At 43.9% G+C, this 72089-nt stretch overlaps 4 protein-coding genes across 4 annotated transcripts in view; 2 read left to right on the top strand and 2 right to left on the bottom strand.

Moving 5' to 3' along the window:
- Window positions 1-1939, top strand: part of LOC311100301 (tubulin alpha chain, testis-specific) — a 6094-nt gene extending 4155 nt beyond the window's left edge. The window contains exons 4-6 of the mRNA XM_084141164.1: window positions 364-516; window positions 684-1211; window positions 1323-1939. Of these exons, the coding sequence (XP_083997290.1) occupies window positions 364-516; window positions 684-1211; window positions 1323-1619 (978 nt within the window). The 3' untranslated portion in view covers window positions 1620-1939. The remainder of the gene's footprint in view (window positions 1-363; window positions 517-683; window positions 1212-1322) is intronic.
- Window positions 1940-22340: 20401 nt separating this feature from the next.
- On the top strand, window positions 22341-28570 carry LOC311100300 (tubulin alpha chain, testis-specific-like). The gene is made up of 6 exons (XM_084141163.1): window positions 22341-22468; window positions 22616-22838; window positions 22960-23108; window positions 27245-27397; window positions 27565-28092; window positions 28205-28570. The coding sequence occupies exons 1-6, from the start codon at window positions 22466-22468 to the stop codon at window positions 28499-28501; spliced, it is 1353 nt and encodes a 450-aa protein (XP_083997289.1). The 5' UTR covers window positions 22341-22465; the 3' UTR covers window positions 28502-28570.
- Window positions 28571-28659: 89 nt separating this feature from the next.
- On the bottom strand, window positions 28660-34400 carry LOC311100307 (vacuolar protein sorting-associated protein 37B-like). The gene is made up of 4 exons (XM_084141169.1): window positions 34238-34400; window positions 32352-32523; window positions 31389-31471; window positions 28660-30642 (listed from the first exon to the last, which is right to left on the bottom strand). Exons 1-4 carry the CDS (start codon window positions 34349-34351, stop codon window positions 30205-30207), a joined length of 807 nt encoding a protein of 268 aa, XP_083997295.1. The 5' UTR covers window positions 34352-34400; the 3' UTR covers window positions 28660-30204.
- A 4282-nt stretch (window positions 34401-38682) lies between these two features.
- LOC311099399 (electrogenic sodium bicarbonate cotransporter 4-like) lies at window positions 38683-57203 on the bottom strand (the record flags this gene model as incomplete). Its single annotated transcript, XM_084140097.1, has 25 exons — window positions 38683-38799; window positions 39389-39559; window positions 42970-43143; window positions 43240-43308; window positions 43397-43469; window positions 43638-43816; window positions 44101-44262; window positions 44965-45078; window positions 45336-45527; window positions 45782-45840; window positions 46531-46621; window positions 46706-46886; window positions 47015-47148; window positions 47878-48052; window positions 48221-48346; window positions 48513-48667; window positions 48927-49014; window positions 49093-49250; window positions 51255-51310; window positions 52161-52286; window positions 52527-52682; window positions 52920-53080; window positions 53320-53449; window positions 56729-56965; window positions 57140-57203. 25 exons carry the CDS (start codon window positions 57201-57203, stop codon window positions 38683-38685), a joined length of 3348 nt encoding a protein of 1115 aa, XP_083996223.1.
- Between the last annotated feature and the right edge of the window lie 14886 nt (window positions 57204-72089).

Below are 72089 nucleotides of genomic sequence, written 5' to 3'. Positions count from 1 at the left end.
TTGGACAAATTAGGAATGTTTCAGCACCACACAAATAGGCCTGCTAATGGACAGTTCCCTGCTCCACTCTCTCACTGCATGGCTGGTATTCTAGGCCTGGCTATGTCTGCCTCACTGCTCACATAGCCTAATGGAATTTGCAACACAATAAAAAAATAAGATCCTGGGTTTGTAAAAAAAACATTTGATTTACAATGTTTCAGACCAGCAATATAATTGTTCTGAACCGCGAGCCGACCCAAGGGTTGAAATAATGTTTTCATTCCCGCCAGCTGAGTTTTCAGTTCAACCGCAGGGAACCGTGAGTATCCAACACGATGCAGGACTCTACCCTTACCCCTTGTGTTCTTTGTACCCCCCCAGTCGGACCAGTGCACTGGGCTTCAGGGCTTCCTGATCTTCCACAGCTTTGGTGGTGGAACTGGCTCCGGCTTTGCCTCTCTGCTCATGGAGAGACTGTCTGTGGACTATGGCAAGAAGTCCAAACTGGAGTTTGCCATTTACCCCGCCCCTCAGGTATTTCTAAGGTTTAGTTGCTCACATGAATATTTGGTAGATTTCCACATCAGCAAAGCTAGTTCTGTACTTTATCCCTGTACTCAATACTTGTGTTTGTTTAATATGTACATTTTCATTATGTGTAACCTAATGATGACTGTTCTACCTCTTGTGTGTGTGTTCAGGTGTCCACAGCTGTGGTGGAGCCCTACAACTCTATCCTGACCACCCACACCACCCTGGAACACTCGGACTGTGCCTTCATGGTCGACAACGAGGCCATCTATGACATCTGCCGTCGTAACCTGGACATTGAGCGCCCCACCTATACTAACCTCAACAGGCTCATTGGCCAGATTGTCTCCTCCATCACCGCCTCGCTGCGTTTTGATGGAGCCCTCAACGTGGACCTGACTGAGTTCCAGACCAACCTTGTGCCATACCCCCGTATCCACTTCCCCCTGGTCACCTACGCACCTGTCATCTCTGCTGAGAAGGCCTACCACGAGATGCTCTCTGTGGCAGAGATCACCAACGCCTGCTTCGAGCCCGCCAACCAGATGGTGAAGTGTGACCCTCGCCATGGCAAGTACATGGCCTGCTGCATGCTGTACCGTGGGGATGTGGTGCCCAAGGACGTCAACGCTGCCATCGCCACCATCAAGACCAAACGCACCATCCAGTTTGTCGACTGGTGCCCCACCGGCTTCAAGGTAAACAAGCAATGGGTTTATTCATTCACAATGATCTATGTTCCTTAACCTTTTCAAGTATAATTGGTTAGTCAGGTTTTTAGACCATTTTTTTCTTCTTGTGCCCTACAGGTAGGCATCAACTACCAGCCACCCACAGTGGTGCCAGGTGGAGATCTTGCCAAGGTCCAAAGAGCCGTGTGCATGTTGAGCAACACCACAGCCATCGCTGAGGCCTGGGCTCGGCTTGACCACAAGTTTGACCTGATGTATGCCAAGCGTGCCTTTGTGCACTGGTATGTGGGAGAGGGTATGGAGGAGGGTGAGTTCTCCGAGGCCAGAGAAGATCTGGCTGCCCTGGAGAAGGACTACGAGGAAGTGGGAGTGGATTCAGTGGAGGGAGAGGCTGAGGAAGGAGAGGAGTACTGAACCCTGACCTGATAGCAAATTCTTTACTGTTGATTGGCAATTTTAATACAAGTTCTGTGTTTTTGGTACATTCTCCTGTGGATTTTTCCCCACATGATTTGCAAAAAAAGTTGTTTTAAGTTTTCAAAACCTTTTTTTGTAAGCAGGAAAATATACCTTCTTTTTTTGCAAAGTTATTCATTTAAACAATATCTGCACAGAATATATAACTCACTATGTCCAGTTGATAGAAACAAATGGAGACTACTGGGACATTAGGCAGAGCACACATAAGTATCAGTTATAAAACATGTATTGATTAAATGGAAAATGGTCAAGTCAACCAGTCTGCTAGTCTATCATTACAAGATGAATGTTAGTTCCTATGAAGTATAAAACAGGTGTACAGTACCAGGGGGGCTTTAGAAAATGTATTGTTTGAAGATCTGTAGATCATGTTTAATATGAATAAATAAGGTCTAAGGTTAACAGGCTTAGGATATCTGTTGAATGAGATAATATCAGTCAGTTAACATCACCTTTAGGAATTATGAAGCCTTTATGTGCTTTTGTTTTTAAATAACAAATTCTTCAACATTCACCAAAAGTGACGTTAGCTGATGAAGATTAACTCATAAAAAAACGTATAAGATCTTCTAAGCCTGTGTTTACCAAATACATTATATTTGGTGTTTATCCAAAAACCCTACAAAAACGCCATTAATTTTCTTAATAGTCTTTGTCCATCGAACCATGCCGGAGTTGGTGCCTGCAAAAAGACGCCACCATTACTATTTCTCACTATTGCGAATGTACCCATTGGAGCAAAGCAGGAAGTGCACCCATCAGTCTGCTGGGATTTGTTGAATCAATGCAACTAACATTACAAATACATTCAATTGCATGAGCCACATGAATTAGAATCATTTGAATGAACATTCTACATTACCATGTAAATGATTGTGTCACAATACCAGGCAGCCATTGCGAGTGTACCCATGAATTTACCAGTCAACTTGCCAGGGTTAGAGGTGCCAAGCCTGTTCTATTCATTCTATTTCTATGGTGTAGCAATCCTTCCACTCCTTGTCACGCCATGTCATATGCTAAACATTAGTACAAGGAGTGGGATGTTAGCTGAACAGGTTGGTACCCAGCCTACTTCTGTAAGTGCAAATGTAGGGAACACACTGTAAATCTTCTCACTCAACCTGGTCAGAGCATTTTGTATTATTCTGTACATAAATCCGAGACATTCCATTTATACTGAACAAAAATAAAACGGAACATGCAACAATTTCAAAGATTTCACTGAGTTACAGTTCATATAAGGAAATCATTCGATTGAAATAAATAAATTAGACCCTAATCTGGATTTAACATGACTGGGAATACAGATATGCATCTGTTGGTCACAGATACCTTCACATTTCAATCACTATAATGCTGAACTTTGGCGATAGGGATTGAATCAAGCCCTGAGTCTGTCTGTGTGAGAGTAGGGAGCCTCTCAGAGAAGCCTGCCAGTCAGGATTTTGCGTTACCGACAGAGGGGCATTGCTTAATTTGATCCGGCACCGCTCCGTTTTGGACTGTTTCGTTCCGGGACCTATTTGACCGGATCCGTTACCTCTTTGGCATGAAAAATAATAGCTGCTTTTTGCAATGTAAAAATTTAAATAAAAGCGATCAGTTCATTCAAGTTGGCTCATCCCTAATTGTCCTGCCCCAACCCCCCAGCTTCTACCCCCAATATGTGAAAAAGTAGATTTTCATGGTTTATGGTTTGCGTAACATTGTAACCTACGTTTGAGACCAATGCGTGGCCATGGCTGTGTGAGTAGCCGCCTGTATCTCTCACAGAACTAGAATGAGATTAACTTTCTATGATCTCTCTCCCTCCCTCCCTCTGCTCTGATAGACATGAGCCTGCAACTCTCATCTCTCCAGCGTTGCACTTCATTATTTATTTATTTTTATAAACTGGGTGGTTAGAGCCCTGAATTCTGATAGGCTGAAAGCCATGGTATATCAGACCTTATACCACGGGTATGACAAAACATTTAATTTGACTGTTCTAATTACATTGGTAACCAGTGTATAAAAGCAATAAGGCTCCTCGGGGGTTTGTGATATATGGCCAATATACCACGGCTAAGGGCTGAGTCCAGGCACTCCCCGTGTTGTGTTGTGCATAAGAACAGCCCTTAGCCATGGTATATTGGCCATATACCACACCTCCTCGGGCCTTATTGCTTAAATAGAATCATAGCTGCATGAAGGGTTCTGGAGGAGCTGCAGCAGCCCTGATGAATTGAAATACATTTGCCAAAGTTATAGAATAACTGCTGTCTGTTCAGAAAGAAATGAAATAATTCAGAATAGCCTACTACACCATGAAAATGCCCATAATGTATCCACAGAGGATCAATAGCTTATTTTTTTTCAAATTGCCTAGCTGTGGATTGTGTGTAGCCCAATAACAAGGAATTGCCTACAGTCGGGAACAGCATGCAGACAAAAACAGGCCTTTCGCAATATTTCAAATACAGTCACAGGAAAACAGGTTGGAACCCAAATGGCTCCTGCTGAAACGAGAAGACTAATCTATCTGCTGTAGGCTAGCAAAATATTTGATCACTTCCAAATATTGCTTTACAAAGTAAAACAAGAGCGAGATATAGGCTTTTGGCAAGAACGCATCGGCCATCACCGGCGAGTGAGCTGGAAAGCATGTTTAGGACTATCATTTCCTCCTCATATTGTAGCCTACACACACCTAGGCCTATGGTATTGATGGATTCAAGGTCGTTTTTATTGATCTCAGATTCTCAGTTTTTCAGTGTCAAAGTAGCCTGTCTTTTCGATCATTTGTGCAGTATTAAAAAATATTCTGCCAAAGTCTCCGCTCTTGTAAAAATATGTAGAATTGTATGAAATGCGTTTATAAAAGGCACAATCTTTCCCAGACCCTAGGCTACTAAAATGTTCCCCATTTGTAAGTGCCTCTACTCTACTGCTATATGCCACTACACAAATGCGATGATATGCATGCAATCAGTGCTTTATTATAAAGGTTATTTTTTTTCTCATGCGTTCCGGTACCTCAAAGCTCCCCAAGGCACCCCCCTCTCGCGCTCACATTTTGTTCCTGCACCTCCCGATTTACAAATTAAGCACTGCAGAGGAGCTGTCATTGGTTAGGTCACTAACCCTTGTTTGGGCAATGCTCCCCTTCCAGTGTTCCTCAGTCACGGGTCAAGGGTCAAGGTAGGGAAAGGCATGGGGGGATAGGGGGCCACTGGGCAGGCAGCTGTGCTGGGGCGCTTACGTGTCTTTTTGTCGAGCAAAACTTTTGTGGAAGGTACTATGCAGCGCACAGATCCCCTTGCGACTCAACGTGGTCGAGATATGTTAATTTTCCTTGTAGGCCTATTTGGCGCGGAAACTGTGAAGCCAGCTATATAGCCTGTTGCCTGTTTCTGTTTATGAGTCTTTTATTAAAGAATGTGAAACAATGTTGTGTCTGTTTGCTCCTTTTCATTAAATCATGCATAGTTGTTCTTAATATGGCCTAAAATAAATGTGATCATATGGGGCAGAATATTATCTATATTTATTTATTTATTTATTTTATTTCACCTTTATTTAACCAGGTAAGCCAGTTGAGAACAAGTTCTCATTTACAACTGCGACCTGGCCAAGATAAAGCAAAGCAGTGCGATAAAAACAACAACAACACAGAGTTACATATGGAATAAACAAAAACGTACAGTCAATAACAAAATAGAAAATCTATATACAGTGTGTGCAAATGTAGTAAGTTATGGAGGTAAAGCAATAAATAGGCCATAGTGCAAAATAATTACAATTTAGTATTAACACTGGAGAGATAGATGTGCAGAAGATGATGTGCAAATAGAGATACTGGGGTGCAAATGAGCAAAATAAATAACAATGTAAATAACAATATGGGGATGAGGTAGTTGGGTGGGCTAATTACAGATGGGCTGTGTACAGGTACAGTGATCGGTAAGCTGCTCTGACAACTGATGCTTAAAGTTAATGAGGGAGATAAGTGTCTCCAGCTTCAGAGATTTTTGTAGTTTGTCCCAGTCATTTGCAGCAGAGAGCTGGAAGGAATGGCGGCCAAAGGAGGTGTTGGCTTAGGCTATAGCGTACCACATTTTGATCAGTTATGAAAATAAAACATTTATTGTGGAAAAATTGATCTGGTAAAAGGCTGTCATTTCAGCGTTTCTCAATACGGAAGTGGTCAGATGACGCGGATGCTACGCTACAAGACTGTTTTGCTAGCACAGACTGGAATATGTCCCGGGATTCATCCAATGGCATTGAGGAGTATACCACCTCAGTCATCGGCTTCATCAATAAGTGCATCGACAAGTCATCCCCACAGTGACCGTACGTACATATCCCAACCAGAAGCCATAGATTACAGGCAACATCCGCACCGAGCTAAAGGCTAGAGCTGCGCTTTGAAGGAGCGGGACACTAATCCGGACGCTTATAAGAAATCCCGCTATGCCCTCAGATGAAACATCAAACAGGCAAAGGGTCAATACAGGACTAAGATTGAATCCTACTACACCAGCTCTGACGCTCGTCAGATGTGGCTGGGCTTGCAAACTATTACGGACTGCAAATGGAAACCCAGCCTCTGCCTGACCGAGTCTGTAATACCTACATGTTTCAAGCAGACCACCATAGTCCCTGTGCCCAAGAAAGCGAAAGGTAACCTGCCTAAATGACTACCGCACCATAGCACTCACGTCAGTAGTCATGAAGTGCTTTGAAAGGCTGGTCATGGCTCACATCAACACCATCATCCCGGAAACCCTAGGCCCACTCCAATTCGCATGCCGCCCCCAACAGATCCACAGATGACGCAATCTCAATCGCACTCTACACTGCCCTTTTCCACCTGGACAAAAGGAACACATTTTACATTTACATTTTAGTCATTTATGTGAGAATGCATTGACTACAGCTCAGCGTTCAACACCATAGTGCCCACAAAGCTCATCACTAAGCTAAGGACCCTGGGACTAAACACCTCCCTCTGCAACTGGATCCTGGACTTCCTGACAGGCCGCCCCCAGGTGGTAAGGGTAGGCAACAACACATCTGCCACGCTGATCCTTAACATGAGGGCCCCTCAGGGGTGCGTGCTTATTCCCCTCCTGTACTCCATGTTCACCCACGACTGCATGGCCAAGCACGACTCCAACACTATCATTAAGTTTGCTGACGACACAACAGTGGTAGGCCTGATCACCGACAATGATGAGACAGCCTATAGGGAGGAGGTCAGAGACCTTTTAGTGTGGTGCCAGGACAACAACCTCTCCCTCAACGTGAGCAAGACAAAGGAGCTGATCGTGGACTACAGGAAAAGGAGGGCCGAACATGACCCCATTCACATCGACGGGGCTGTAGTGGAGCGGGTCGAGAACTTCAAGTTCCTTGGTGTCCACATCACCAACAATCTGTCATGGTCCAAACACACAAAGACAGTCGTGAAGAGGGCACGACAACACATTTTCCCCCTCAGGAGACTGAAAAGATTTGGCATGGGTCCCCAGATCCTCAAAAAGTCCTACAGCTGCACCATCGAGAGCATCCTGACCGGTTGCATCACCGCCTGGTATGGCAACTGCTCGTCATCCGACCGTAAGGCGCTACAGAGGGTAGTGCATACGGCCCAGTACATCACTGGGGCCAAGCTTCCTGCCATCCAGGACCTATATACCTACCGTCAACCAATCATGTCAATGCGGAGCTATACAGAGTCCTCCATATTGTTACGAAATTCCAAATTTGGGAGGCGCAAGGGGATGCATTTACAGAGCTCGATTTGGCCACTGTAAGCCGCCAGAGGCTCCGAAATTGCATCACATCCTCCGTACAGCAGAACCTCTGGGTGATGACCAGTCATATTGAGTGGTTCCCATGACGAATTTGACGCTATGCGACCCAAGGCGTCTTTCTTTTTCCCAACGCAGTTAAGCCCAAACCACGCCCCGTTATTCAGAGGGGCGTTCTACAACGCTTTGAGCGCTCTCCAAGTCCGGAAGTGAATATCAAGTAGGGCGAAATTTCTGTCACTGATTAATAACATTTGCCCTTGTACTTCAAGATTGAAAAATATTTCAGTCACTGATTAATAACATTTGCCCTTGTATTTCAAGATTGAAAAATATTTCAGTCACTGATTAATAACATTTGCCTAAATCCTTAATACATACATATGTTTTCTATGCCAGTGGCTAACAACTCCCCTTGAGCATTTTGTCTTTGATTGAGACAGTAGGAACTTCAAGGTGAACATCATTTTCCTTCACATGTGCTTTATTCACTTTGGGTGAGAACTATTTGCATATACTGAGTCAGACAACTTGTGATGTCTAATTTCTGATGGCCTTTTCCTTTTAGCATGTAAACAGTATGGGTACTCAGAGCCGCTGTTCTGGCCTTTTGGTCGTCCAGTCGTGAGACGCCATTTTGTACCAGCTTTGGTGGAACGACGGGCAACAGCTGTAGGCTGACAGGGAATCATAGGGCCTGGTCGTCTGGCAGCTCTTCGGAGTGCTGCTGCGCTGTTGGCCGCTGGGCTGATGTGAGACTTACCAAAGCAATGGATAGCTGACACAATCCTTGATGGATTGCCTTTAATTGCATTAAATTGCTTTGCCATTGCCACCAGTGCCTCACTGAAGTTGTCATCGATACTCAGCCTGTTGAGGTCATCCAGCATTCCAGCAACCAGGTCAGTTGGTGAAAAGTGTATGCACTCACTGACTGTAAGACGCTCTGGATAAGAGTCACTGTTAAATAATGTCAGTGCTAAATGTGAACTTACCCTCATCATTGTCACTGGGCACAGCCTGTTGGCAGAAGCGCACTCTGTTTGTTCCTCCAAGCAGGTGGCCATGTCTGCAAGTGAACATAGAAACTACTAAGATACGTCTACTAAGGTACAATGCACAATGAAGGTTGTATATTTGGATGGTTCAACTGCACTCAATATGGATGACAACACCATATACCATTATTTGAAAACAACAGTGGAAAACGATAACCCAAACAGGTTACAAGTGCCAGTCTAAATACTTTTCCTGTATTCATTCATGAAGTGCAGATGTACTGAACATTGATGTTTTAAGCTTGATACCTTTTACTGGTGAGTTTTGATCCCCTAGTTGTTGATTGGAATGAGCTGTAGGTAATAGTTAGAATCATGCTGGTAAATGATATGACAATCTATTTTAGTGGTTGTGGTATGTCTGTGAAACAGTGTAAGTATACTTGTTGAGTACAGGCATGTTACCTGTGTCTGACTTACCTCTTGGCTGATTATGCTGCCTTTTGTCCCTCAGGGGTTGCAGGAACTCCAGGGAAATGTTCTATAACTGGTATTCAAACTACATACAATGAACACTGATGCATGTATTTATGTACATTAACAGTACATTCATTTCATGTTGGGTTTTATCATGTTTTGTTGGCACTGCATTACCTCCTGATGTTATTTTAAAGAGCTCAGCCCGCGTCTCCAGTGTTGTGGGAAGGAAGTTGCTGGAGAAGCATCCAAAGTTCTGCACCACTGCAGCCTGGTGCTTACATGGTGCTCCTGTATGGCCTACTGGGTAGGTACACAGCTCCACCTCCATATCAACTGTGTAGACAGTGCCTGGAGTGGTGCCCTTCACACTAAACTTCTTCTCTTCAATCTAGGATATTATATCAAAATGTATATAAGAAGATCTCAATCAAATTTGGTAAGATATGTATGAGGCCTGTGATAGTAATATGCTTTTATTTACCTGGCAGATGTCTGACCGTTGAAAATTGCTCTCCAAAGCAATGAATCTATACTTATGACCAGCCTACCAACGTCCAAGTGCCACGTCTGTCACCTTGGCTTCATAGTAGGTCTCCAAGCGAGATGTAAGGAGATCAAACAGCTGCGGCAGGTTGAAGGCTTTGGTCCTCTGGAGGATTTTCTCTTTCAGGACTCTCATGGCAGCTTCCACGTAGTTGTTGGTATCATTCCCACGGGTAAGCATGTCCTCTCTGAAACTCAGGGCCCAACACTGCCTACGACCATAGAGTTCCTACAATTATGTTCTGTGAATACCAGTATTGAAGAGTTCAGTTTTGTTACATCATGTGAGGAGGACAATGAAGGTCTTGTTATTCTACACTGAACACTGACATAAATTTACTCTACACTGACCTGACTGCAACTGGGTTGACAAGGGCCAGATGATGGAGTTGTTTCACCTTGTCCATATCCCATATAGCATAAAGCATGTCCTTGACAATGCTAAAGAGGGCCTGCATGTCCTTCATCTCAATGCCATGTTCTTCGCTCCATAGACACCTCCAGACTGCTTGGAGCAGGTGAAAAACACAGAGGAGGAGGGTTGCCTCCGGGAAGGCCTAATGCTCCTCTCTCTGCCTTGCAGTCGTCGGATAGAAGAAGACCAGGCCCTGCCTGACCTCTGACCTCTCCCAGCAAATGCATCCTCCCCCAATATCTCCTTCAGGAGCTGAAGGCCCTCAAAAATTGTGACCTCATCTTCTGACTGGGCAAAGATGATCCCAAGAGGAAGACCACCTGCACATGTGTGCGTCAATAGTAAAAACACTGCAGTTTTCTCTGTCCATGTTTCCGGCTGAATCAATGAAACATGGCTCCCCACTGAGCTGATGGACCCGCTTCATAAGGGAGAAGCATATGGCCACGAGAGGAGTTCCACCTGAAGATGTTGCTATCTTAGCACAGGTGTTGCTGCGTTTTAGATTGTACTCCTCTATCTGCCTCTCTAGTGCTGACATCATGAAAGCCCACTCTGCTCTCTTTCCTAAAGACTTTCTGATACAATCTGTGCCAAATACATGGTGAAAATGTCAAATAAACCTTTTCTCTAAAAATATATTCTACAGAAGCGTATTTTTTTTAATTTTGGCTCTGTAGTCTCCCAAGATTTGCAATCTTACACTGTATATGATATGAAAATACACTGTTATAGCCACTTTCCTAAACACAGATAATATATGAGATGTATGTGGGTGAGAACAATGTATCTGAAATGTGTGTATCTTGTATGGCTTTAATAATTTCTCTAGGGAGCAGCATTTGTTACACACTGGATCATCCCCTGTGAGTCCACAGCAAAAACACTTCACTCACATATGCCTCATATCAAATCAAATCAAATTTTATTGATCTCATACATGTGTTTAGCAGATGTTATTGCAGGTGTAGCGAAATGCTTGTGCTTCTAGCTCCGACAGTGCAGTAATATCTAACAAGTAATATCTAACAATTTCACAACATATACCCAATACACACAAATCTAAGTAAGGCATGAATTAAGAATATATACATATATGGACGAGCGATGTCAGAGCGGCATGGACTAAGATACAGTAGAATAGTATAGAATACAGTATATACATATGAGATGAGTAATGCAAGACATGTAATGTCTCATGGGCGGCGCACAATTGGCCCAGCGTCGTCCAGGGTAGGGGAGGGAATGGCCGGCAGGGATGTAGCTCAGTTGATAGAGCATGGTGTTTGCAACGCCAGGGTTGTGGGTTCGATTCCCACGGGGGGCCAGTATAAAAATAATAAAAAAAATATGTAAAAAAATGTATTCACTAACTGTAAGTCGCTCTGGATAAGAGCGTCTGCTAAATGACTAAAATGTAAATGTAAATGTAAACATTAAAGTGACTAAGATACCGTAGAATAGTATAGAATACAGTATATACATATGAGATGAGTAATGTAATAATATAAATAATATGCCATTTAGCAGACGCTTTTATCCAAAGCGACTTACAGTCATGCGTGCATACATTTTTGTGTATGGGTGGTCCCGGGGATCGAACCCACTACCTTGGCGTTACAAGCGCCATGCTCTACCAGCTGAGCTACAGAGGACCACATGTAAGACTTGTAAACATTATTAAAGTGACTAAGATACCGTAGAATAGTATAGAATACAGTATATACATATGAGATGAGTAATGCAAGATATGTAAACATTATTAAAGTGACTAAGATACCGTAGAATAGTATAGAATACAGTATATACATATGGTACAAAACAGTTACCACTGTCATAGTGTACACACAGGTCAATCTGAATTACCTTAAATATGTTTAAGAAAGAGAGAAGATGATGTTGGTGCTGGGAATAAGGCATACGTACCGGTAACAGAACTTCAGGTCTGGACAGAGAGCTCTATTTGCAGAGGCAAATATGTAATTCTTCCCAATGCTCCATCTACAGATCACTTTTTAGCACATCCAAAGCTGATGAAGGGGACTGCCCAATCTCAAATAGCCTTGACAATGTCTCTGTGGCTTTGGCCCCAACATCCCAGTGTTTAAGTGCATCAGCCACAAAGAGATTGTGGTTGTGGACATTGGCGTCTGGACACACGCACCATGGCTGGATACATAGGAAGATGTGGGTCCTTGCTCCTAGAACAAACATTTGATTGTCTTCAGCTAAATCAAAGTTAGAGAACGATTAACCACAAATGGCAGGCTTGTATATGTAAATAAACCATTCACACACCTGCTTAGCCTCCCCTTTCTGGTGACACAGCGAATCAGAGTGATTCTCATTTTGGATGGACAGCAAGTGTTTTTTGATGTTCCCTTGTTGTCCGCAGTGGGGGATCTACTGTAAATATTGTGTTGGCACCTGTAATCAGCCTAAACAGAAGGTGTGTTGTATTTATTATCTGAATGTCTGCCTGCCTTACATTTGCTCAATCCCACTGACAAAATATCATTTTACCCACTTCAATCATTACCTTGAAAATAATTGTATGTCCTTTCCTGGGTCTTGTTACGCTGACCCTCCATTTCTCTCCAGTGTCTCTAGTCTTTAGAAGCCACTCTTGTAACTCCTCAACAGAATTCACTCCCAGGCGTAGGCTCAATTCAGAAGTTGAGTGGTCTCTCTGGGTAGGTCTCTCCACAAGTGAACAAATATGTAATTTGTACCCAGGGGGTTGCCAACTCTAAATAGGAAAACAATGTAACTTGATGTGTTGTGTGCTATAGACAGAGCAATTTAAAACATTTTATAGATATGATTAGCTAATAAATATTTGAGAAATTATGACTAGTAAGCATATACGTTTACCTGATAATAGACTACTAATGATAATATAACACATTTAAATACCGAGCTAGTAACGTTAAGTAGCCTAGGTTAACTTAGCTGATCATTGAAACTCTGAAAATAAATACATGGGCAAATGTTACCATACATGTTAATAATAGGCCTGCATTACGGTAGGCAGCTAATTGTTAAATTACACTTTCCATCCTTATCTTGGAAGGTCACTGTCTCTCAGGGGTGTGGGTTCATCCATGTCTCTCAACAGGCTCAACAGCTGTCGCGAGCCAACAGACGCTAGCCAATGGGAGCGTAGTAGAACGCCCCTCTGAATAACGGGGTGTGGTTTTGGCTTAACTGCGTTGGGGGGAAAAAAGATGCAGGCTGGAGACTTTCTTGGATTAAACAGATGGGTATTCAGATAAGATTTACTTGGGTCCTAGCCCATGTGGGGGTGGAGGGGAACGAGGCAGTAGATGAACAGGCTAAACAAGCACTTAGTAGTGGGGATGTTGATGTTGACGTTTCAATGAGTAAGGCATAGGCAAAAAGACTGATATATACATTGATGGTGCAGAGATGGCAGGAGCAGTGGAATAGAGATAATAAGGGAAGGCATTTATTTCAAGTACAGAGGAAAGTCGGGGAGGGGAGGACGGCAAGAAGGGACAGAAGAGAGGAGGCTATTTTTACAAGATTAAGGGTGGGACACAGCCAGTTGAATAAGATATTAAATGTGATAGGAAAGCATCCATCAGGAAAGAGTGATTATTGTCAGGAAATAGAGACGGAGGAGCATGTTTTGCTACAGTGTGGGCAGTGTCAGAGGGAAAGAGAAAGGATGAGATCTAGTATGAAGGGGATACAGGGAGAAGGGGATACAGGAAATTAGTTTAAAGAGTATATTGAGTAGAACGTCATTAGATATAGTGTCAACTATTTTGTTATCTTTTTTAGCTAGCTAACTATTTTCGTGCTTATTGTGCAGTGGACGATAAAAATACTTGTATGCCTATAGAAGTGTAGCTAGCTACAGTTGAAGTCGGAAGTTTACATACACTTAGGTTGGAGTCATTAAAACTTGTTTTTCAACCACTCCACACATTTCTTGTTAACAAACTATAGTTTTGGCAAGTCGGTTAGGACATCTACTTTGTGCATGACACAAGTAATTTTTCCAACAATTGTTTACAGACAGATCATTTCACTTATAATTCACTGTATCCCAATTCCAGTGGGTCAGAAGTTTACATACACTAAGTTGACTGTGCCTTTAAACAGCTTGGAAAATTCCAGAAAATGATGTCATGGCTTTAGAAGCTTCTGATAGGCTAATTGACATAATTTGAGTCAATTGGAGGTGTACCTGTGGATGTATTTCAAGGCCTACCTTCAAACTCAGTGCCTCTTTGCTTGACATCATGGGAAAATCAAAAGAAATCAGCCAAGACCTCAGAAGAAAATGTGTAGACCTCCACAAGTCTGGTTCATCCTTGGGAGCAATTTCCAAATGCCTGAAGGTACCACGTTCATCTGTACAAACAATAGTACGCAAGTATAAAAACCATGGGACCACGCAGCCGTCATACCGCTCAGGAAGGAGACGCGTTTTGTCTCCTAGAGATGTATGTACTGTGCAAATAAATCCCAGAACAACAGCAAAGGACCTTGTGAAGATGCTGGAGGAAACAGGTACAAAAGTATCTATATCCACAGTAAAACAAGTCCCATATCAACATAACCTGAAAGGCCGCTCAGCAAGGAAGAAGCCACTGCTCCAAAACCGCCATATAAAAAGCCAGACTACGGTTTGCAACTGCACATGGGGACAAAGATCGTACTTTTTGGAGAAATCTCCTCTGGTCTGATGAAACAAAAATAGAACTGTTTGGCCATAATGACCATCGTTATGTTTGGAGGAAAAAGGGGGTTGCTTGCAAGCCGAAGAACACCATCCAAACCGTGAAGCACGGGGGTGGCAGCATCATGCTGTGGGGGTGCTTTGCTGCAGGAGGGACTGGTGCACTTCACAAAATAGATGGCATCATGAGGAAGGAACATTATGTGGATATATTGAAGCAACATCTCAAGACATCAGTCAGGAAGTTAAAGCTTGGTCGCAAATGGGTCTTCCAAATGGACATTGACCCCAAGCATACTTCCAAAGTTGTGGCAAAATGGCTTAAGGACAACAAAGTCAAGGTATTGGGGTGGCCATCACAAAGTCCTATAGAATCCTATAGAAAATGTTTGGGCAGAACTGAAAAAGCGTGTGCGAGCAAGGAGGCCTACAAACCTGACTCAGTTACACCAACTCTGTCAGGAGGAATGGGCCAAAATTCACCCAACTTATTGTGGGAAGCTTGTGGAAGGCTACCCGAAACGTTTGACCCAAGTTAAACAATTTAAAGGCAATGCTACCAAATACTAATTGAGTGTATGTAAACTTCTGACCCACTGGGAATGTGATGAATTAAATAAAAGCTCAAATAAATAATTCTCTCTACTATTATTCTGACATTTCACATTCTTAAAATAAAGTATAGATCCTAATTTACCAAAGAAAGGGAATTTTTACTAGGATTAAATGTCAAGAATAGTGAAAAACTGAGTTTAAATGTATTTGGTTAAGGTGTATGTAAACTTCCGACTTAAAATGTATGTAGCCGATCTGTGTATGGACTGTAAAACGTTTGGTATAAATATTAGTTCAGAACCTAGCTATGAACCTCAGCTATCAAATCAAATCAAATCAAATTGTATTTGCCACATGCGCCGAATACAACAGGTGTAGACATTACAGTGAAATGCTTACTTACAAGCCCTTAACCAACAATGCATTTTTTTTAAAGAAAACGTTAAATAAAAAAATAAAAGTGTTAAGTAAAAAAATAAAAGCATGTAACTAAAGAGCAGCAGTAAAATAAAAGAACAGTAATGAGGCCATATACAGGGGGGTACCGGTACAGAGTCAATGTGCGGGGGCACTGGCTAGTCGAGGTAATTGAGGTAATATATACATGTGGGTAGCGTTACAGTGACTATGCATAAATAATAAACAGAGTAGCAGCAGCGTAAAAGAGGGGGATGGGGTGGGGTGGGTGGGGCAGTGCAAATAGTCTGGGTAGCCATGATTAGCTGTTCAGGAGTCTTATGGCTTGGGGGTAGAAGCTGTTGAGAAGCCTTTTGGACCTAGACTTGGTGCTCCGGTACCGCTTGCCGTGCGGTAGCAGAGAGAACAGTCTATGACTAGGGTGGCTGGAGTCTTTGACAATTTTGAGGGCCTTCCTCTGACACCGCCTGGTATAGAGGTCCTGGATGGCAGGAAGCTTGGCCCCAGTGATGTACCCTCTGTAGTGCCTTGCGGTCGGAGGCCGAGCAGTTGCCATACCAGGCGGTGATGCAACCAGTCAGGATGCTCTCGATGTTGCAGCTGTATAACTTTTTGAGGATCTGAGGACCCATGCCAAATCTTTTCAGTCTCCTGAGGGGGAATAGGTTTTGTCGTGCCCTCTTCACGACTGTCTTGGTGTGTTTGGACCATGATAGTTTGTTGGTGATGTGGACACCAAGGAACTTGAAGCTCTCAACCTGTTCCACTACAGCCCTGTCGATGAGAATGGGGGTGTGCTCAGTCCTCTTTTTTTCCCCCTGTAGTCCACAATCATCTCCTTTGTCTTGATCACGTTGAGGGAGAGGTTGTTATCCTGGCACCACACGGCCAGGTCTCTTACCTATCATAGCCGGTTGTATCAACTTCAAAACAGTCTGAATGACATTGACGCCTATGGATTGAGTATAATATAATATAACTTTGTGCCAAGGATGCAAGTCGTATTTACATGTAGTTATGACCATGCATGAGATCCCCACATAGTTGCCTGTACATTGAAAATATTCACTGATCATGTACTCTACCTTGGCAAATAAAGGTGCAGTACAGGTATGAATGTCTGTGAGACATTCTTTTTCAGTCATATCCAATACCAGAAGTATCAAACTCTTTTAATTAACACTTTGTCTGCATGTATGTATTACAATTATAAACTTCAACAGTGTTTACCAATCCTGGTCCTGGGACATCAATGGTTACAAATTGTAACTATGCAATAGACTACAAACATGATTTAACTAGTTAAAGGCTGATTTGTAATTCATCTATACAGAAACAGAATTTAAAAAACAGTACACTACACTTCCTATGCATCATGTAAATACTCTAAAGCCGGTTCAGCTCACTATCTAATTTCCTTCATTTGCATTGATCTGAAGACACAGTATAGGTGTAGTGTATTTCATCAAATGAGAGACTTAATTTCAACCAGTAGAGAATGTGAAACGCTTTATTGAAAGAAGTTAATTATCCAAGTGTTTTAAATACGTAATACATGCATGATAAATATTATAATTGTAATATTATATTCTAAATACAAGTTAAATATGTACTTCAATGCACATCTGGGGTGCATTATAAAAACAGAGGAAGAAAGAGGAGGTGGGTAGAGGTGTAAGAAAGGGTGTAAAAGACAGAAAGGGAAAGAGATAAGAACAGAGGAGCAGGGAAGGCAGCATATGATTAATGAATCACAGTGCTACTAAACTTCATATTCTCTCAGTTCATCATAATTACATAATAGTGTCTCTAGCGGTGTCTCCTAACAGCCTTGGGCCCCAGTTGGCCCGAAGGTTATCTTAAGAGCGGGTGAGATGGTGATGACGGGACTGGGGGTTGGCACCCTCTCTAGCATCAAAACATACCTGCAGACAAGAGACAGATGGAGAGAGATAGAATAAAAGAAACACCAGGCTTAATCATGTGAACACTGTCAGTCATCAATGCAAAACTGACCTTGGATCATTTACTCTAGGACTACTACATCTCGATCTGTATTTCAATGTAAAGCGTCTCTTTAATAATACTTCCTGTTGACCCGACCAAGTGATCTCCCACCTCTGATCATGCTGTGTGTCAGCTAGTTCAGATGCGGGAGGGGTTCATCGACACAGCTGATATAACCTAGAGGATTTAGGGAGAAGGGGGGAGAGGGATGAAGTGAAGGAGAGAGACTGTTATTGAGAGAACAAGGTAGTTAAAGAGACACTGTTCAACAGAAATCGGTGTGTGTGGCCTCACCTGGTGTCCACACTAAGTTGCTGCAGAGTACTTTATACTGAAAAACATGTACAGACACATGAGGCCAAACAATATAGCGTAGTTGTATAAATATAAATAATGAAGGTCTTACTATTCTCCATGGTTGGTCCTCTTGCCTATTCTTTGAAGGTGGAAGGAGCCACAGTTATATACCTGAGCCTGCTTACTGCACAACACAATCCATCAATCAGATTGATGCACGAGTGTGTGGGTTATAGGGTGTCTAAATGTTCAAAAAAATTTCAATATGGGTGACTCTTAAAAGAGCCTGTTTTGTTTTTGTACAGACATCACCCTTACCTGAACACCACCCTCACCTGAGAAGTAGAAATCAAAAGGAGAGAAACTGGGAATTTAATAACTACAGTTGACATAGTTAAGTAAATGGAAGAATACTCTTATTGCAATGTGGATGGCTCTTAAAAGAGCATTTGGTTTTGCATAGTGTAGTCTATGGTGTTGCCAGGGAACAGCACCCTCTTCGAAGAAGTAGGAGGTGAAGATCTCCCGCGCATGGATTGCCTCCTGTCCTGCGTTGTTGGCCCCCATCCTTGAAACATCCTGCAGAGCAGCAGACCTCTCCTCTGGCACACGGCGGTGAGCTGCAGATCCCCTCCTGGTCCTCTTGTCCATCCTCATGAAGTTATGCAGGACACAGGTAGCCTTCACACGCCTGAATTCCCCCAGGAGGCAGTCCCAGATGGCCCTGGCCACCCAACCTTGCAGTGCCCTACACGGTAACTGTAGGCAATCGTTTTGAAGGAATCTCCAGTTACAAGGTATCTGTAGGAATATGGAAGATCATGTAATTATTAGACTTTTACATCACCAGGTCATTGTGGATTACTAAAGTATAATATCCCGTATAACAAATCATGATAACATTGGATAGATAGATGCACACACGTGTCGCATGTGACAATAGCAGGATCATATCAAGGATAGCATCATAAATGAACACATAAATACCACTTGAAGCTTGATGATGACTTGATCATTTGAATCAGCTGTGTAGTGCTAAGGCAAAAACAAAAATGTGCACCCCTTTGAGTCCCCAGGACCAGGACTGAGAAGCACTGCTCTTCATTGGGACCTCTTCATCTGCAGACAGGCTTTCACAGCTCACTGTATCTGAGGACAGAAAACCTCACAAGAAACAGACTTCATTATACTCAAATTAGACCGCACTGAATAGTACGTTACTATTATCTCCGTCCTCACTTCTAGGGACTGGAACTACACAAAAGTACCTGCCCTATCCAGAACAGCCTACTCTCTCACTTTGACAGATGGGGCTGCTATCCTTTCACCCTCCTCCATGGCTGTTAGCTAGCTACCTACAAATGCATGCATTTTTTTGTTACAGTGATAAATACATAAAGATAGCTAGCTAATATGAAGTTTGGTAGCTGGTCAATTTTAATTGACTTAGATAGCCATCTATATAGTATGTAAAGTTGCCTAGATAGCTAACTAGCTATGTTAGCAGCTCATTTGAGTTTAGTGTACACAAACCGTTAGAGCTCCTTTAGGTGGGGGGGGGGGGGGGGGGGGGATTGTGATACAGTGAATTATAAGTCAAATAATCTGTCTGTAAACAATTGTTGGAAAAATTACTTGTGTCATGCACAAAGTAGATGTCCTAACCGACTTGCCAAAACTATAGTTTGTTAACAAGAAATTTGTGGAGTGGTTGAAAAACGAGTTTTAATCTCCAACCTACAGTGAGGGAAAAAAGTATTTGATCCCCTGCTGATTTTGTACGTTTGCCCACTGACAAAGAAATGATCAGTCTATAATTTTAATGGTAGGTTTATTTGAACAGTGAGAGACAGAATAACAACAAAAAAATCCAGAAAAACACGTCAAAAATGTTATAAATTGATTTGCATTTTAATGAGGGAAATAAGTATTTGACCCCCTCTCAATCAGAAAGATTTCTGGCTCCCAGGTGTCTTTTATACAGGTAACGAGCTGCGATTAGGAGCACACTCTTAAAGGGAGTGCTCCTAATCTCAGTATGTTACCTGTATAAAAGACACCTGTCCACAGAAGCAATCAATCAATCAGATTCCAAACTCTCCACCATGGCCAAGACCAAAGAGCTCTCCAAGGATGTCAGGGACAAGATTGTAGACCTACACAAGGCTGGAATGGGCTACAAGACCATCGCCAAGCAGCTTGGTGAGAAGGTGACAACAGTTGGTGCGATTATTCGCAAATGGAAGAAACACAAAAGAACTGTCAATCTACCTCGGCCTGGGGCTCCATGCAAGATCTCACCTCGTGGAGTTGCAATGATCATGAGAATGGTGAGGAATCAGCCCAGAACTACACATGAGGATCTTGTTAATGATCTCAAGGCAGCTGGGACCATAGTCACCAAGAAAACAATTGGTAACACACTACGCCGTGAAGGACTGAAATCCTGCAGCGCCCGCAAGGTCCCCCTGCTCAAGAAAGCACATATACATGCCTGTCTGAAGTTTGCCAATGAACATCTGAATGATTCAGAGGAGAACTGGGTGAAAGTGTTGTGGTCAGATGAGACCAAAATGGAGCTCTTTGGCATCAACTCAACTCGCCATGTTTGGAGGAGGAGGAATGCTGCCTATGACCCCAAGAACACCATCCCCACCGTCAAACATGGAGGTGGAAACATTATGCTTTGGGGGTGTTTTTCTGCTAAGGGGACAGGACAACTTCACCGCATCAAAGGGACGATGGACGGGGCCATGTACCGTCAAATCTTGGGTGAGAACCTCCTTCCCTCAGCCAGGGCATTGAAAATGGGTCATGGATGGGTATTCCAGCATGACAATGACCCAAAACACACGGCCAAGGCAACAAAGGAGTGGCTCAAGAATAAGCACATTAAGGTCCTGGAGTGGCCTAGCCAGTCTCCAGACCTTAATCCCATAGAAAATCTGTGGAGGGAGCTGAAGGGGGGGGGGGGGGGTGAAGGGTCATCCAACTCGGATTTCTAACTCGGGCCTCTTTCTAGAGCTCCGACTTTCCGACCTGATGATCACTGACGTCGTATTTGTCTGAGTTCCTAGCTCGTTTCCAGTGTTGCCAACTCCTCAGTAAGGAAAGTAGCTATTGGCTGTCCTAAAAAGTCGCTAAATGACGTCATCACCTAATCATCACCATTATTTTCATAATTGGCCATGTGCATGTGGGAGAGACAAAAAGTGAGTAAAAAACACCCTACATTTACATCCTGCCCTGAATGTAAGCCATGCCGGGATCAGCCAGCGGCGGCTTCCCGCATGCGCCATTCATTTGCAGTCTGGATGCAGAGAGGTGAACATCTCCTGCTCTGACTGCAGCTGGGAGGGACTGCTGCGTGAGGACTGGGCCGCCTGTGAGTGCTTTGGGACTGGGGTGGGCACGGCAGAACCCGCTGCTCGTTTAGAAGAGTAAGAACGATACGTGCTTTCACGTCAGTCTCCAAAAGTCTGCAATAACACCAGAAAAAGTCGCTAGATTTGTCGCTAGTCGCTTTTAAAAAAAATGTGTCGCTGGAGGGGTCTGAAAACTCGCTAAATATACCAAAAGCTTTACAATGATAAATGCTCTGACTTTGTAGTTTATATACCCCCAACTGCACTTGAGTAGGGAGAGACTCCATAAAATAACAGAAACTCTATACTTTTTCATAATTCACCACTCGATTCATCCGACGTGCATCAATCACTCCAGGAATATTTTTCATCTCTTTAACATCTACTTCCCAGGAGACGCCCGACATTACACCCTTGAGGGGTGCCCTGTTCCGAAGAGAAACACACGACACGTCGAACTTTTCAAATCGGGAGAGCCGTAACACACGTTCCTTATGATCCGCAGAAGTACCAAAAAATCCAAACAAACCCGCCTCTCGTGATCCTCACATACTTCACTTTAACCATCACTCTCTCCACCAGTTTAGATAGCTCAAATGGATTCTTCAATATTGGTATTTCGATAAGCTGCTCCTCATTAACAAACCTTACTCCTACAAGATATAAAGGGACATTCTCCGCACTGTACCCTACTTTGCTCCTTTTTCCATTCTTTTGAACAATACTCCAATACTCCTTGATTCTACCGCCATTAGATTCACAATCCACTTCATTGTCCGCCTCCGCCATATTTTCGAATCTGTCGCACCCTCAACTGTTCACACCCCTGAATCGTCCGCCATCTTCGTTCGCTCGCTCTCAGCTAGTTCCCAGTTGTTTTGAACGCGGAAATATCTTTTGTCGGTTCAGTTGCCGGGCTCTGTGAAGATGATTTACTGCGTAATGAAACGCGTCACGATGCGTACGGGGGCATGTCACACACAGACAGACAGACGCAACCAATCGGGTTGAAACAAAGGCGGGGCTCATTCTGGGGTGTATATAAGCGTGAATCGACGTAATTTTCAAAAAGATTGGGCAGTTGACCGTTGCTAGTTACAGAGCCAAGACAGACGTTTGTTAGCAAGCTAGCCAACTGCGCATTTGTTTTTTTTTCGACCATAACTGAAGTTCATACTTTATAGAATCAAAATGGTAAGTTTCATGACGAAAGTAACGTGGCTAGCTCGACGGACGAACAAACTAATTTAGGTCTAGCTAACATTAGCCAGTCAAGATAATTATTTAATTGGTTACAACATGAACATAAATTGGGCAGTTTTTGGTTTTATTCCCCCACAGCGTGAGTGCATCTCTATCCACGTTGGTCAGGCCGGTGTTCAGATCGGGAATGCGTGCTGGGAACTGTACTGCTTGGAACATGGGATCCAGCCCGATGGGCAGATGCCCAGCGACAAAACCATCGGCGGAGGGGATGACTCATGCAACACCTTCTTCAGCGAGACTGGAGCGGGAAAACACGTCCCTCGTGCAGTGTTTGTTGACCTCGAACCAACTGTTGTTGGTAAAGGACGAAAATAAAGTTGGTATTCAGATGAGAATCCACGTAACGTTAGCTAGGAAATGTTACCCGTCTAAAAGGCCGGTTTAAGAAATCCCGCCTGAACTGTTGTGATTTTCCGTAGATGAGGTTCGCACTGGGACATACCGTCAGTTGTTCCACCCCGAGCAGCTCATCACTGGTAAGGAGGATGCCGCCAACAACTTCGCCCGAGGCCACTACACCATTGGCAAAGAGATCGTCGACCTGGTACTGGACCGAGTTCGCAAGCTGGTTAGTAACGTTTGGAGTCATTTTGTTAGCCTGAACTGAAGCCATGTGCTTCCAATTCCTAGTTGTACAGCAGCGTTTTTTTTGTGTGGGAACAAAACAGTTAAGAGTAACGTTAGATTATTGTATGGCAGGGCTCTATGTAGGCTGGACACATGAAATTGTTAACGTTTTTCTGTGATTAAAAACTAGGTCTTTATTTCCGCCATGGAGGCCAGTTTAATAATATTACCTTATGGCCCAGCTGGTTGCCGTAGTTTTGAAGTAATCGTGAAAAAAACAGGCCTTATTTTAGGGCAATTTTCACCCTGCACCAACTCGCCTTCCGAACGTTCTAGTCCCAGCCCATTGTTCTGCGTCACAATGCCAGCTTCGCTATTGTCGGCAATGAGACCAGGCCGCGTTTAACCTTGCTGGTTTACCTAAGGTAACTTGTTTATTACCAAGTTCACTGTTCTGTTGTGGTGACACGATGGCTGGCGAAAAGCCATTAAAGGTAAAACATTTTCTGGTCATGGTTAACCATATATATTTTCTTCAGAAAAGATGTAAACCCTAAACAAAACGCATGTCCCTGTCCTCTTTTTCAAGATGTGGCCGATTTAAACAGCCAGAATACATTTTTAAATTATGAAATAACCATAAAAAAAAAAAATTGTTGTTTCTAAATGGCTGCTGGGTAATTTGATATGCGTCAATCTTCGTTCGTAGGCATCGAATTGACCGAATGCTGCGCAGGTTCACCCGAAATGGGTAGGTCTAGCTCATTGATATGTAGATCTGACGCAGTTGCTACCTCAGATTGAGCCTAGCAAGTGTTTTGAATGGGGTATGTATGTAGTACCCACAGAAGGCCACAGGGAGTATAAAGAGAGCTATAAACAAACTGCTTTTTGCCTTAAAAACCCTAAACCTAACAATCAAATTTTTTCAAATCAGCAGATGTCACAAAGTGCTTGCTATACAGCCTTAACCGTAATCTCGAATTCTATGGTAGGATAGCCTAGAAAACATTGAAACCTATTTTAGTAATAATATTATGACAGTAAATACCATTATAGTACTAAAGCATTTATAATAATATAATAATATGCCATTTAGCAGACGCTTTTATCCAAAGCGACTTAGTCATGCGTGCATAATTTTTTTTGTGTATGGGGTGGTCCCGGGGATCGAACCCACTACCTTGGCGTTACAAGCGCCGTGCTCTACCAGCTGAACCTGTCTAGGCAAATATTTTTGAATTAGTTATATTTATTATTGCAAGGCAGTACACTTGATAAACAAGGCACGTTTGTTTTAATTTTCAAATGTGGTTTGAACCGGGTGACCTAGTAACCTATATGTGAAAGTCCAGCAATTGGCTTGGATAGGAGGGGCAGGTTTGAGACTGATCTAAGGAATTAATAAGAAAAAAACACTTCATTTCTCAGCTGCCTCACCAATGTCTTTACGTGAATTAATAACTTTTAGTTGCTAAATATTTCCAATAGATGGCAGCATAAGACCACGAAGCATCAGTTGGGTTACAAGCAGCAATATGTTAACATAAAATAGCATGCAACCAAAGACTGTCCCATGATTTTCTAAAATGGTCACTCATTACTTTACAGTTAGCTATATATCTCGTATTAGGCCTGTTGCTTTTGGGAAAGCAAATAAATAGTGACTATAGCAGGTATTGAACCCCGATCAAATAATCACTAGTCAGATGCGCTAACCTCAACCCTAGCACACATGCATTTGGCTACTTGTGCGAGAAGGCAGAAGGTGTCGACGCTGGTTGATGAATTTGACAATTAATGTACTAAGGAAATAAAACATGAGCATAAAAACTGTTAATAATAAACATGAATCATCATTATTACTTCACAATAATCTGTTAAATGCTTTTTCCTGTGAGGGGAGGGGTGTATCAAGGGAGGAAACTAAACTAATCTTCTGCAATTTCATTTGTGGTCTTGTGCTGCCATCTATTGGAATTATTTAGCAACTGCAGTAGTACTGAATAAAGTGTATATCCTTACTAAAGTAGTAATTACTCAGTAATTACTAAATACATTTATTTAGATGGGTGACATTATCTGCCAAAGTAACATCCCCTTTACATATAAACTCAGCCACTGGACACACACTGAAAACAAGCCTTTTTTTTAAACAAATCTGGTAGCTCAAACAAGCCTTTGCTGAGCAGTTTGTTTTCAGGGGTGTGCCATCAGTCGTCGGTCTGCCTGCCATGTCATCAGAGGAGTAGATCTGAGAATAATGAAACGTTTAAGTTATTGCCACGCTTTCACATAAAGGCCTAGTTTACATTTTATTCATTTAGCAGACTCTTATCCAGAGCGACTCAGGTTAAGTCTTGCTGCCCCATTGTTTCCCTATGGGAAAATAAATTTCATTAATTTGTTATGGCCTCGCACTAGCTAGTGTTCCAGCTCAACCAACGTTATTTGGCAGTTTTTTCAGCCTTGGGTGAATTTTGGCTTGTTCTGTTGTCCAGCCAACTCAAGTTGAGAAATGTAGGCACACATAGAAATATAGGAACACAATAAAAAAGATTTGCTTTAATTAATTTTACTAAGTCGCACTGTAGAGCTCTGTATGGGGCAATATACAAACTTTTTGAGAAAAATATAGAAAAATAAAGTTGTATCGAGTCAATGTATTTATTGATGAATAATAGTAATGAATTGAAGGTTATTTGTTGATGTAAAAATCTAAATATACAGATTATTTGTTTTAAATTTATATATATATATATATATATATATATATATATATATATATATATATATATATATATATATAAAAAAAGTTTAAGGTTGTCATTAGATTTGGTGTGGGGTAGCCAGAAACTCTGGTTAGGAAAATGGCAGCTGAAAAAGTTTGAATGCCAATGCTGGCGGCATTACATTTGTTGGTCCACTGGCCACTGTGGAGGGTAGATACATTTTCTTATACACACACACACACGTGGCAACGTAAGCCCCTCAGCCCTCGTTTGTGATAGTTTGCGAGTGTACAGTTCTTCTCACTCTGGGGCCTGAAACGCCCCATAATTCAATTTGCGATGATTGTACATCCGTTAAAAGTCAGCCAAAACTTAAAACCAACATCAATATAGAGAAGTCAACATACAAGTGTAAGTAAAGACAAATGTAAATAAGTTAGAAATTGTGCTACGAATGCACATGACGGCACAAACCCGTATCGTAAAAGTTATGTTTATGTTTGGTTAGCTTTTGGAAACGTTAGCTGGCGCATACAACTTTCCCTGACATCACACTTATACGTTGTAATTTTCGATTTACCTGATATTGTTGGATGGCTAGCATTCGATGTCTGCGGATGAGTGTTCTTCTAGCCAAGATATGAAATGCAATCATAATTGACTGTAGCGCATATAAAGCACACACAACAGCTACCGGTGGTTCCATGATAACTGAAAACACAACTGTGGTACGAACAAGTGACACATTTCCGGGCAAGGGCTGTTCATTTGATAATGTGTTAATTCCTTGCCCTGCAAGTGTCAACGCATCATACGTCATCAGAAGTGTCCACTTAATTTGAGGGCTGAGGGGAGAGTCTGACTAGACGTCTTCTCTTCCCAAGCAGTTGTAACTCAAACATAGAAAAACGACCTAGCTTTTGAACAGACCAACGTAAATAGCCAAGAAACACAAGGTCAAAGTCTCACTTCAGTAGACTTTATTTTCAAGTAAATTAGACCAACTTGTATGCCTGTGCCCAGCGCTTCTAAAAATGAATCTTTCACTCAGCTATTCACGTGCGCACAGCCCCCAGCCAGGCAGTGATGCAGCACGAGGTGGAATAGGATTCATAGTTCTTTTGACTTTGTGCGATTTAATTTACCAGCTATGAAGCAGAATGGCGGGATTTGAAAACAGCACTGCAGCATTTATTTTACTATAAATGTGATTATACTTTTTAATTCACAAATAAGAGTGAAATGCTTGCACTGTGGAGCCCTGACCACCCGCCAACGTGGCTGGTGAAATGGACATCTTAGCCGCCAATGCCAAAATCTACCTGCATGTGGCGGGTGTTAATTGTAGGCCCTGACTGCTGTACAGGGTTGTAAACCTGTGAGGCCTGTCTCTTTCTCACCCCAGTCGGACCAGTGCACCGGGCTTCAGGGCTTCCTGATCTTCCACAGCTTTGGTGGTGGAACTGGCTCCGGCTTTGCCTCTCTGCTCATGGAGAGACTGTCTGTGGACTATGGCAAGAAGTCCAAACTGGAGTTTGCCATTTACCCTTCACCTCAGGTATGGAAGTGGTTTAGTGTACTTGCTCACATTAATATTTGGTAGATTTCTACATTAGCAAAATAGTATTGTACTTAATTGTCCTATACTCAACACTTCTATATGGAGGTTTTCATTATCAAAATGTGACACCTAATGACTGTTCTACCTCTTGTGTGTGTGTTCAGGTGTCCACAGCTGTGGTGGAGCCCTACAACTCTATCCTGACCACCCACACCACCCTGGAACACTCAGACTGTGCCTTCATGGTCGACAACGAGGCAATCTATGACATTTGCAGTCGTAACTTGGACATTGAGCGCCCCACCTATACTAACCTCAACAGGCTCATTGGCCAGATTGTCTCCTCCATCACCGCCTCGCTGCGTTTTGATGGAGCCCTCAACGTGGACCTGACTGAGTTCCAGACCAACCTTGTGCCATACCCCCGTATCCACTTCCCCCTGGTCACCTACGCACCTGTCATCTCTGCTGAGAAGGCCTACCACGAGATGCTCTCTGTGGCAGAGATCACCAACGCCTGCTTCGAGCCCGCCAACCAGATGGTGAAGTGTGACCCTCGCCATGGCAAGTACATGGCCTGCTGCATGCTGTACCGTGGGGATGTGGTGCCCAAGGACGTCAACGCTGCCATCGCCACCATCAAGACCAAACGCACCATCCAGTTTGTCGACTGGTGCCCCACCGGCTTCAAGGTAAACAAGCAATGGGTTTATTCATTCACAATGATCTATGTTCCTTAACCTTTTCAAGTATAATTGGTTAGTCAGGTTTTTAGACAATTTTTTTTCTTCTTGTGCCCTACAGGTAGGCATCAACTACCAGCCACCCACAGTGGTGCCAGGTGGAGATCTTGCCAAGGTCCAAAGAGCCGTGTGCATGTTGAGCAACACCACAGCCATCGCTGAGGCCTGGGCTCGGCTTGACCACAAGTTTGACCTGATGTATGCCAAGCGTGCCTTTGTGCACTGGTATGTGGGAGAGGGTATGGAGGAGGGTGAGTTCTCCGAGGCCAGAGAAGATCTGGCTGCCCTGGAGAAGGACTACGAGGAAGTGGGAGTGGATTCAGTGGAGGGAGAGGCTGAGGAAGGAGAGGAGTACTGAACCCTGACCTACTGATAGACCAATGTTTTACTGTTGATTGTCAATTTTAATAAAGTTGTTTGGTCCATTCTCCTGTGAATGATCATTTAAAAACCTTTCAAGTAAGCAGGAAAATATGGCAGTATCTTTCATACCTAATATTTGTTATTCAACTAAACATCTGCACAGTATACACAATACAAAACATTGAGAACACCTGCTTTATCCATGAGACTGACCAGGTGACTGCTATGATCCCTTATTGGCGTCATTAGGAAATGTTCCTAATGTTGTGTACAGTGTATAACTGTCCAGTTGATAGCAAACACAGACCAGACAGTATCAGTTATAAAACATTTATTGATTATGCTGGAAAGTGGGCGAGTCTGCTAGTCTAGCATTACATGAATGTTAGTTCCTATGGAGTATAAAACAGGTGTATTGGGGGGGATTTTGAAAATGCCTTAACATTTCTACACCATTTTCATATTTGATCCCCCAAATGCTTTTTCCTTTGAGGTGAGCTGTTCTGTAAGTGCAACTGGGGAGAATCCACTGTAGATATACAGCCAGCTTGAATCTCTTCCCCACTAGAAGGTGTAGTGCATAGAATAAAAAATGTAAATGTAATTGGATCTCTAGTGTAGTGTTACAATGCTAACCATGGTTCTATCACTGATACTAGTCCAACAGTCCTGTAGCCTGGCAGGAGAGCAGACAGTCATGTCAGGGAAACAATTCATTTAGGCATACATACTGTCAGGGGCAACTGCATACATGACAACGTTGACATATGAACTTAGGATGCATGGTAATCTTTCTAAAACGTTTCATAATATTTTATACATTCTATGTATCCGTTTTCTAGTTGGGAGAACTCCCTCTTATACCAGTATACAAAATAGCCAAGTGTGTAGTAAGAAAGATAAGAACATTTTAGGCAGCAGGTTATTCAAATCCACCCAAAATGTTTTAGGTGTCTCCTTACTTATAAAAGAACACAGTACATTCCTAGTCTTCTGTTTCTATAAGAACTTTTCACATCCTCCCTACCTGCTGGAAAGATAACCCACCAACAATGAATATGAAAGCAAGACTCACCAATTAGTTGATTTTAAAAGATGTACGATGCCATGCAATACATTTTGAATTTAAATAAAAATGTACTATTTGTTGAATAGTTCTGTTCATTGTTGATGGACTAGCTATATTTATGACAATACAGGACTCCTTCTTCTAGAAGCATAGGAACTTTTGAGTTAACTATGTTATGATACCAACACAGCACATTCTCCAACCTCAGGGTATACACACCACCTTCAGTCAAGGAGAGGGACATTTGAAAACCTTTAGCTTACAAAAACTACTTATTATAAAAACTCATCCATACTGCAAGTTACCATAGCTGATATACACAGCATATCTACCAGTCAGACAGAGATGGTTAGGTTTTCCTATGTGTTCAGAAGATTAATCAGAAAGTTAGTCTTGGAATTAAAAAAAACCTAAAAGAGAACCAACCCCTAACATATCGTCCAGGCTGTAGCTACAGGACTATCTGTAAGAGCCTCTCAGAGAGGCCGGTCAGAGGAGGTTTCCCTGTGTTACTGACAGAGGGGCTGTAATTGGTTAGGTCACCAACGCTCCCCCTCCAGTGTGCCACAGTTACAGGTCAAAGGTAGGTAAGGTCATCCATGGCGTTTCTATGGAGACAGACACTTCCCTCACTGCATGATGAAGCCAGTCCGGGGGGGCAGGTGTGGAGAGGGGGAGATGGGGTGTTGCTGAGCGGCTTGAAGGTAGGGCTGGTGCATGTAGGGGCCGCTGGGGTAGCCTGTAGCATCCAGACTGGGGAAAGGCATTGGTGGATAGGGGGCGACCGGGTAGGGCAGGCCACTGTGCTGGGGTTGAGGGGAGGGAGAAGGGGCAGCTCGCGTGGATTGGGGAGAGGGGGCTCCATTGGTGTAGGGGGTAGAGGGGAGGTCCTGGGGTCGGCTGGGCCGGGAGGGGATCGGGGGGGGCCGAGGGAGACCCTTCAGCACCAGCTCTCGGAGTTTGTCGATCTTGACGCGGCGCAGGTGAGCGAGATGGCGCCTCCGTTGGTAGTCGTCGATAAAGCAGTCCAGAGGCAGCTCTCCATCCAGGAACGAGTCTGCCATGTTCTACACAGGGATAGCACAGCAGCATACACACTTAAACTAATACACAACAACACAAAATACCTTAGAGCGTGAGTGAGTATTATTGTACGTGTAGCAGGGGTGAAAGTACCGGTAAAACATGTGCCTATCACAATAATTAAAACAAAATGTCAAGAAAACTGTAGGCTATTACACCCCTTTTTATCATTACTGAATGTCTGAAAAATGCTAATGGCCTTGAAAACAGGTGGTAGATGAGTGGCCGACAGACATGCGTGGACATAGAAGACGCATACATTCTGGCCTAATAACAATCGCCAAATGTCATTACACTTTTTGGTGTTTTGTGTAACAGATGTCTCGTTCTATTCACCACTGTTTGGAGGCTGGAAATATGTTGCAAGTGGGTGAACGTGCGCAGATATCCTAGTGAAGCCCTTTGAAGTGATCGTTTGACAAATCAGATGAAAACATGACTGGTTGTGTTTATGCCACAATAAAAGGTAATACATTTTAAAAGTTAAATGAAAATCTTTATGACTAGGCCCACAGAGATCCTATTGAATTAATAGGGATTCTATATGTATTTCTATGATTAGGCCCATAAAATGTATTGGTGCACGTGCAAATATAGGAGGTCCTGTACCGGGAAGAAATGAACTCTACTTTCACCCCTGAGTGCGTACATGTCTGTATTGATCTGTGTGTGTAGTTGTGAGAGTGTATTGTAGCGTAAGTGTAGTTGTGAGTGTATTATTGTGTCTCACCTCAGTCTCCTCCTCTATCTTGGCTCCCTCAGCTTGCAGCAGAGCCAGCAGAATGTCCAGAGAACTGTTCCCTGAACCATGGTCTGAGAGAGAGAGAGAGAAACGGTTAGAATACACTAAAACAAACACTAATCATCACAGTGAATCACTGTCCTAAGTCGTGACCTGATCTCTGGGGCAGGGCTGTAATGTGATAGTACTACAGTAGCCGGCTGGCTGGGGCATTCAAAAGACACAAAGCAGCATTGAGTACAGGAAAGCCAGGGGTATCAGGTAATAGCTGATTGACACGGTAGTCACTAGATGGCCATGCTAGAAAGGACAAAGAGAAAAAAAAGCACATTAGATATTTGTTCTTGATTTAGGGGTCAATGTTAGGGCTTAGGTTGGTGGTGGAAAGTAGGGCCGGGACGATCGCGATACTTGTTAGTATTGTGGAAAGGAAACAAAACATGAAGCGGATTTAACTTCTTTAGGAAAACAGCCCTAATGTTGGAAACAAACATAATTATGTTGTCATCCAGAGTCACATTGATTTATTTCCCAAGGTATAGCACACAATATTTTACATACAGCAGGTTTTTAAAGGACCAAAGAGTGTTTTGTGTTTTCATTTCCATGGAAAAAATATTGCGATACTGGTATCGTCACAGCCATATTAGAAAGGCTGTGTGCTTCCCTTCTTTCTATTGTGGTCATGTAGTGACAACCTGGATGATCAGTATCTTGGAACAACAACTGACTGAACTGGTTAGACCAGGCAGACATGTAGGTGGTAGAAAGCAGTCAGCTACCAACACAGACACAGAGAGAGAAAGACTGGTCTTTCAGATAGAGTGCACGCATTGAGATGTAGAGACAGAGACTGGTATACAGGCACACTGTGGACTTAGTAGTGTGGACTTGGTAGTGTGGACTAGCTAGAGCTCTTACCAAGTGTGGACTAGTTACTAAGGCTCTTACCGAGTGTGGACTTCCGTAGCTGGTAGTTGTCATAGAGCTCCTGTAGGTGGCGGTAGCGTGAGGTGAGCTGGTTCTTCTGCAGGTCCAGTCTGGGCTGCAGCTGGAGGTTCTGTTCAGCCAGGCTGATGTTACTGCCTAGGATCAGCTCCTTCAACTGCTGCACCTCACGCATCTATAACACACACACAGAGACATACCGTACACACAGGGAGAGAGGCAAGAGGGAGAGAAGGAGTCAGAGGGAAGGTGGGGTTAGAAGCACTAGACCCAATACCTGCAGACAGAGAGAGATTGACCCACCCCCGACCCACCCTGACCTCCAGACTGTGGTATGTAGGCCTATAGGTCAGGGACAAGCCAGCTCAGAACCTAACCTCTGGAGGTTAAATATGAGTCTAGTCTTATGGAGGACACTGATTATTCCATACCTTTATTGAGTGCTGTGTTTTAGCTCTGCACGGCCACAGCCCTGCACTGGCTCACCATAGAGTTCAGCAGGCTATCAGTGACGGTTTTTAAACTGTGTTTGTCCTGTATTGATTTCACTGCCCTCAGAGCGATAAGAGCTCTGTTTTCTACAGTGGAGTACTAGATACACTGCAGATATAATAGCCTACGAGTTGTGTGTCTATTACAGCCATTTATAATCTGTGTGTAGGTTTGGTGAAGGGGGTTATAAAAGATATCAGTACTAATGAACTAAGCTATTATTAATCCTAAATAACATGGTTGGGATGGTATGCTGCCATCAACCCAGAGAAGCAGGCACTAGACAGCCATAGAAGCAGCCACAACCACAGATTTGCATCTCTGCTCACAGGTTGTTCCTGTAAAACTACTTCCACATTGGTGGGTAAGGACTAGCATCTTCCACCAGCGTCGTGGTGGGGAGTCTCGCATCAGCCACATACATGTCTAGTGAATATACAAATGCAGAAGGTGAAGAAGCCAGAAGACACAGATTTCCCAATACCTACACTACACTACACAAGGCTAGCTAGGGATGGAGAGATGAGGAACAACAGTGGCAGAATGCTGTACACATGTTTGAAAACAACACTGACATCAGTCATCTTCTCCAGCTTCTCCAACCTAATGTGTGTATATCGGTGGGGTTGGATACAAGAAGACAAAATGTCCATCTTGCGTGGACTAATAAAGTGTATCTTAGCTTATTTAACCAGATATCAACAGGCTGTGAGAGGTGTTTATTAGTCATAATATATCTGCTTATGAACCTGCTGTGCTGTGTGTGCTAACTGTATCAGAATGATGACTAAAGAGGTGTGCTCTGGAGTCTGGACGACTCCACCTAGGTTACTCAATAGGAAAACCTCTCCCACCTTCCACAGTGCTGATGACTGGCTGGCTTGTGTGTGTCCTGAGCATTTAAACAGGAAACAAATACCACCACTACTAGCTACCATAAAACAGATCAGGGATCAGTTCCTTTCAAATCTGTTCAGTTCCTAAACGCGGGTGGGTCGATTACTTCTGCAATAATGGGCATCAGATGGCATTTGTGCCGTAATGCCAAACAATGACAATGCCGCAATACCATTTGTGACCTGCTATATGTACATAAACAGGGTTATTGTGGAAAATGATTCGACAATATAAATATGGAAATAGCATCCACAAAACAGGTGCCAAATGTTGAGTACAGTACAAGGAGCACGCTTCTCAGCTGTGCGGCAAAGAGGTGGATGTTGATGAGCTTGCTCAATGCCATTTTAGCATTCAGAAGGGATTTGTGAATGAAGCCAGGTCTGCCTGACGACAGACATAAGTGCACGGCTAGCTAGATGTCTTAATGCTAGATAGTTAGCGTTACTAGGGATAGCCAATTAACGTTAGCTAGCTAACAAAACACAATGGGAACTTACCTCGTCCATTTCTTTGACAATATCATTTAGTTTTTCATCGTCTTCAAGCAACTCGTTTAATTGCGTCATGGTGAAAGAGTTGAATTTATCTGTGAGTTCTGCCATTTCACCCATGACGGTTGTTGTCTAGCTACAGTTGTTTCGGCTCAGACCGGAGAAGTGTTTGGATCACAAACCGGAAATAGGGATGATTTCTGGCAAATCAGAAGTGAGTGTAGAAATCATGCTATAGAAATCATGAAAATGGTTGTGGAATTTCTGATGTAGACTAGTTAGCTGGCAACTTTTTCAAAAAATGTTATGATCTTTGCTTGTATGCTAGTTCTTTGTTCCTGAAAAACGTATCTGAGAAGACCATGACGTTATTAGGTTGTTTACATGCTAAAGGATCAAAGCTTTCACACAAAATTCAAACTTGACCTGTAGCCTATTTGCATACCATTTTATTAACATGTTGTAAATCTTTACAATCCAAAGTAAATATACTCTGAAATGAATATCAGTCACTCCAACAGTAATTTATACACATACACTCATAAAGGTGAATGCACTGAACACACACAAAAAAAAAACGGAATAAATGCAATAAACCAGGACTCCCAAATTACATTCAGCCGCGAGTCGATTTTTTCTTGAACGTAAGTTCGGGGGGCCGGAACATAGTTAAACATAATTTCTACACTGCAAATTGACCGCAAGAAGCTCAAACAGATACAGTATTTGACAAAAACAGAATAATTTCAAACCTTGATTACATTGGGATACAATCACATACGCCTCTAATTATGCGTGGGAATACTTGTTAACAGATTTCCTAAATTAACATCACTTTCAGTTGATTTCCTGGTCATTTTAGTATTTTATGTCCAACACCGAAAAAAATTAAATTATATACATACATACATACATACATTCATATACATACATATTTTACCTTTATTGAAATGCATTCCAGGTGACTACCTCATGAATCTGGTTGAGAGAATGCCAAGAGTGTGCAAAGCTGTCATCAAGGCAAAGGGTGGCTACTTTGAAGAATTTAAAATATATTTTGATTTGTTTAACACTTTTTTGGTTACTACATGATTCCGTATGTGTTATTTAATAGTTTTGATGTCTTCACTATTATTCTACAATGTAGAATAGTCAAAATAAAGAACCTTTGAATGAGTAGGCGTGTCCAAACTTTTGACTGGTACTGTAATGTAATTATATATATAACAATTCGCTCAAACTTGGGGGGTCAAATAAAACCACCTGTGGGCCGCCTATTGGGGATCCCTGCAATAAACAGTACTTTATCACATTGCAGACGTTTCTACATGTCTATATTAGTGGTGTAAAGTACTTAAGTAAAAATACTTTAATGTACTACTTAAGTCGTTTCTTGGGGTATCTGTACTTTACTACTTATATTTTTGATTACTTTTACTTTTCAAAATTTCTAAAGAATATAATGTACTTTTTACTCCATCCATTTTCCGTGACACCCAAAAGTACTCGTTACATTTTGAATGCTTAGTAGGACAGGAAAATGGTCCAATTCCCTACTGCCTCTCAAATGCTTTGTTTGTAAATTGTGTCTGAGTGTTGGAATGTGCCCTTGGCAATCCGTAAAAAAAAAAAAAAAAAAATTCGTGCCTTCTGGTTTGCTTAATATAAGGAATTTTAAATGATTTATACATTTACTTTTGTATATTTTAGCAGTTACATTTACAAAAAGAGAGAAACTATAATCTTGTATAGTTTTGGGGACTGCCAAACTGGTTATATGTGTTTGTGTGTCTATGCGCTGTCAACCTTGTGGTCCTCTGTAGCTCAATTGGTAGAGCATGGCGCTTGTAACGCCAGGGTAGTGGGTTCGATCCCCGGGACCACCCATACGTAAAAATGTATGCACACATGACTGTAAGTCGCTTTGGATAAAAGCGTCTGCTAAATGGCATATTATATTATATTATTATTATAACCTACAGTACTGTTTCGTTGCCTACGTAATAGGGACAAGAGTGTGAGTGTTTGGATTGGTGCAGGTCTCGTTGAGTCTTAGAGGTCAGATAACATCCATTCGGAGGGCAGAGGTTAATGCGGGGGTAAAGGTCGTGACCCCGTGGGTAGAGGACAGTCTCCTCGGACTCCACCTGGATGGCAAATGGGGGAACAGGAGGGCGTGTTGATGATCCGTGGGTAAGGCTCACATGGGATTCAGCAGGTGAGGGGGAAAGCAGATCTTCAGGTGCAAAGTGATTCTGAGGGACGAACAGTCAGGTGGAACAGCCCAGGTTACACACACATACACTCTCGTGAGCTCACACAATCACAGTCTCATGAGCACACACAAACATAGTTTTACACTTCTCAACCATACTACCTGAACAGTAATGTAGACAATAATTCCTTGACTGCCAAGAGCAGGATCACATAAGGGGAAAACACACATGCACAAACATACGCAAGTGCATTCATACAGCCAGACAGACACACACACACACAGAGAGAACGGCAGAGGGAAAAGGCTATGGGGTATTTAGAAAGGCGTAGAGGAGGGTGTGTGTGTGTTTGAACGGTCACAAAACGTTTATGGATTGTGGTGGGGTTGAGGTGAGTTGAGACAGATATTCCCGACAGACAAAAGCTCCCAACGGAGAGTGTTAGAAGATACATCACAGTGTTAGCTGGAGGACGAAGAACACTGTGTGTAGGACGTTTTGTACTGTTTAAAAAGAAACAACCAAAAGTCCCATAATTGTACTGCAGCAGGTTCATAACCTACAGTAAAATAATGTAACCAAAATGTGTATTTCCCTATTTCTCAGGAGTTGATTGTCCCAGACACACACACACACACACACACACACGAGTCCAGCATTCACTTGTCTTGAGAGAGCAGTGGCTGACAGAACTAGCTGGGACTGGCAATGGAAATGACAACTGATCCATTATAGGTCAGAGAAGTCTTATAATTACCAAAATATGACAATAGTAAATGACCAGACCTGGAGAGTGTAGACGTCTCCAACGAACCCATAACAACCACCTTCCCTCAGGACATTTTACACTTGAGTCATTTAGCAGACGCTCTTATCCAGAGCGACATATCATTAGTTAATTCATCTTAAGATAGCTACTGTAGGTGAGACAACATCACAATTGTATCAAGTACATTTTCCCTCAACAAAGTATTATTCAGCAAAGTCATTGCTAGTGGGAAAATACAGCGGTGGGGGGGGGGGGGGGGGGGACATGCAAATTAATAGCAATTTGATAGCTTCTTGCGGTCAATTTACAGATGGCAGAATAACATTGTATTATAATATTGGATTACTAATCACATTATAACCCTTCCTTTTCCAACTGTGCCTTCAGAGTAGTCTTTACATTAGTACAAGAGGTTCCTGCTACAAACCACATGGCACACAGTGAATAAATTACACATGGAAGACATCAAAACAAACACAAAAACAACTTCTGCATTGCTTTCAGGTGCATGGGCTCTGGTATCTTAACGACTATCAGTCTGCCCTCACAAAAACATCTCCAGTAGGGCCAGAGGATAGCACAAGAAAACATACACAACATCCAGTGGGCTTAAGCAGGTGCTGGAGATCAGAGAATATGTTGAGCGAAAATAAACCTCAGTCCACACACTGCGATCTATGCTCCAACAGCCTCGGACTATAGACTTATGGTTCCGAGCGGCGTGTGATCCATGTGTCTGGGTATGCCTCCCAGACACTACTGTGATTTGTACAATGTTTAAAAGTATAATAACTAACTACTATCCAGTTGAATTTAATAGACATATGTTGACATGTTAAATATCACATCATATCTACAGTTTATAGAATATTTGTATATATTTATATGAAATTCAATGTGTATTACGTTTTTTAAAGTAAAAACAGTGGTAAATAATGCTAATAGTAAATGGATGTTTGCTAATAGTTATTAGCTGTGCATGTGTCAGTAATTGTACAGTAGTTGTCAGTAGTCTAGCTGGCAGTAGTAAGTGGGTGTATGTATGTATGTATGTGTGTGTGTTTTTGCATGTGTGTGTGAGTAGTCGTAGATGTGGTCACGCTGGCAGTGTACTCCCCAGTCGGTGTGTGTCAGGGCCGGGGGGGATGTATCCGGTCACTGTCATCTGGATTGACACTAGTGTAAACGTTCGTCTCCTGTACGCGCACACACACACACACACACACACACACACACACACACACACACACACACACACACACACAGAGTTGAATGGCAGAGTGAAGAATTGGTGAAGGAGGACCAAAAAAAGAATAACACCTTCAGTGTCTCATAACATACATCAGTTTCTCTAAAGTTGCACATCAGTAACATCACAGTATTATATGCTCCTTCTGTCGCACAATAATGACATCACAAGAATACACACAACAGTCCACATTCCTTGGGTCCCTCAAAAGAGAGGTTTACTCACAGTCAGAGACGAGGGGCTGGGTGGGTGGGCTTACAGAGGGGTCAGGTGCTGAAGGCGGGTCTATGTTGTCCATGGGTATCTTCACTGGAGGAGGGAGGGGACTCTTGGGCTGTGACAGAGGGGGGAACCGGAGGGAACTATCAGCATGCAGGAGGAACCGACAGAGAAGTGGCTTAACAGAGACGTGAGGGATGATGCCCCAAATACACACACACATCCAAGCACACGCTCACACACACTGCATGAATAAAGGCAAAATGGCCCAATTCTACTCCACAGACAGGATTGAACCATGCAGGTGGAATTGGGAGGGAGAAAGACATCAAGACACACACAGACAGACAGACAGACAGACAGACAGACAGACAGACAGACAGACAGACAGACAGACAGACAGACAGACAGACAGACAGACAGACAGACAGACACACACACAGACAGACAGACAGACACACAGACCAACATCGAGACAGACAGGCAATAGTAAGTGTTATACAGTGCCTTTTCAGCAACACTGTGGGACAGAGAAAAGAGAAACATATTAGTCAGAGATAACAATCCGAGGAACAACACGCATAGATATAAACACTCAACAAAACAGATGGAGCCACTCCTACACGCCACACAGACATTACATCCTCCTCCCACTGTCATTCTGGCACTGTGTGTGTGTGTGTCTGCTAGTCCTCGTCTCTCACCTCCTCGTCGCTCTCCGGCTCGGCTGCTTTGGTCCTTTTGTTGTCTTTCTTTTTCATCCCACCTTTCTCCTTCTTCTTGTCTTTCTCCGGCAGGATGTCGTCCAGCCAGGCCAGGTCGTGTTGAGAGAACATCAGGTCCATCATCTTACGTACCACCATCAGACCCAGGATCTACACATAGAAAAAAAGTATCCCCTTCAATCTATGCACCACACACACACACACACACACACATTTACAATGGAAAGAAGGTCTACCAAAACGCGCTTAAACTTAATAGGGGAAATCAGGTGCTCGACTGAGGGACTTTAAAATCCCAAAAACATTCCTTACCCCAGGATACTTCCACTGGTGACTAGTGGGAGAATAAAGAAAAAGGAGCACTCTGTTGCTGCATAAATCTGGCGTGAGGAGGTGCGAAGGGGGCGGGTGCTGTGGGATTATTTAAAATACTCTTTGTAGAAGTAGGGTTTCAGATGTTTTCAGAAGATGGGCAGGGACTCTGCTGTCCTAGTTTCAGGGGGAAGCTGGTTCTACTATTAGGGTGCCAGGACAGAGAAGAGCTTGGACTGGGCTGAGTGGGAGCTGCCCTCCGATAGGGGTGGGAGGGCCAAAAGACCAGAGGTGGCAGAACAGAGTGCTCAGGTTTGGGTGTCGGGTATGAGCATAGTCTGAAGGAAGGGAGGGGCAGTTCCTCTTGCTATTCCATAGGCAAGTATCATGGTCTTGTAGTGGATGCGAGCTTCGACTGGAAGCCAGTGGAGTGTGCAGAGGAGCGGGGTGACATGGGTGAATTTGGGAAGGTTGAACATCAGGCGGGCTGCAGCATTCTGAATAAGTTGCAGGGGTTTGATGGAACAAGTGGGGAGCCCAGCCAACATTGAGTTGTAGTCCAGATGGGAGATGACAAGTGCCTGGATTAGGACCTGCGCCGCTTCTTGTGTGAGGCAGGGCTGTATGCTACGAATGTTGTAGAGCATGAACCTGCAGGAGTGAGTCACCGCTTTGATGTTTGCAAAGAACGACATGGTGTTTTCCAGGGTCACGCCAAGGTTCTTTGCACTTTGGGAGGGGGACACCGTGGAGTTGTCAACCATGATGGAGAGGTCTTGGAGTGGGCAGGCCTTCCCCGGGAGGAAGAGCAGCTCTGTCTTGTTGAGGTTGAGTTTGAGGTGGTGGGCCGACATCCAATCTGAGATATCTGCCAGGCACGCAGAGATGCGTGTCGCCACCTGGTAGGAGCGGCCTGCCAGGTAGGATGCAATCCAAGAGTGTGAAGAGCCTGAGACGACCAGCCCTGAGATGGTGGAGAGGAGAATCTGGTGGTTCACGGTTTCGAAGGCAGCGGATAGATCTAGGAGGATGAGAACAGAGGAGAGAGAGTCAGCTTTGGCAGTGCGGAGAGCCTCTGTGACACAGAGAAGAGCAGTCTCAGTTGAGTGAACCGTCTTGAAGCCTGACTGGTTAGGGTCAAGAAGATCGTTCTGAGAGAGATAGCGAGAGAGTTGGTCAGAGACAGCATGCTCAAGTGTTTAGAAAATAAAAGAAAGAAGGGATACCGGTAGTATTTTACGTCAGAGGGGTCAAGTGTTGGTTTCTTGAGGAGGGGAGTGACTGACCAGTTTGAAGGAAGTGAGGAATGGGAAAAGGTCTCCAGAGATGGTCTGGAGAAGGGAGGAGGGGATGGGGTCGAGTGGGCAGGTTGTTGTGCGGCCGGACCTCACTAGTTGCATGATTTCATCTGAAGAGGGGGGAGAAAGGCGTAGGGTAGTTCTGTGTGAGTGGGACCAGTGGACTCTATAGGCTGAGTGAATGGGGAACGGATGTCGTTAACCTTATTTTCAAAGTGGTTGACAAAGTTGGGGGGGGGGGGGGGGGGGGGGGGGGGGGGGGGGGGGGGATTAAGGAGGGAGGAGAAGGTGGAAAAGAGTTTCCTAGGGTTAGGGGCAGGAGCTTGACATTTAGAGGGATAGAAAGTGGCTTTAGCAGCAGATACAGAGGAAGAGAAGGTAGAGAGGAGGAAATGAAAGGATGATAGGTCTGGCTAGGGGCTGATAGGCTAGGGTTGGAGGAGAGGGAGACAGAAGAGGAAACAAAGTAGGGATCAGAGACTTGGAGGGGGGTTGCAGTGAGATTAGTAGGCAAACAGCCTCTAGTAAAGATGAGGTCAAGCATATTGCCTGCCTTGTGAGTGGGAGGAGACTGGGAAAGGGTGAGGTCAAAAGAGGCAAGGAGAGGAAAGAAAGAGTTAGAAATCAATTAATTGAAGGCAGACGTAGGGAGGTTGAAGTCGCCAAGTACAAAGAGCGGTGAGCCATCGTCAGGAAATTAACTTATCAAGCTCATTGAGGAACTCTAAGGGGACCTGGTGGGTGATAGATGACAACAATGTTAAGCTTGAGTGGACAAGTGACCGTGACAGCATGGAATTCAAATGAGGAGATGGACAGGTGTGAGGGAGAAAAGAGAAAATCTCCACAGGAGAAATTAGTAGCTCTGTGCCACCACCACAACGACCAGATGCTCTCGGACTATGAGAGAAAACGTAGTCCGATGAAGAGAGCTGCTGGAGTAGCAGCTTTCTATGGGGTGATCCGTGTCTCCGTCAGGGCCAAGTCAAGGGACTGAAGGGCAGCATAGGCTGAGATGCATGACCGCAGATCGGCAGTTCCAAACGCTGCCATAGACCAGGAATTCTACAGGGGTTGTGCGTGCAGGGTACACTAAATTAGAAGGGTTGCAGCCAAGGGGTGGGGAGCGTCTGTAAAGCTTACAGGGAGATGAGTGAACAGGTATAGAAAACACACACATAGTTGCCAAAGCTACAAAAGAGCAAAATGAGATCATCTGAAAACAACTACGTAAGATCCTCAAATGAGAGAGTGGTGTGGAGTCTTCCTGTCTTTCCTTCCTCAAATAACTCTGCAGAATAACTCGGCCGAACTGTCTTTGTTTCAGTGGTGGTCTTAGTTTTGCAATGAGACAGCCGCTGAGAAAACAGGGTAGACTGAAGTACTAACACTAATTGCCTTGCAGAGGTGAAGAGCACACCTCCCGGTACTAATTGCTGATTGCCTAGGAGAGGAGTGTGAAGGAACATTTTATGTTTGTGCTTTTCTAATAACCAATTCGACTAGGTTCATGCAAGTGACTGATTGATCGTGCCTGGGCGGAATCCTCACTATCAGTATAAGCAATTTGGCTGTACGCCCAGAATATTGCTTTGAGAACGGAAAGGGATATCTTAGTTTCAAGGTCTCAGCTTGGAGAGAAGAAGCCTCGTGAGGTATTGGTGAGTCACATGCATGAACCAAAAGTTAATGATGAATTAATTATGAATAATGGATCATGTAAATCATGCAAATATAACTTGTCTGTGTAAGCAGTATATAAGATAACTAATGGGACTGCCCCGACGGAGCTCGTGTACTATGGTGCATTAAGTTTGTTGGAACCTCTCCAGCTTGCTGATAATAAATCATTATTAATTTAATATTGACTTTAGGTGTCCATGGTGTTGAATTTCCACGACAGGATAAACCACTACCCCTCCAACACAGACACACACACAGTGCAATCACCATGACAGGGAAGATGATGGCAGCTACAGTAGACTTGAGGATCCAGAGGACAGCCAGACAGATGATCTGGACCAGGGTGAAGAGATGGACCCTCCGCAGAGGAACGTGACGCAGGAAGGAGAAGTCTGGCTGGTGCTTGGCTGGCATCAGGTACAGCTTGATACGTTCCCAGAACTAGGAGAGAGAGAGGAAGAGGGTGAGCACACACACACACACACACACACACACACAGACAGGCATACGAGTGCACATACACACACATAAATGTACCTGTATTCCTGCGAGTGAGGCTACTCCCATGTAGAGGAAGACACCGTAGAGAACAGGCATGGGGATATACTGGGGGAAACACAATATACAAGTTAACACAATCCTCCATAACACCACCCACTATGTGAAGTGGAGGCCCATTCTCTCACTGACTCACCTGAAGGACAGGAGCTAGGAAGATGGAAACTCCAGTTAAGACAAACACCAGAATACCCGTCAACCTCTGCTCCCTGTAAAACACACACACAGTTAGAACATCACCGTCAACCTCTGTTCTACGTATAACACACACACACAGTTAGAACAAACATCACCGTCAACCTCTAACACACTCACCCAGTCACACACACAACATCTAGATCTCTCCTCACTCATACAAACCCCGTTCCCCTCCCTACCTGACTCCCAGGAACTGGGGCTGCTCTCCTGGGGCGCTGGACTCACTCTCCATCTTCAGAGAGTCGATGTGGGCGATGGAGATGACAGTGGCAGCCACGTACCAGGGCAGGCCCAGGAAGGAGCACACTGCCATCAGAATACCCACCCAGAAGAGGTCTAGATGGTACCCACAACCTTTCTGTTGGAGGGGGAGGGAGAAGGAGGGGAGGGAGATGGGGAGTGGAGCGTAAGGGAGGGGAGAGATAGCATTCAAGAGATGTGTTCCTGGTTGTATTTATGGTTATTGAATGGTTGTGTTTATATTGTATTTATGTTGATGTTTTTTGGAGAACACAGATCAGAACAGAGTGCGATGGAGAGGATTCGCCGATGGCCTATGCTCCCTTGGGAGCGACAGGCCTAAGTAAGTCAGTGTGTTTATGGTTGCAGTCATGTTAGGTTATTATTGCGGCCTTACTGTACCTTGAGTTTGTTCTCTTTGCGGTTGACGATGACAGCGCTGATCTGTTGGTCCATGAAGATGAGGATGGTTACCAGGAGAGCAGGGACGGCACTGGCCACATATACCCACCACGGGTTCTTGCCAAACGGCATCACCACCCAGCCACGGTCTGGACGCGTCGGCTACAACACACACGCATTTATGTAACCTTTATTTACACAGGGAGTTACTTTGAGACCCAGGTCTCTTTTTCAAGTGAGTCCTGTATGGTGCTGAACACAAACGCGCTCATATATCATGCAGTTTACTGTCAAATCAAAACTACATGCATCACTAAATCCAACAAAAAATACACATGCAACTCACATGCAACTCATACACATAGGCCAAAATCAAACAGATTGAATCACACTGACAATGCATGCATCTGTGAATCACGCACACGGACACATATTGGGTTAAGGATTAGAAATACCTTAAACTCTGTGGGTACGATTAGTTTGGGTGTGTCCAGCCCTACAAGCATATCCAGACCCACAAACGTCATGATTGACATGAAGATGGAGAAATCACTGATCAGCTTCCTTAGCTAGGCCCACCCACACACACAGATAAAGAATCAAACAGACAGGCAGACAAACAGACAGACAAAAAGAGGGGCGGAAGAGATGCAGAGAAAAAGACAGAGAGGTACAAAACAAATACAGGAGAGAGGGATGAAATAAAAGAGAGAAGTGTGAATGTCAGTATGTTAATGTCTGAAAATCATTCACTTAAAGATACTTTTGATCGCTAATCATTTCAGCAAGAAGGAAGATATAGAGGGAGAGAACGAGCAGGAGAGAGAGAGAGAGAGGGAGCGATGGATGAGGGGAGGAGAAGACCTTGATTTCAGTGGGCACGTGCAGTTTAGGCGTGTCCAGGCCTAACAGGTAGTCTATCCCACAGAATACCAGGATGGAGATGATGATGGAGAAATCACCAATCAGGGAACGGCACTGGAGCACAGACAGGAAGAGGAGGGACATGGATGGGAAATGAAAGGGTGGGGGAGGATGGGGGGGTTGGGGAGAAGGAGAGGGGTAAAATGGGGAGAGGTGACAGGGTGGTGAAGGAGGGGGGGGGGGGGGGAGGGGGGAGTTGACAGCTAAGGGAAGACGTTGAGTTTACACTATCTACCCATCACCCAAAAAACACCAAACAATGATCCCCTGCATCCATTGTCTCATATTCTATGTCCCCCTGTGTCTCTCACCTTGGTGGGGAAGTAGCGGCTGGTCTTGAACTTCTTGAGGGAGACGGTCATGGAGTAGGTCCCGAAGAACAGGATGAAGGATATGAGGGCCAGGTCAGGTACGTACTTACACGAGTTCCCCAACAGGGCGCCGCCATACTTCACACACTCCTTCTTACTCAGCTGACTCCAGTCCAGACCTGTTATGTTATACTAGACAGACAGACAGACAGACAGACAGACAGAGAGAGAGAGAGAGAGAGAGAGAGAGAAGAAAAAAAAACAAGGGAAGAGGGAATACAGAGTAGTGCAGAAACAGAAGTGGACAGGCAGCACAGTGCTGCTAGTCCGGTGACTATGTTAAGTCCTACAGTCTATTTTGACCACAGGCAGACTGTCCCCCATAGACTCAACCATCTGAGAAACAGATGAGTGAATGACTCCCCGTTAGTTCCCGAGCCACTTACCAAATCAGTCATGTTATCGTCTGCTAGTGGAACTGAAACATTAAAACCCATCGCAGCAGCTGTTAGAGAAAGAGAGATAGAGAGAAGTCAGGTGCCCCAGCTAGATTACATGACGCCAGTTTTATGGGAACATGACAGACTTGTAGCATGCTGTAGCAATAGAGGTATACTCACTCAGATAGCAGCCAGAGAGAGAGAGAGAGAAGCAGAAACAGACAGCACACGCATCAGTTACAGTAGTTAGGAGAGCGAACACAGACAGTACAAGGGACGGCAGGTAGACTCGAGGTTAGAGTGTTGGGCCAGTAACCGAAAGGTGGCTGGTTCGAATACCGGAGCCGACAAGGTGAAAAAATCTGTTGCTGTGCTCCAGGGGCGCTGTACAATGGAGACCCAGGCCATGACCCCACTCCCTGTGGGTGTCTCAGGGGGAGTTGGAATATGCAAAAAAACATATTTTCATTACACACTTGTGTGTAACAGGAAAATATAAGCACCCCCCCAAAGTATTATTATTATAGTATACACATCCCCCGAACTAGGGGATATGTTTGGAATAGCAATGTCAAGGATGTGAACTCCCTAAACTGTCCTGCAGATGGCAATACTGCACTTCATTGGTGTGAGTTCTAGTAAAGCTCCCAAATAAGAAGGAGAGGGGAGGAGGAGGAAGAATGGGAGAAGAGGAAGAATGATATGAGGAGGAAAGACAGTAGAAGAAGAGGATGGAGAGGAGGAGGAAAGCTCACCCTGGTCTGGTGCGATACATTCACACCTGTATGTGGTAACGTAGTCAGGCTTGAAGCCACGGTTGATAGGGTAGTACTTAAAGGATCCCACCTGTAGTAACACATTAGATATACAGTTAAGACAGTGTGTGAGGGTGTGCTTGTGTGAGTGCGTGCGCCCGTGTGTGTGACCCACCATCTTCTTGATGGCGTCGGAGATGAAGATGAAGGAGATGAGGCTGGAGAAGCCCTCCTCGGTAAAGCGTGTGATGTATTTGATGATGTAACTTGCGTCCGTGGCGACCAAGATCAGACACTGCAGACAGGAGTGGAGACCAATCCACAGACGTAGCTCCATGTAGTCTATAGTGTTAGACCTGGGACACACACACACACACACACACACACACACACACACACACACACACACACCAACATCAGAAGAAACAAACTAAGTGCACAAAACATGGATCAGACAGATACAGTGCATGTGTGTATGGCTCACTTGCAGAACTCGTAGAGCAATTTCTCGAAGATGAGGATGGGTCCAGTAGAACTGAGAATGATGAGGGGCTGACCTCCTAACAGACAGAACACTGTTCCTGCTAACGCTGTACCCAGGAAACTCTCCATCACACCCTGACACAGAGAGAGGGGAGGGGGAGCAGAGTTGAGACAGGTGTGTGTGTGTACTTAGAAGTGGAGAAGGTGTGTAACTTATGCATGTTGGTGTGTATGTGTATGTGTGTGTGGGTATACAGTGAGGGAAAAAAGTATTTGATCCCCTGCTGATTTTGTACGTTTGCCCACTGACAAAGAAATGATCAGTCTATAATTTTAATGGTAGGTTCATTTGAACAGTGAGAGACAGAATAACAACAAAAAAATCCTGAAAAAACGCATGTCAAAAATGTTATACATTGATTTGCATTTTAATGAGGGAAATAAGTATTTGACCCCCTCTCAATCAGGAGGGAGCTGAAGGTTCAAGTTGCCAAACGTCAGCCTCGAAACCTTAATGACTTGGAGAAGATCTGCAAAGAGGAGTGGGACAAAATCTCTCCTGATATGTGTGAAAACTTGGTGGCCAACTACAAGAAACGTCTGACCTCTGTGATTGCCAACAAGGGTTTTGCCACCAAGTACTAAGTCATGTTTTGCAGAGGGGTCAAATACTTATTTCCCTCATTAAAATGCAAATCAATTTATAACATTTTTGACATGCGTTTTTCTGGATTTTTTTGTTGTTATTCTGTCTCTCACTGTTCAAGTAAACCTACCATTAAAATTATAGACTGATCATTTCTTTGTCAGTGGGCAAACGTACAAAATTAGCAGGGGATCAAATACTTTTTTCCCTCACTGTACCTGGTAGTTGTCTGTGGCGTCCCCCAGCAGGCCTCCGAAGGTGATGGCGTTGGTGATGCAGCCCAGGTAGATGAACAGAACAGCAGAGATGGACTGGATGTGAAAGCCCTGGGAGAAATCACTAAGGATCCACGGAACCTTCCTCTTAATGTCCAGCCACAGGCCTCCACAGAACCTGGGACACACACACACAGGTAAGCCCCCCCGGCTAGTTCTATTGGCCCCTGCTTCAAATTGTTTTTATTGGTTTCAAATGACAATTGTGATGCCAGAGTGCCTGCATGGTACTTTGGGGGCCTGGAGATTAAATGATAGGAAAGTAGACCACCCAGTGCTCCCATACCTGCCAGTGAATTGCAGTTCCTCTCCCAGTTCGTGGGGGGCGGGCATCACCTCGTCCTCTCCTCCTCCTGCCCCCCCAGCCGTCCCGTTCACCTGGCCTAGCTCGTTCAGGTTCAGCACAGACTTCCTTTTGGGTAGGGGGGGTGGAGGTTCAGTGTTGAGTTTGGACTAACTAACCAACTAACTAACCCAGGAAGAATAGCTGGGGCTTTATGCAACATCTAACGAGGATCCTACTAGACTAAACTCAATGTTTCAGTTAATCAGTCAGTCACTAAATAAATAGTTTGTACCTCATGTCAGCAGAGGGGACCTTCTTGGGGGGCTCGATGCGTATTTTGGGGTCCCACTCCCCTGGGGGCAGAACAATGACCTCATCCAGAAACTCATCAATCCCAGCGATCAGGTCATCACGGTCCCGGGCTTTATACGCCACGTCACTGAACAACTGACAGGACAGCAGAGCACACAGTTACACACAGCATATGATGGTGTGTGTGTGTATGTCAATAAAGAGGTCAGAGATTAACTGCAGAGCCCTGGCTGTAACATACTGATTGAGTGTGTAAGGTAACATATCCACTGAATAACGAAAAAACAAACAAATGAAAACAATCAAAAACTTTTGTCCCTCATTCGGTTTTTTGTAACTTGACTCAGCTTAATGAACATTTAAGCACACCAAAAAAGGATTCGCTCATTCTTACGTCATCCACCATGAGCGTGGCGATGGCTCGGCCAATCTCGTTGTAGGACTTGCCTTTGCCATGAGGACCCAGCAAGACAAACAGAAACCTGCCAGGAGACAAGGGGTTAACAGCTGTAGAGCAGCAGCACACACACACACACACACACACACACACACACACACACCTGGTAGGTACAGGGACCTCAGTCAGGCCTCCCAGTGTGGTAGCCTGGGCCAGACGTACGAACGCTACAAACGGTTTATCCAGGAAGTCGACTTCTCCAATCAGAACGTTGGACGCCTCTGCATCACGAGGAATCTTCTTCATGAACTTGTTTTTCATCTAGGGGGGAGAAAGCAGGATGGTAGAGTAAGAGAGAGAGAATGGAGACAGAGAGGTGGCAGAGGAACATGAGAGATTTATTTAGAGATGAAAGAGAGACCAGGTCTGCATTCCAAACACGTACAAGACACACCCTCTCCCCTCAGGCCTCAAATTAAGTGGACACTTCTGGTGACGTATCATGCATGACTTATGATGAGTTGACACTTGCAGGGTAAGGGAAGAATGAATGAATATTAAATGGACCACCCTTGCCCGGAAATGTGTCACTTGTTCGTCCCACAGTTGTGTTTTCAGTTATCATGGAACCACCGGTAGCTGTTGTGTGTGCTTTATATGCGCTACAGTCAATTATGATTGCATTTCATATCTTGGCTAGAAGAACACGCATCCGCAGACATCATTATGTCAGTGTTGATATCTAATCGATAGCTGATCACTCACTGCATGTGATGCATAGGACATGAGGCACATACACACATGCCAATGGTACTGTAGCTCAATATTGCTACACACACACACACACACCCACCCACCATTGGCCACTCAATACTGCTGTATCCTTTACTGATACATAATCACACAAAGCTCAACTCTCAGTGCGGTAAACATGCCTCGCCCCAGTTGCATGTGAGAGCGGAGTGGTTGGTGCTTAGGTCAAAATCACCTGCTAATCTTTTAGTGTTGCTTTCAGAGTCAACCTACCTTCTGCCTCTCTCCCTCTCTCGCTCTCTTTCTATATCTCTCTCTCCCCCCTCGCTCTACCTCTACCCCCTCTATCTATCTTTACCTCTCTCCCTACCTCTCTCTTTCCCGCTCTCTCTCTACCCATCTCTCCCTCCCCATCTCTCGCTAAAAAGGTTATTCGGTCCCTATGGGAGAACCCTTTGAAGAACCATTTTGGGTTACAGGTAGAACCCTTTTGGGTGGAACCCTTTTCACAGAGGGTTCTACATGGAACCCAAAAGGGTTCTACTTGAAACCCAAAAGGGTTATTCAAAGGGTTATCCCATGGGGATTGCCGAATAACCCTTTTGCAATCCTTTTTTCTAAGAGTACTCTGCTAGTAACTTACTGCCTTGAACAGACGTAAACAATACCTCCATACAGTCTCAGGATTTCTCTCTCTGTGACCTCGTCAGGTGCTGGTTAAAGCCGGGCTGTCAAGGCTCCTACATGTACAAAAGTTTGAATATGAGAATATGGATATGTGTTTGTGTGTGGCGGGCAGTTCAAAGTGAACGGAGGGTTCTCAACGGGGCTGGGCAAGTTACTTTCTAAATGTAATCTGTTACAGTTACTATACTGAACAAAAATATAAAACGCAACATGTAAAGTGTTGGTCTGAAATAAAAGAGAACATACATTTTACATACGCACAAAAAGCTTATTTCTCTCAAATTGTGGACAAATCTGTTTACATCCCTGTTAGTGAGCATTTCTCCTTTTCTCCTCCGGTGTCAAATACTTTTCATCCTTTCGGAATGTAAAAGTAATCCTCGAAGTAATCATCTAGTTTTTCAAAAGTATTTGTAATCTGATTACAATATTTTTGCTGGTAACGTAACAAATTACATTGACAGTTTTTTTGTAATCTGTTACTCCCCAATCCTGGTTATCAAGCCAGAGTAAATCATTCAAGTAGACTCAGATGGTGTATGTGTGGCTTTGAAGTCCCCCAAACTCTGTCAGGGTGGGCATTGACCCAAAGCCCCGTACACATACTCAGCGTCTCTCCCACCCCCACCCCACCATCTCCATCCACAGCTAAACAATAATACTCAAATCTGTCATCTGGCACACCTCGAAAGGAAAGGCAAGTGACTCACATGAGAACAGTAATATTATTTATCCTCTCTCTCCCTCTCCCCCTCTCTCTTGACGGGTGGACGGACCCAAACAATTAAGCCGAGACGAACAACAGGAGCTTAGGGTTGTGCAATGTAATAACTTTTCCATCATTATTCACACACACACACACAGAACAATGATCTTTGGTGTTACCTGGTCTGTGCTTGGCTTGTCTGAAATATCGTTCATACTTTGACTTAGCGCAGGATCTGAAACAGATCAAAAACAGGTAGACACACACCAATTACTATTGTACTCCACACAAACTCACATGCACAATAACATGCTCACACTATTCCCCTATTGACACCAATGAATGACTTAGGTAGGTGAAAGTCTAAGTTTCCCATCTAGACGAAAAGTTAGTAATCTTCTCTGCGTATTCACAGTTTAATGTTTGTGTAGTGTACGTTTAATTTTGACATGGAGTATAAGAGGCAGTAGTAGACGTCTCTAACCCATCTTTGTAGGCAAATATCAGCTTTAGCTATTGTGTGAATGTATGTCTTTGTGTGGCACTGTAGATGGCTTGGGTGTGTGAACAGAGCATGCCTGATTGTTTCAACGGCCGGTTAGACCTAATGGATCATTCCCCCAAAAGCTGATTTATGATTTAGGGACAAATTAAGTCGCAGAGAAAGAACAGGAACATACCTCGGTTAGGACACCCACACCCAAACAACCCCCCCCCCCCCTCCCCCAAAATGGACTCACTGTGTATTTAGTCTTGCGTAGCCAGACCTTGGGCAACGGCACATTCAAAGATTTCGGAAGTAAGCCGTCTGGCTCAAGAGACTACTGTGTATTAGGAGCACTCCGAAATACAGTGTGACCAAAACTTGCACACAATCACATACTGAAATCACACACATATCTCTATTAGGTTATGAGGTTAGATATGTGAATTAAAACTCATATCTCTATGAGGTTAGCCATCATAGATAGAAAAGAGAGTAAAAATAATACTAGTTTGTATGTATACATGTGTGTCTATGCGTCCGTGCATTGAGTGTGTGTTTGTGTCTATGTGCTTGAGTATGTGTATGTGTGTAGACTCACGCAGGCGGCCAAAGCTGCCTGACTTGGCTCGTAAGTCCTCTGTAGAGTGATGGAGGCCAGAGGCTGAACTAGGAAAACGACTGACGTTACTACGACTGACATTATGAACAGACTGGGGACTACGGCCTAGAAAAAGACAGAGGGAGGGAGGAGAGAGGGAGAGAGAGAAAAGGGGGAGAGAGAGACAGAAGCGGAGAAAAAGGTGGAGGAGAGTGAAAAGAGAAAGGATGGAGTAAACAGAGGAGAGACGGTGAAGCAGTTTGTGAAAAGAGGTGAGAGAAAATATTATTGCTGTATAAATAGAGTCAGCATGATACTATGATAGAGATGAAATCAACGAGATCACACAACACAACACACACTCACTGGTGGGGGAAGTGTTTGATTTGCCCATGTCGGCTAGCGAGCGGTGGATGGGTTTCTTGTGCTGGTGGCGATGTTTCCGTAGCAACACAAAGCTGACCTTCTCCCTCAGTTCTGGACCAATCAGACCGTCTGCCACCTGGCGATCCACGATGTCATCTGGGGTCAGAGGTCAGGGTGAGAGTTCTAGAGTCAGTTGTGCTCAATCCCAAATCAACCCCTAGCCCCTATCCACTTCCTTATGCACTTCCGCCTGGCCTATCAGAGGGCAAGATGGATTTTAACCATACTGCTTACACCTATTGTTCTGATCTCCAGAAGTGCACAGGGCATAGGGACAACTAGGACTTGATTTGGGAATGGGCCATAGTCTGGGTCACACATACACACACCCACCCACTATCTGTGGCAGGGAGTATCCCTCCAGGTCCAGCAGTACACTGCCGGTCTGTATACAGGTCCTCAGCTCAAACAGACTGTGGAGGGTCAGGGTGGACACATGGGGCTTGCTCCACCTCTCTCCTCCCTCCTCCACCTTCTCCTCAAACTTCACCCACCTGGAGAGGAGGGAGAGAAACCAGAAACCGTTTCCATATCTGGTTATTAAGGCAGGGTGGACTGACACCAGCTCCGTGACACTACTGTAGGGCTCTGCTGCTAACACTCTTCTAATGAAACTAATCGACCAACACCTCCCCCTAAATCCCACCTAAAGCCCCCCCAACAATCTCAAACTAATGAGGGCACACACTCCAGGGTGGAAACACACAAATGGTTGAGGTATGTGTGTGTGTACCTAGCAGACTCTTTCCACTCCATCTCGTCTCCATCGTGTTGCAGTGTGTCCATCTCTGTAAACAGAGTGGGCGTCGGCACGTCATCATCTTCACTCAGGATGTAGCGCAGCCTCTCCGCCGCCGGGGACACTGGGAAATGGAGTTCACAAGAGAAGAAATATCAAACTATATAAATAGAATTAGAACATATATGTATCTATGCATCAAACACTTTTACTAACAATGTGTGTGAGTACTGTATAAGATATTCCACTAGGATGTACGGTTGATTGACAGTTGATGCAACAGCTTTGGACTGTCGTGACAGCGTGCACTAAACTGGGGCATCAAGTTATCAGAAGTTTAAAAGAATGTGTGTATTTATTTCTTTGTTTATTTGGAACTATTAGGAACCATTTAAAAATGTTTAGCCCACAACTGTAACTAAATAGGACGTAGTGCGACCAACCAGGACTCTCCCAGAATTTCCTGTCCGTGGATCAAAGCTCATTAACATGCTCCTAGCCCCAGGGCTCTAATAACACTGCCATCACACCACTGTGTGTGTGTGTGTGTGTGAGTGTGTGTCGCTCCTCTCCTGGTGGTCCTACTGTAGCTTATTTTGATCCTGTGTGAGTTCCCTTCGACCCCTAACCCAAAACAACACCTCTAATCTTTAACCCACTCACCTCGTCAGTCACAGAGTCCCAGTCAATGCGGGTAAACACCCCCCTGCACCCTCACCCTGATCCATCTAAACCTCTCTCACTCCTCACCCCTTCTATACAGTCAATGAATAACAGCCAATGAATAACCTTCCTCTCGTCATTGGGTAGCTAAGCTAAGCATCACACTGCCTAAGAGCACTGCCCAGCACTGGCCAAGAGTCAGCCAGCATGAACAACACATGGAAAGGCCCTGTTTCTAAGAGATTACACTGGTTGAATCAGCGTTGTTTCCATGCCATTTCAATAAAATTACATTGAACCAATGTGGAATAGATGTTGAATTGACGTCTGTGCCCAGTGGGTGAGGACAGACAGACAGACCGACATGCAGACCTTGAGGCCCATATTTTATACAAAATGCAATCTAATATAGTTCACAGAGAGGGAGTGAGAGAGGAAACAGAGTGAATCAGAGAAAGAGAGAAGACAGACAGAGAAAGACTGGTCCTTCAGAGAGCACTGAGACGAGTGGCTGCTCTTGACCTCAGACTCCAGTCAAAGACAAACAGACACATTTTTTACATTTACATTTTAGTCATTTAGCAGACGCTCTTATCCAGAGCGACTTACAGTTAGTGAGTGCATACATGTTCAGACACCTTGCTATGGTTCTCCACCTTAGATCCAAACTATCACACGAGAACTAATCTATGTTCAATCTACTTGAGGGACCGCTCAGTAACATCCCAGGGACCGGTACTGGTCCAAAGACCAGAGGTTGAGAGAAACAGGCCTCATATGACACCTCCAATGCCATGTCCATGTGACGAACACATATTACACACAGGTTGTTGTTCAATGTCATTTTTTAAATCAGTTCCAAAATGGCGAAGGTGAACAGATAACTGACAAGTCACCCCTGAAATACACCCAAATAAGAACCAATACTACACAGCAATGACACCAACAACATAGTTATAATAAGAAAGTAAATAAACATTAAGATCCAGCTGTCCACTCCATTCTTTTCCTGTTCTCTGTACCTCCTCCCCTCCTCTCTTCCTGTTTTTACCTGTGTGTGAGCCAGGCAGTGTCCAGCGAGAGGCCATGCTGGAGGTGATGGAGGAACCAGAGTCCTCCATGACTAACCACAGGAACCACAACCAGAGACGTTTAGTATGCACCTGTACTACCAGCAGCTCAAAGAGAGATATCCCCAACCCGCTGATAGGTCAACACTCTACAGGAGGCTGCTGTCAACGTCCGTCCAGCCCAGAGAGGTAGCACTCCACTAGTCTCGCGGTACCAGACAAGACCCCAACACCGTATTCCCGTTTGACAATTGGCTTGTTCTGGTGAAAGCTAGAGGTGCTGGAGTCAAGGCTAGACCTCCACAGACGGGACAACCGGGAGAAGAGTGGACACACTCCTTCCCTCCTTCTTTCTTTCCTCTGCACAACTTTCCTGCTCTTCCGTTCTCCCTCTCAACTTGTTCCTCCTCTTCTTATAGCTTTACTTTCTTCTGTTTTTCCCAACTCTGCCTCAACACCTTTCGCTATACAATAGGCATTCTTTGTTTAGTGAGCCATGTTTTGCCGTGTGTGGGATGGTGTGTCGTCAGTCAGAACCCAGCGGTCCAAAGGGCTGCACTCTGTTCTGTGTGTTCCGTCCTGCTCCAGAACTGCTGTGCTGTGTTCTTGTGAAGCTGTTTTGGTCTGCTTTAATCTGAAGCAGAAATCCACTGAAATCTCCGGAGCAGTGAAGGGCCAAGAGGCTTAAGAGGCCAAAACATACCCCACAGCACCCTGAAGTACTCCCCACCCTGACACGTGCACGGACACACACACATATGCACCTACGCACACACACACCGCAGCAGCCTCAAGTACCCTTAACCCTGTGACACACACACGTGCACACAACAACTACTACCTCAACTTCACTCCACTTTTGGCTGAGCACTCCTTCCTTCACCTTTTGGCTGTGCACTCCTTCCTTCACCTTTTGGCTGTGCACTCCTTCCTTCACCTTTTGGCTGTGCACTCCTTCCTTCACCTTTTGGCTGTGCACTCCTTCCTTCACCTTTTGGCTGTGCACTCCTTCCTTCACCTTTTGGCTGTGCACTCCTTCCTTCACCTTTTGGCTGTGCACTCCTTCCTTCACCTTTTGGCTGTGCACTCCTTCCTTCACCTTTTGGCTGTGCACTCCTTCCTTCACCTTTTGGCTGTGCACTCCTTCCTTCACCTTTTGGCTGTGCACTCCTTCCTTCACCTTTTGTGTCCGGTTCTTCTCCTTGCCTCCAACCATCCCATGATCTATTCTCTGAAGTAACCGGTGTCAACTCTGGTGAGTCAGTGACATGACATATTTCTCCTGTGGAATTGGGGCAGTCGACCCCCCTGAACAAATACGCACGTATGCACACGCACACAGGACCGGTGGTATACCAGGGTTTTAGTTCCTCAGCTCTAAATCAGCTTACCAGCTTCAAAACACTGGCCCCCATGGGAACAGGAACCATGCTTGGAAACATTCATTACATGCACGCATGCGAGTACACACACACACACACACACACACACACACACACACACACACACACACCCTGCTGCTAGTTATAAACATGCCTGGTAATGACAGGGGATCATTCCTCAAGACAGTAACAACTGTGGCTGGTCATATGCTTCTCACATGTGTGTACTACTCAAAGTGTATGTGTCTGCACTTGTAAGTCTGTGTATGTGTGTATGTGAGTGCCCACCTGTGGAGTCAGGGTCAAATATGTCATGTTGTTCCTGCTCCTCCTCCTCTTTGTAGTGTTCCTGGTAGTCATGGTGATGGTCATGGTGTATGTGTTCGTGATGTGTGTGTTCGTGGTGTGTGTGCTGGACGCGGTGTGCGTGATGTTTCTCGTGTTCGCGTTGGGAGCGGTGTTTACGGCGTCTCCTTTTGCTGTAACCGTGTGTTACCGGAACGCCAATATACACTGGCTGGGGTTCTGAGAGAGAGCGGGACAGAGAGAGTGTACAGAAAGGAGGAGACAGAGATGGTTACCATCCACACAACATTATCTTCCGGAACCCTTTACTTGACTTACTGAATGTACAGATGTCTGCTCCGTCCATACAGTGGACAATGCACACACTACACAACTGTGTGTTGCCATACTCACCCTCAACGTCTTCCTCATATCGGTGGTGACTCCTACTTCTACCTCGCTGCCAATCATGTGCCATCCTAAGAAAGAGAGAAAGAAAGGAGTTAAATTCTACAACCACCTAACAGGAAGCGATTCCCAAACCTTCCATAACAAAGCCATCACCTACAGAGAGATGAACCTGGAGAAGAGTCCCCTAAGCAAGCTGGTCCCACAGAGCCCCAGGACAGCAACACAATTAGACACAACCAAATTATGAGAAAACAAAAAGATAATTATTTGACACATTGGAAATAATTAACAGAGAGTACACAGTGGCAAAATACCTGACCACTGTGACTGACCCAAACTTAAGGAAAGCTTTGACTATGTACAGACTCAGTGAGCATTGCCTTGCTAATGAGAAAGACCGCCGTAGGCAAACCTGGCTCTCAATAGAAGACAGGCTATGTGCACACTGCCAACCAAATGAGGTGGAAACTGAGCTGCACTTCCTAACCTCTTGCCAAATGTATGACCATATTAGAGACACATATTTCCCTCAGATTACACAGACCCACAAATAATTAGAAAACAAACCCAATTTTGATAAACTCCTATATCTATTGGGTGAAATACCACAGTGTGCCATCACAGCAGCAAGATCTGTGACCTGTTGCCACCAGGAAAGGTCAACCAGTGAAGAACAAATACCATTGTAAATACAACCCATATTTATGTTTATTTATTTTCCCTTTTGTACTTTAACTATTTGCACATAATATGACATTTGAAATGTCTTTATTCTTTTGGAACTTTTGTGAGTGTAATGTTTACTGTTATTTAAAAAATAAAAAATCACTTTTGTTTATTATCTATCTCACTTGCTTTGGCAATGTAAACATGTTTCCCATGCCAATAAAGCCCCTTAAAAAAAAGAGAAAGAGAGAAAGAGAAAGAGAGAGAGAGGATGAAAGCCTGTACACTTCTTCCTCTTTTGATCGTCTATCGCTCCACACTGCCTGGTTTCATTACAGAACCCTTTGATATGAGTTTTTCTTAAACGCACTCAGACAAATGAACTATACACAGCTACAGGCCCTTCAAACCTCTCAGACACAATATACTGAAGGAACTATGCAGGTACAAACTCCATCTTAATCTGACATACCTGTATATGTAAAGGCATGTAGATTTCAGTGGAACAGTTTGACAGTGGGTATTCACTTTGAACTGCAGTAGTGCATCACATATCCGCCATAGGGTTTGAGTCTAGAGATCTATGGCTGTGGCATGAATGAAGTGAACAGGAGAGCAACTTTGTTCTTCACTGTTGAATGTTTTATTCAACAAACGAAACATTCCCAACATGCTATCACTTCATAAAACTAGTTCAAAGAAGAACCTGAATGATCCCCAATTTATTCCCCAGGTAAACTAATTTGTATTCCATGTAGTGATCAAATAGGGCCCGTGTAGCTCAGTTGGTAGAGCATGGCGCTTGCAACGCCAGGGTTGTGGGTTCGATTCCCACGGGGGGCCAGTATGAAAAATAAAAATAAAATGTATACACTAACTGTAAGTCGCTCTGGATAAGAGCGTCTGCTAAATGACAAAAATGTAAATGATCACGCCCTCTCCTGGTGAGGAGTATCACAGTATCACCATCCGGCAGTGTTGTTGTCACTGACATTCAAGCCAATAACTTTTGGAGTTGGGTGTAGGTGTAAGCAAAATGGTGATGACTCCACCTAGCCTCCAAGATCTTCAAACACTAAAGTAGAATAGGCTAAAGAAGTTAAGCCAGGTCTCCCTCTAAAAATATTATTTATCTCAATGGGATTTCCTGGTTTAAATTATAGTTAAAGGAATAACCCTGCTGGCCATGTGACTTCCCGGTCAAACCACACAGCACCACACGTGAATTTGGTAACCCTGGAGATCGATTGGTGACTGACTGATTGAGAAGAAAACGCAATGGAAAACCACAGCTGCCCTGAGGATGACCACACAAGAGAGAGAGATGAAGAGGGAGAGCAGTGTATGGGGACATGCTCAAGGAATTTCCCTCAAAAGATCAAGTCTGTAACATGATGCACAGTTAATAATCAACCCCTAACTCCTTTCCCATAGACACTTCTTACAGATCTAAAAGGGTTTGATTGGTGCAAGCAATATGGCGGAAACTCCATCTGGGCTTGGTGGACCTATACTTTCAGGCTTAAACCCAATCCGATTCTTTCAGATCTATGAAAATTGTCCAGGGGGGGGGTAGGGGTTCATTTCTGACTGGGCAATAGTGTATGCAGTGAGACTTCAACATACACCAACATACGCAACAGATATGTAATGATTTTACATCTGTGCCCATGTGTCACACTCACACAGGGTTTTTCTAGGCTGATCAATACCTCTGTCAGTCCTGATCACCAGCTGGGCCCTGAGCTCCTGATCACTGGGTGTGAAGGACATGTTTCACACCTCACATACACCCTGGTTGCTGTTCATTGGAAGGACAACTCTGAACATGGAATACTTTGACTGATTAGGGCTACTAACAATCCCAGTGGTAGGCTTACAGCTGGGGTGCCCAGCTCTGGTCCTTGAGGGCCACAGTCCTGCTTATTTGGAGTTTGATTCATTTGATTTTGAATTATTTTCTACCTGGCAACCAGGTGTATGCACTTTCATTCAATAACATTTACTGAATAATTAAGTAGCAGGGAGAAATGAAAACCAGCAGGACTATGGTGCTGGAGGGCCTGAGTTTCGCACCCCTAGTCTACATTCTTCACTGCATCACAATTCTCATATTGGTAATGAGTCGGATTAGGGTCAATTCCATTCAGTTTACTTCCTGAATCGACTGAATTGAAATGGAATTGACCCAAACCCTTACCCTGGTAATGAGGTAGAGCAGATTGCACAGTCAACCCATGTCAATAGTTCAGAGTCACTGACATTATCACAACTAACAAGCATTGAGATAAAACTGAGATAAAAGGATTCTAAAATCTCTCTGAACTATTCTCAGACCTCCAGCTGTTGCACATATTATACTCTATCCACAACAGCACACCTGATTCAACTTATATGGTAATTATCAAGCCCTTGATTTTGTCAGGTGTGCTGGTGTGTGGACAGAACAAATGTGTACTAAACCATGATAACTTATTTCACAGTGAACTAACAAAGCAACACAACTAGCAGAGAAACAGCTCATGTTCACAATACATACAGTGCCTTGCTAAATTATTTATCCCCTTTGGCGTTTTTCTTATTTTGTTGCATTACAACCTGTAATTTAAATGGATTTTTATTTGGATTTCATATAATGGACATACATAAAATAGTCCAAATTGGTGAAGTGAAATGAAAAAAATAACTTGTTTCAAAACATTCTAAAAAATAAATAACGGAAAAGTTGTGCGTGCGTATGTATTCACCCCCTTTGCTATGAAGCCCCTAAATAAGATATGGTGCAACCAATTACCTTCAGAAGTCACATAATTAGTTAAATAAAGTCCACATGTGTGCAATCTAAGTGTCACATGATCTGTCACATGATCTCAGTTTATATACACCTGTTCTGAAAGGCCACAAAGTCTGCAACACCACTAAGCAAGGGGCACCACCAAGCAAGCGGCACTATGAAGACTAAGGAGCTCTCCAAACAGGTCAGGGACAAATTTGTGGAGAAATACAGATCAGGGTTGGGTTATAAAAAAATATCCGAAACTTTGAACATCCCACGGAGCACCATTCAATCCATTATTAATAAATGGAATGAATATGGCACCACTACAAACCTGCCAAGAGAGGGCCGCCCACCAAAACTCATGGACCAGGTAAGGAGGGCATTAATCAGAGAGGCAACAAAGAGACCAAAGATAACCCTGAAGGAGCTGCAAAGCTCCACAGCAGAGATTGGAGTATCTGTCCACAGGACGGGGGACGGGGGGGGGGGGGGGTTGGGTTGAATAGTTATGCACGCTCAAGTTCTGTTTTTTGTCTTATTTCTTGTTTGTTTCACCCCAAAAAAATATTTTGCATCTTCAAAATGGTAGGCATGTTGTGTAAATCCAATGATACAACCCCCCCAAAATCCATTTTAATTCTAGGTTCTAAGGCAACAAAATAGGAAAAATGCCAAGGGGGGTGAATACTTTCGCAAGCCACTGTACCATAGCTCATCTGGCCATGATAGGTTATATCAGTACTCATCTCATATGTAATATGAGATGATATGCATGTACTCTATCAAATAGTCTCATGTCTTTTCAATATGCTCCCCAAAGACTTTAAATAATGCAATAAATACAAGTAATGGCTGGGCCAGCTTTCCAAACCATCACTGATCGATTAGATCTATTGATTAGGATTAAAAAATGACTCCAATCTCTCATAACGATGCTAATGTTTCATTAAACCCATTCATCTTTCAATGTAACTCCAACAACAGAACACGCTCATGGGCAAACACAGTAGAATGCGGCCAAACTTCTTAAACAAAGAAGTTGACCATATCTCTTAAACCCTAAAAGTGGGTGCATTCAGTGATGTCAGAACAGGCAGACCAGTTTGCAAAGAACTCATTCTCATCAAATCAGAAAAGGAGAAAAAAAACCAACCACCCAAACATGTTTTGAACACCATTCACAATAGAGCATGCATTAACAGTAGGAATTGGAATGTCTTACCTGAGCAGAGGGTTGGAGTTGAGCTGAACAGAATATTGCAGTAATGTCACTCTGGGCTCCGCTGCTTCCAACTGTGCTGTGCCAGGGCCAGATAGCTGTAGGATCTCCTTCCTGTGTGTGTGGACTACCCTGTACCAGGGTGTGTGTGTTGAGTGTGACAGAGGCCAGTGGTGTGTGCACTGATAGTCACTTTCCAACACCTCTCTCTACTGGGCCCAGTAACATGGCCTGGGGCACACACTCACACAAACAAACCTCAGAACAGTCGATTTCACAGCCCCATTGTTTTCCCTCCATACAACTAGTCAACCCCACAGGCAGCCAGTGAAGTAATACATTTCTTAATTTGTTTTTATTACCCCTTACAATCTTGTCCCATCGCTGCAACTCCTGTACGGACGTGGGAGAGGCGAAGGTTGAAAGCCATGCGTCCTCCGAAACCAGGGGCGGTGTGTTCATTAGGGCGATATGGGCGACGCACTGTCAAACGGGAAAAGGAAGGGATTTTTTTTCTAATCAATTATATCACGGCAACAGTAGTTATCAGTGTTCTAATCTAGACGTCTGATCTGCCACTAAATGTCCAATCAGGCTAATGTCGTGCTTCAAATGTCCCCGCCCGTTTTGGGGCGATTTCAGTCAGGTTGAAAATCGCCCAGAAGTCTCTCATAGCCTCTAATGTAAAATCAATTTTTTTCAAATATCAGAGCTTTCAATACAATCTCTATGGGTTTCTGAGGGCTTGCACTTACGCGCTTTCGTCATACGTAACATAACCATGAACGTAACTAAGAAAAGAGCGGGTAGCCTCATCAATCAATTCACTACTACTGTCAAAATGGCTAGCCTTCAGTGCAACTCGATTGTCTCTTTGAAAGAAGTTCCTTTTTGTCGGCGAACAAATCAAGATAAATTGGCAACGAAACAATTAGGACCTCCCAGACCAAATTTAATAATTCAACAGGTTTCTACTAAGCAGAGTCGTGAACACTGTCTACGAGAATCGAGACGACCTCATAGAATGTTTTGAAGCCATTCGGACGGGTTCATTGGGTTCATTTGACCAGCCCACCGTGAGAGAGGCATCTGGCTACGTGAGGATGCTACATGATGAAGATTTTATTTTTTTCCTGCGGCTTTTTCACAAAATCATGCCCCACGTCGACATTCTGTACCAGAAGCTACAGAAGAAGGACATCGATGCTGTCTTTATCAAACGTGCCCTCGACAGCTTCACAAGCAGTGTGCAGGCCATAAGGTAAGATTAAACAATATCATTCGATCTTTCTCAAAGCAGAGCTTTATTTGAAAATGTATGCATGAAAGGAGACTGCATTTGTGTTTGAAATTACATTATTCTCATTATATATGGCCAGTGGTGTAATCTAGCTTATTTTATATACTATGTGTACTGTACAGTGGTGCTCATAAGTGTATGAACACATTCTAAAGTTGACTAAAAAGAGGAATACAAAAATAAAAAAATCATCTTTTGGAAATTGATCTTAATGACTTAATTAAAAAAGTTGGAAAATCCAACCTTTAAGGACACCAATTTTATTTTCTTTTTTATTCCTCTTTTTAGTCAACTTTAGCATGGGATCATAAGCTTATGAGCACCACTGTATACTGTGCTGAACATCCAGGCTATGTGAGACACAAAGGCTAACTTAAACACTAAAGACTTTATGCATCCCTGCCCATTTTAAGTGGAACTGAAGTATTTGTACTATACATGGATACATTGCATATACCTGTGCATCACATAGACAACAATACTGTACAAAGCCAACAAACACATTGGTCTGTTTGCCTTCAGGGACTCCTCTCAACAGCAGCTGCAAGAAGCAACAGGAGCCAAAAGACCCAGAACAGCTTTGAGAGAAGAGGAGAAGCAGAGGCTGTCTGAAGAGGTCTGCAACACCATCCTGGATCACACCAAAGAAAGGTTATCTTTCTCTGGCCACCTTGTGAGTGCTACCTTACTGCAGGCAGACATGTTTGAAAGGTACTGCCATTCATTTCCTGATGAGGCTCTGAATGCCACTGTGAATGCATACCCCATGCTGAGCAAGGCAAAGCTCAAGACAGAACTATCTCTGATCTATGAGAATCCTGAATTCAAGGGATGCTGTGGTGCACTGGCACTGTACCAGGTTCTCATGAGCTACAACCTCCAGGAGACGTTCTCTGAGACTGTGACTCTGTTGAACATCCTCATAACTACTCCCATGACAACAGCTGAAGCTGAGAGATGTTTCTCAACTTTGACACGAGTTAAGACATTCCTGCGAAATTCAATGGGCCAGGAACGTCTGAATGCACTGGCCATGCTTTCCATGGAGAGGGAACTAGTCCTCAGCATGCCTGATTTCAATGAGAAAGTCATTGAACGCTTTGCTGTATTGAAACAGAGAAGAAAACAGTTTCAGTACAAGTAATGTAGCCTCTCTCTCTCTTTGTCCCTCCCTGTCTGTCTCCTTAACACACACACGCCCAAATCAGTTCACAGTTGATGTTGTTTAAAATAGTTATTTTTCATTTTAAAAAAAGTAAAAAAAAAAAAAAAATCTGTTCATGTTCATTTTTACAAATCTATACAATTGGCCAGAATATGGTTGTTCATATTTACAAATCTATACAATTGGCCAGAATATGGTTGTTCATCTTTACAAAGCCATACAGATAGCTGTGTTTACCTTTTCTAGAAATTACTTTCAAATTCTGTTTTCAGGCAAAATGTCTATCACTGTTCATTTTCACAAATCTATACAAGAGGGCAGAATATGGAAGTCTATAAAAATGTCTTATTACCAATAACTTGCATCAATGTTTTCAGTAGCCTCTATCAAAAGCTCCTGCTTGCTTGTTGTGAATTATGCTCAGGTGCACATATTTCCAATTCAACCATGAGGCAAAAAATGTGGTAAAAGCTCTTGTTGATCCTGCAATCTGAACAAATACCAAGATGCTGTATTTTCAGCTGATATTTCATTTGTTTATGGAAATGCATATTGTTTATGCAGTGTTGAGGAATGTGAAAGAACACCCTTGATTATTTTTACTGTGATAACTTATTTTGATTTTGTAAGCCAACACTTTTGATATCAGTCAATAAATGCTTCTGGTATTGACTTATATGCTGCCCCTGTCTTCATGTTGTTGCTGGACATATCTTTTTAAAAATGTGTGTAGGTCACCTAAATCATCAGAAAAATTGCCCCCCCTGAGAATTTTTTCAGGAGCCGCCACTGTCCGAAACACGACCCCGCACTGCTTCTTGCTCGCTTAACCTGAAAGCCAGCCGCACCAACGTGTCGGAGGAAACGCCGTACAACTGGCGACCAAAGTCAGCGTGCATGTGCCCAGCCCGCCACAAAGAGTCACTAGAGCGCGATGGGACAAGTACATCCCGGTCGTCCGGCCAAACTCTCCCCTAACCCGGACGATTGTGCGCCCACTCATGGGTCTCCTGGTCGCGGACGGCTGCAACACAGCCTGGGATCGAACCCAGGTCTGTAGTGACGCCTCTAGCACTGCGATGCAGTGCCTAACATACTACCCAGACCGCACGCACGCGTGTGTCCACAAGTTGATTTAGTCCCCCAACACCAGACGCGATCAGGACATGCAGGTTGAAATATCAAAATAAACTCTGAACCAATTATATTAATTTGGGGACAGGTTGAAAAGCATTAAATATTTATGGCAATTTAGTTAGCTAGCTTGCTGTTACTAGCTAATTTGTCCTGGGATATGAACATTGGGTTATTATTTTACTTGAAATGCACAAGGTCCTCTACTCCAACAATTAATCCACAGATAAAACGGTAAAAGTTTTTTTTCTGGTAATCTCTGCTTCTTCTTCTTTGGACTTTATATGGCGGTTGGCAACCAACTTTATGGTGCATTACCACCACCAGCTGGACTGGAGCATAGACCTCAGTTCATCTTTCAATCATCTTTAGATGCTCCTAAAAAACAATGTGGAGATGGGAGAGGCAGGACTTGCAGCGCGTTGAGCGTTACAAATAGAACCAAGTTATATTTTAGCGTCTGCCCTTGCAGACGCTGGTTGACGCGCGCGAGCAGTATGGGTGCAATGATTGAATAACATGAATGTGTACACGCGACCCGAGCGGTGTGGTCAGCATGTTCGACCACTGCGCCACTCGGGAGGCCGAAGTAATATATTTCTGTTGAAAACTTTTCTACCACCCTCAATAGCTACTGCCATGAGTGTAATATTCTTCTCATATAGAAGGGACATTGTGTATGCAATATAATAGCCTGGAGATCTATCACTATTAGGCCTACTGCATGATGAAAAAATATATATAGGCCCTGCTAGAACTAAATAAATCGGTGTAAACTCCTGCAATAAAAAACGCATTTTCTGTAGTTCAGTCTCGATTTCTGAGTTGATTGGCTTATATTGACCCATTCGGGAAAAGAGTGAGGTATACTGCCAACTATACAGAGAGCTTCAAGGTTCTGTGTAACATTCAAATCGATCTGTCTGCTGTCCTTCATGCTTAAAACCATTCTGCACTTGTCATAATAGTTTATCGATCTGTGTGTCCTGTGACTCCTGTCACTGCCGTGAATGAACCATTCTATTCAGATCTGATTAGGCCTACAACCAATGCATGTTCACTATGGATATCGATCAGATATCGATTGATCAAATCGTATTAATGGACAGGATATAATGCTAACCTACCCGTGGATAGCCAGGGAGGGACAATTGTTTAGGTTGGACCACATAGAATTGATGTGATATTTCATTCAGTAGAATGCCATTTCAACTCCAATAGGTGTCGCTAGCCACCCAACCAGCGGACTTTATTTTCTCCACTTCTAAATTCTAATTCATATTGTTGTCGCACTCCAGTGGATGATCTTAGAAGTCGCGCAGTTAATCAGCTTTGATGTATATCCACTAAACCAGTGTTCACAGACTAGCTACATTTGAGCTGACGCAACCTCACACACACTTATTTACTGAATAGGGCTGCGGACTCGACACACCATGGTAGTGGTATAGCCTGCCTACCATAGATTATGGAGGAATCTCATCAGTCTATCATGGTAGCCTACTCCATAGACTGATGTCGGCTCGGGTAGTGGTCACAGTAGGAGGAAACAGGGCAGTCGCAGCTTCAACAATCACGTCAAACTGATGAAGAGTGTTGCTGCCCTGCTACTCTGTGACACTACAGACGTCGGGCGTCCAGCATTGACATCAACCATTGAGGGAATGCTTCCTTTGAAATCAATGAAAGCTAGGGTCCCAGCCAACAAAATTATGTTCCAGGACATGACCACAAAGTTATTTTAGTCCCAACATAAGTCATAATAACGTTATTGTGAAACTTACAGACAATGTTCAAAAATGTATTTCTATCATTCCGATTGTAACGTCATATGAAGACAAACCATAGCTCTAAATGTAACATTATGAAATGTTCCTAGGATATCTCTAAAATAACATGATTTTCAGAACCTTTCATGGACTACCAAGTAATGTTTTTAATGTTCCCATGATGTCTGTATAGCGACGTGATATTTATAACCTCTATAATAATTACTAGAAACGTTATGAATGTGCCTATAATGTCCCGAATGGGCTATGCCATTCAGTACCTCTAGAAGACTTAAGGGGAATGTTACAAATGTCTCAGTTACATCCCTTGTTAGCTGGGGTGTATTGATTACGCTGATTCTGTGATTTTGTTGTAAAACGTTTCTTAAACGGAACGAAACACCTGAATTTGTCTAATAAAAACGGTATTTTTATTGGACTAAATTATTACACCCCTGCTATAGAGTACTGCAGTATGAGTCATAATACCCATAAAACCTAATGATCAAACAGGGAAATGGTTCCAATCGTTTTCCCACCATACATTTTTCCCATAGGGGATTTTAGAAACACTTAAAATAAGGGCTGTGTTTAATGTAGGCTTACCCTGGTGTGACATTTTGATAACCAGGTAAATCTCTCTAGGACAAGGTGACTTTTATCAATATATTCACCTGTATTTACCCCCCAAAAATGAAATGCTAATTGGCTGCTAATGTGGCTATCATAAATAACTACAAATACAATGATGATCTGGACGAGACTGCGGAAGGTAAGAATCTCTTGATTAACTATCTAATGTTAGCTAAATCAATAAATTGGCTACATTTCTTTAAATGGACAATTCTGTGAACTGTCTTGTGTAAGTTTTAAATTGACACAATACCTGTTAGCAAAGGTGTCGCTTATGCCTGGAGCCGGCCCTGATACCTGTCCAGTAAATGGGTACAGTAGGCCTCTACTTCGTTGCAGTTGGATGATGCCCACGCGCGATTGAACCAGTAGCCTATGTTGAAGGCATCTGGAATTAGCCTAAATTACAGCAAATTTAGAACAATAGCCTATTGATTATGTCTGGGGTGAGAGACTAGAAGGCATACATCAGAAATGGGTTTTATAATATGTCAATGGGTTTTTGCCAACTATTAACTTGGATTCAGTTAATCTTCTCCTTTCCCCCTTCTGATAACAAGGTGGCGAATCGCATCTCTGCATGTCTGGCAGACATATCAGTGTGGATGACGGATCACCACCTCAAGCTGAACCTCGGCAAGACGGAGCTGCTCTTCCTCCCGGGGAAGGACTGCCCGTTCCATGATCTCGCCATCACGGTTGACAACTCCGTTGTGTCCTCCTCCCAGAGTGCAAAGAGCCTTGGCGTGACCCTGGACAACACCCTGTCGTTCTCCGCTAACATCAAGGCGGTGACCCGATCCTATAGGTTCATGCTCTACAACATTCGCAGAGTATGACCCTGCCTTACACAGGAAGCGGCACAGGTCCTAATCCAGGCACTTGTCATCTCCCGTCTGGATTACTGCAACTCGCTGTTGGCTGGGCTCCCTGCCTGTGCCATTAAACCCCTACAACTCATCCAGAACGCCGCAGCCCGTCTGGTGTTCAACCTTCCCAAGTTCTCTCACGTCACCCCGCTCCTCCGCACACTCCACTGGCTTCTCACCTTTTACCTCATCTCCTCTCTACTTCCTGTGTGTGTGTGTGGCTCTATTCCATGTGAGATCTGATAAGCAGAGTGGATGTTATAGGGTCTAAATCTACTGAAGTGTGTGTGTGTGTGTGTGTGTGTAATATGATGATGAAATCCATGAGAACTAAGGCTTCAGTGAAATCCTCTGAGACATAATCATGAGGATTAATGGAGAACTTCAGTCACAGACCTCTGACTCAAAGCAGTGTGTGCGTGTCTGTGTGTGTGTGCGCTAAGTGTGTTAGTGTGTCTGTGTGCCCTAGTGTATGTCTGTGTGCGCCGAGTGTGTGTTGATCGTTGCTCTGATTAGGGTAGTTAAGACGTTCCCTTTCAACCCACAGCGGGATGTGAGAGCTTCTCTTTTCACTTCCTACAGATTAGACTTAATGATGTCATCTATAGGAGAGGATAGAGGTGGAGGGAAGGAGAGGGACAGGAAAAGAGAGGTGTATAGGAGGAGAAGTGGAGAGGGGGATGGGGGTATGGGATGAGGAGTGAGGTGATAGATTGTCAAACATGTTCTGGAGTGAGTGATGATCACTTAGTGATCAAAGTAATTTTCCTCTTATTTATCATTTGATAGCCCGGCATGTGTGTGTGCGTGTTTGCCATAGACCTATAGGTGTGTGCCTTACGTCAGTAAACCATGGAACCCTGTGAGTTTGTTCTGATCTTCTGAATTCAAATGCAATCAGTTCTAGTTACAGTCCAGCCATCACTTCCCAGAACTCCACTCCTGATTACAGTAGGTAGCATACATGCCTACACTGCTGGACTGGCTAACTCCTACACTGGCCAGTCTAGTACTCATCACAGAATATAATAGCATACAGATAACCATCTTGTCCCAATCATATCCTCTTAACTAGTTAAAATATTACAGAGATATTAATATAACGATATAATACAAATCAAGGTTATAATTGTAATAATATAATGGTCTTTCAAAATAGCAGAGGAAAGAAATAATCTTAGAAAGTACCTCTGGCCTGCTAGCCCCCCTACCTCTACAGAAGCACAGTTCCCGCTCAGCCCAGTCAAAGCTATTCGCTGCTCTGGCACCCCAATGGTGGAACAAGGTCCCCCTCGACGCCAGGACAGCGGAGTCACTGACCACCTTCTGGAGACACTTGAAACCCTACCTCTTTAAGGAATACCTGGAATAGTATAAAAGTAATCCTTCTACCCCCCCCCCCCCAAGTCTTCCTCCCTCGCTCTATCTCTCCCTTAGGATCTCTATTGTTGGTTCCTCACTCTCCTTATCCCTCCCATATCTCTCACACTCGCATGCAAGCGCATGCACACAGTCACACGCGTGTGCATACAAACATACACACACATTATCTCTTCCTTATCTTTGCTCATTAATATTCATTAGCGGACGACATCACTGCTTAATTAAGCAGGCTAATTTGCATATCTCTTATCAGAGTGATCCAGTCCTATTGCTCATTAACAGAGCCACTGGATTACCCTAATCCTGTCGCGCATGATTGCACGAATGCGCCCACACACACACATACACTCAAACAAACGCGTACACACTCAAACACACACTCAAAAATGAACACACACAGACAGCTCGGTTTTTCATGTCTGATGAGAGGGCGAGATATGGAGAGGACATAGATTTGAGAGCATACAATACACGCCAGAGAGGAGACAGATTAAACACAGTTTTGTACTCCACATCACATCATATAGACAGCATATATATATATATATATATATATATATATATATATATATATATATATACACACACACAGTGCCTTTGGAAAGTATTCAGACCCCTTGACTTTTTCCATATTTTGTTACATTACAGCCTTATTCTAAAATTAATTCAATAATTTTTTTCCCTTTGCTATGAGCTCAGGTGCATCCTGTTTCGATTGATCTTCCTTGAGATGTTTCTACAACAACTTGATTGGAGTCCACCCGTGGTAAATTCAATAGATTGGACATGATTTGGAAAGGCACACACCTGTCTATACAAGGTCTCACAGTTGACAGTGCATGTCAGAGCAAAAACCAAGCCATGAGGTCGAAGGAATTGTCCGTAAAGCTCAGAGACAGGATTGTGTCGAGGCACAGATCTGGGGAAGGGTACCAAAAAAAGTCTGCAGCATTGAAACTCCTGAAGGACACAGTGGCCTCCATCATTCTTAAAAGGAAGAAGTTTGGAACCACCAAGACTTTTCCTAGAGCTGGCCGCCCGGCCAAACTGAGCAACCGGGGGAGAAGGGCCTTTGTCAGGGAAGTGACCAACAACACAATGGTCACTGACAGAGCTCCAGAGTGCCTCTGTGGAGATAGAAGAACCTTCCAGAAGGACAACCATCTCTGCAGCACTCCACCAATCAGGCCTTTATGGTAGAGTGGCCAGACGGAAGCCATTCCTCAGTAAAAGGCACATGACAGCCCGATTTGGAGTTTGCCAAAAGGCACCTAAAGGACTCTCAGACCATGAGAAACAAGATTCATTGGTTTGATGAAACCAAGATTGAACTTTTTGGCCTGAATGCCAAGCATCACGTCTGGAGGTGGGAGGGGCGGCAGGTAGCTTAGTGGTTAAGAGCGTTGTGCCAGTAACCGAAAGGTCGCTGGTTCTAATCCCCAAGCCGACTAGGTGAAAAATCTGTCGATGTGCCCTTGAGCAAGGCACTTAACCCTAATTGCTCCTGTAAGTCGCTCTGGATAAGAGCGTCTGCTAAATGACTGAAATGAAATGAAATGAAATGGAGGAAACCTGGCACCAATCCTACAGTGAAGCATGGTGGTGGCAGCCTCATGCTGTAGGAATGTTTTCAGCGGCAGGGACTGGGAGACTAGTCAGGATCGAGGGAAAGATGAAGGTAGCAAAGTACAGAGAGATCCTTGATGAAAACCTGCTCCAGAGCGCTCAGGACCTTAGACTGGGGCGAAGGTTCACCTTCCAACAGGACAACGGCCCTAAGCACACAGCCAAGAAAACGCAGGAGTGGCTTCGGGACAAGTCTCCGAATGTCCTTGAGTGGCCCAGCCAGAGCCCGGACTTGAACCCGATCGAACATCTCTGGAGGGACCTGAAAATAGCTGTGCAGTGACGCTCCTCATCCAACCTGACAGAGCTTGAGAGGATCTGCAGAGAAGAATGGAGAAACTCCCCAAATACAGATGTGCCATGCTTGTAGCGTCATACGCAAGAAGACTCAAGGCTGTAATCGCTGCCAA

This window comes from Coregonus lavaretus, assembly GCF_964263955.1.
Source record: "Coregonus lavaretus genome assembly, chromosome: 24".
NCBI classification, from domain to species: domain Eukaryota; kingdom Metazoa; phylum Chordata; class Actinopteri; order Salmoniformes; family Salmonidae; genus Coregonus; species Coregonus lavaretus.
This window is presented reverse-complemented; position numbering and strand designations above follow the sequence as displayed.

What these genes read in the sequence shown, in the direction of transcription:
- LOC311100300 (XM_084141163.1), top strand. An exon ending in CCTCGAACCAACTGTTGTTG is followed by an intron (nt 22,839 to 22,959) that starts GTAAAGGACGAA and finishes GATTTTCCGTAG; the next exon opens with ATGAGGTTCGCACTGGGACA. An exon ending in TGGACCGAGTTCGCAAGCTG is followed by an intron (nt 23,109 to 27,244) that starts GTTAGTAACGTT and finishes TTCTCACCCCAG; the next exon opens with TCGGACCAGTGCACCGGGCT.
- LOC311100307 (XM_084141169.1), bottom strand. Translation starts at nt 34,351, where the DNA reads ATGGGTGAAATGGCAGAACTCACAGATAAATTCAACTCTTTCACCATG. An exon ending in TTGTCAAAGAAATGGACGAG is followed by an intron (nt 32,524 to 34,237) that starts GTAAGTTCCCAT and finishes TGTGTGTTATAG; the next exon opens with ATGCGTGAGGTGCAGCAGTT. An exon ending in GCTACGGAAGTCCACACTCG is followed by an intron (nt 31,472 to 32,351) that starts GTAAGAGCCTTA and finishes TCTCTCTCTCAG; the next exon opens with ACCATGGTTCAGGGAACAGT.